Source organism: Cynocephalus volans, unplaced genomic scaffold, assembly GCF_027409185.1.
Source record: "Cynocephalus volans isolate mCynVol1 unplaced genomic scaffold, mCynVol1.pri scaffold_35, whole genome shotgun sequence".
NCBI classification, from domain to species: Eukaryota; Metazoa; Chordata; class Mammalia; order Dermoptera; family Cynocephalidae; genus Cynocephalus; species Cynocephalus volans.
In genome coordinates, this window is record NW_026902463.1 from 5,892,304 (window position 1) to 5,964,392 (window position 72,089).

Consider the following 72,089-nt stretch of genomic DNA (forward strand, 5'->3'; position numbering starts at 1 on the left):
GGAGAGAGTCACTGAACAGGGACAAACCTGACAAACACTCTGCAGCCAGGTGGCCAGGATTGGCGTCCCCAATGGAGGGTCAGGTTGGCAGCAAGTGCCTTTGACATGAGGTGCTGAGGGGGACACCCTGCTCTGTGGTCTACCCCCAAAACCCTTAACCCCGTGTCAACCTGAGAAAATCTCCAGACAGAGGACATCCTACAACCATTGGAGCAGAAGAACTACACGCAGTCATAGCCAAGGAGCCTGAGACGTGAGGACTTTACGTATTTGTTTCTTCTGGGCATTGGGGCAGGAGGCCTTCAGGGAAAGCTAGTGAAATCAAACGAGGTGAGGAGTGACAAGCATGTAACAGTGTCGGCCCTCCAATGGGACAGGTGCCTACACTCACATCACGGGTGGACTGTGGGAAAAGGTGGCCAAGGGCCAGGGGCTACCCACTCCAACATCTGCAAGTTTTCTGAAAGTCTTAAAGTTTTCCAAAGTGAAAAGATTTTTTAAAAGCTTAAGTAACATCCAAACAAACCCCAAAACCTAGACATGAAGACCCTAATCTGTAAGTGGCACCTGTTTCTGGTGGCAGGATTACACGTGGCTTTTATTTTCCTCTCTTCTGTGTTTTCCAGACTTTCCATAAGGAACCTATGTACAGATACTTTTAAAATGAAGAAAAGCATCCTTTAAAACATGAAATCATTTACAAAAACATTTTTTAAGATTTTTCAGAAGGATTAAACAGCTGGAAGCTTTGAATGAGGTGTCAGTGGATGGGTGGTCACTCCCGGCACTCACCTTGTCCATGGATCTGGAGGGGCAGAGCCGGTACCTGTGGCCCCGGAGACCAGTCAGGCACCGAGTGGTGGTCCCCGTGTCACACAAGCAGTGGCCTAAGCGAGTCACGGTGGGTAGTGGGTGGGATCCGGACGCAGGGGCGATGGGTGGCCTCAGCAGCCCCCGTCCTCAGGTGCCCGTCTGAGACTGCACGCGGGGCAGCTCCTGCCCCCACCAGCCTGCAGTGACCGTGCAGGCCATCCACGGGTGTGGGGTTGGGGTCGGACTCACCTCAGCTCTGACGTGTGGCCCGTCCTGCAGGATCTGATTGTCCATGTGAGGGATGTGAGCCACCCCGAGACGGAGCTGCAGAAAGCCAGCGTGCTGTCTGCCCTGCAGGGCCTAGGCCTGCTCGCCCCGCTCCTGGACTCCATGGTGGAAGTGCACAACAAGGTGGACCTGGTGCCTGGGTGAGCCAAGGACCCAGTGCCGGCTGAGCATCCCGTTCCCCAGGTGTGGCCAGCAGGCGGGCAGGGGTGATCTCAGGACAGTTCCTCGTTCCCAGCCTGGGGTTTGCCTCCGCCTCTGCCACCTCTTTTCACTCTTCCATGTCCTAACCATCCGGTGGGGCTGGTGTCTTCACCTTGCACCAATTGAAGTGTCACAAGCCGGCTGTGGGTGGGTGACAAGGGGACCCTCTTCTCGACAGGTCATCCCTGAGGCTGAGCCGGGTCTGTGTCCTCTCTGGGTCTGTGTCCTACCCTGGCAGGTACAGCCCCACAGAACCAAACGTCCTGGCTGTGTCCACCCTCCTGGGCCATGGGCTGGAGGAACTGAGAACTGAGCTGGAAGAGGCGGTTTTGAGAGCCACCAGGAGATGGGTCCTCACCCTCCGTGTCCGCCTGGCAGGGGCCCAGCTCAGGTGAGCGGCCTTGGCGGGCGGGAAAGGGTGATGACCTGGGTCCCAGCGCCAGGCCCAGAACTGGGCCTTTGGGTGTTTGGGGAGAGCCACAAAACAGGCAGAGCACCCCCAGCTTTAGATGTGCAGGCATCAGCTGGGATTATTTTTTTTAATTGATTATGCATATTCATGGAGCACAGAGCTATCCCCTCCTGTGCCCAAGATGTGATGATCAGATCAATACTCTCAGTGTGCCCCTCACCACAAATTGCAGTTATTCCCTGTGTCCCCACCCAACCTCTCCCCAGCGTCCCTCCCCCTGCCCCCCTCCACCCTGGCAACCCTAGGTCTGTTTTCTGACTCTGCAAGTAGCTGGGATGTTTCTGAAAGGACCTGAGCTGTGTTAATGACTCAGCCTGCGTACACCAGGTGCCTAATCTGTGCTCATGGAAATTCTTGGGCTACATGCTGTACCTCCCTGAGCAACACAAGGAGGTCTGAGCAGGGGCTTGGGGGTGACTAGGCTGTCCTCCAGGGTATTTATGCTGAAACTGACCAAATGGGTGGAGGGTCCTCACGGTCTTCATGGAACGTGCTTCTCCGTCCCCAGCTGGCTGTAGAAGGAGGCAACTGTGCAGCAGGTGGACGTGATACCTGAGGACGGGGCAGCCGATGTTACAGTCACCATCAGCAACGCCACCTATGGCAAATTCTGGAAGCTCTTTCTGGAATGAAAAGACACCCTCGGCCAGCGAATCGCATTTTTCCAGCATCAGAGCAGAGCAGGCCACCTCCGCCTGTGTGTGCCTTGGCGTCTGCTGCCAATGACGACACCACGGTGGGGCTGGTGTCACCTCGGAGTGGGCGGCTGGAGTGTCAGCTCTGAAACATCCAGGCCAGCCATCAGTGCGTGGCAAGAACTGGTTTCCCTCTGGGATGTTTCAGTGACGAGGTATTAAAAGCTTTGTTCTGAGGTGCCTCAACTGGCATTTCTAGTTCTTTCAGCGCGTGCTGGGCACCGGGTGTTCACGGACTCAGAGACTGCCCTGCTGTCCCCTTGCTGGTGTCGAGACACAGCCCAGAAAGCTCCCCACAAAGGTAAAAGAGAAAGAAAACAGTTTTATTATTGGAAAAGCAACAAACCAGGAACACCGCTAAGAGATCGCAGAGAAAGAGAGAATCTCACCTTCCTAAATGCAGGTGGATACAGCCCATCACATACACATCCATTGTCTTTACCCAAAAGAAAAGTGAAACTACTTGCATCTTTTCAAGGAGTGGGAAATTACCTCTTAGAGCAAAACTCCAACGAAGGCAGGGAGACAGGGCCCCACTTAATGCTCACGTTGCACAGGAGGCTTCTCAGCTCCTGGAAAGACATTCATGGGATGCACAGCTGGCCCCAGGCTCATTCAGATTTTAAAGTGATCTGCAGAGTCGCAGACACTGAGGGAGCCCTGCGATGGCACGTTTTCCTAAGGAAATGCCTGAGAGAAGTCGGGTAGTGTCCTTTTTCCCTTTTGGCACTAAGGAAAAATCGTATTTTTTTCTTAGGTTTACATTCAACTTATAGTGGTCAGTGTTTTTGAGTTCCAGAATTCAGCATTCAGGGATAAGTTAAAAAAAAAAAAAAACAAAAACAAAAAGAAATCTGTACCCCTCTCCTGAGTGTGTGAATGGGGTGCGTGTGAATTTCTCCAATGGCGGGCCAGGTGGCCCTGCTGTACACACAGCCCTGCCAGACACACGGCCCCTCCTGTTCCTTCCCACTCCCCCCAGCTCAGTACCTGTCCTTCCCACACCTCTCACAGGTGAGGAGAGTAAGCTCCAGGGCTGGGGCCGTGTCCTGGGACCCACAGGTGAGGACAGAGCTTGCACGTGGTCCCAGCTGCACCCTCTGTCTAGCCCTTTGCCCCCAGCCTCACAGGGTGGATGACACGTGCAGGTCGCCCAGGCTTTACTAAGTGGAGCAGAACAGCCCCCTCGTCTGGGACAGGGACCAGTAGGTGAGGAGACCACTGAAGGCCTCAGGACTCGGTGGCTGGAGACGGGTGCTTCCCCCAGCCCATCTGGTTCACTGGGCTCTGCTGTGGAGGAGTCACTTCACCGCAACTTTGGAGACTCTCCTGTGGGCTGTGAAGCATCGTGCTTGGGCAGTGCCTCCTGGGGGCTCGTGGGGTACAGCCCACCGCTTGCCAGCCTGTGGCCATCCAGGGGCTGTGCCCACTGTGCTCCTAGGAGCTCTCCCAGACACCCCCTCCTGGGACTTGCAGGGCCAGATGGATCCCGAGACCTCTCCCCATCTGCAAGGCCAGCTTGTCCTCCCAGGTCTGGCTCCAGACTGTGTCTGGTCCTGTCCAAGTCTTCCCTGTCTGGGTGACACAGGAATGGCCGCACGGGGTCTGGTCTCCTGGCTGTCCTCCAGCACCCACCTGGCCACTCTCGTGGTCTCCACCCTGACTCAGACACTGAGGGAGAGCGTGGCCCCCACTGCTTCCTCAGGCACAGCCCAGTGAGAGACCCCCTGCAAGGAGCTCGGCAACACAGGGGCCTTCATGTGGGAAGCGAGAGGGTCTCAGGGAGCCCAGAGGGGAGGGTGGGGGCCTCAGGGAACCCAGGGGACAGGGTTGGGTGTCTCAGGGAGCCCAGAGGGGAGAGGGGGGTCTCAGGGAGCCCAGAGGAGAGGGTGGGGGTCTCATGCAGCCCAGAGGAGATGGTGGGCGTCTCAGGGAGCCCAGAACAGTGGGTGGTGGGCTTCGTGTGGGATAGGCACAGGTGTAGCACCCCATCCTTCGCAGCTCCCAGTGTCTCCAGTCTCCTTGCTTTGCTGCTGGGCCTGTCCCTTCCCAGTTCCTCAATCTGGCTGTACCAGAGCACTGGGGTCCTGAGAACAAACCCCGTTGGGTGGGAGGAAAGCAGGACTCAGAGGAGGGGGTCTGCGTTGGGCTGATCCCCATGGGGGCCCCTCTCCCGGATCTGTCACGTGACGGGTTGCGAGAGAGCCCGAGGTGCACCCGTGCCACATAGATCCCCTTGAAAACGTTATCGGGTAGTGACACAGAAGCTGCACTGTCTGCTATGAAGGCGGGAAGGTGGGCCAGACTCAGCCCTGCACGGGGCTGGCGTTCTGTGCACAGAGCAATGGAGTCCCTCCCCGCCGGAAAGCTCTTTCTGACAGAGCATGTCTCTTTGAACTCAAAAGCTTCAGAAGTTCGTCTTTAAAATTCAATACACAACCTTTACTTAATGTCCCCATGGCGGAGCTTAAATCATGCAAAACTCAAAACTTTGACCCAATCCTTGAGTTTCTATGACAAAAGTAACCTGAGGAGGAGAGAGGCAAGATTTTATTGTTTTCTTTTAACTCTGTGATCTGAAAAAAGTGTTCAATCAAGGTAACATTTTCTAGATTCTTCCCATGGATTATTCTGAAATCTACCAAAATTGTCTTGGCTGTTTCCATGGTCACAAAAACCCATAAAGACATTTGACTTTAATTTCTTTTAATCTCTGAAATTAAACGAGTCATGCTGAATAGCACAGACGACGGAATCATGATACGGGTTTAGTGGAAACACTGGCCAGTGTCATAGACTTATCCTTAAACGTGTTCCTTCATCTCCATCGTGCTCTTCCTGAGCATCAAGCTTTGGGCTGCTGGATCCAGGAAAATCATGGGTCTGAGGTAGCCAGTGGGTGGTGGCCCATGAGTTTGTCCTTCTGGATTTCAGGTACCTTCATAGAATCATCGCAACTGGATACCAAAAGTATAAGCAGATTTTCCTCTGGAGAACGACTAATTGGATTCCAAACAACACACGTCAACGTAGTTTAAAGAATTATTTTTAAGACTATCCTAAGAAAACCTGTCTTGTTCCAGAACATGGACAAACAAGAATCCCTAGCTGGGTACCCTCTTACGAGGGAACTGGAAGACAACTTATGTCTGGTATCCATTATGTGGCTGAGAATTTAAACCACCAGCTCTGAAAAACTAGATGTACAGAAGGAGGTATTTCTGTGATTTTGGGGTTTGTGAAACCTGGACCCCTCAGTATTGGGAAGTGAAGCAAAAACCCACTTGGAAAATGTCACATCACCCAAGGACGGCAGGCCACAGTGGGGGAGTCTCATTTGTACCCGTTGGCCTTTAAGTTTGGAGGTGACCAACTGCCAACACAGGCCAATGCCACTGAAAGAAGAAATTACTACATTAATCAAGAGGATGGGCCCGTCACCGCACACGGGGCTGTGGGGAAAGCCCTGGTGTGTGTCAGGAGGCAGGAAGGGGCAACGGAGAGCCTGGGTCACAGCCTTTTCTGGAGCTTCCACAGGAGGGGAAGGCAGGCTGCGTGGACAGCTCGGGGCTGGTGAGTTTGTAAAACCACAGTGGGCTTCTTGCTGGGGGTCCTCTGCTGGCCTGATACCCAGCCCTGAGGTGACTGAGGGCAGGGAGATACTGGCTGGGTGTGTGACAATTAGGAAAAGGGGCTGCACAGGAGCAGGGTGCTCCTGAGCGGGTCGCTGGCTACCTTCAGGAGTTTGCTGGCCCTGGGAAGGGCAGTCTCTTTTCTCATCTGTAAGGCCCCCAAATGCCAGAGCATCCAGAATTTGAAATAGGAAAATGTAGTTAATAGAGCCGGCCCTGTGATGAAAGGTGCCAAACAGACAAAAATGTAATCTAAGAAAACACAGAACAGGCAGAAACGTTGGAAAACTGACAAACCCACCGTGGCCTTGGAGGAAAGGGAAGAGTTACTGGCAGGCAGAGAGGGTGGGACTGCAGGAAGGACAGGTGGGCTTGCATCTCAGCCGGCAACTGGGGACACCTGGCGGAGGCAGCGCAGCCTCTCACCTGGAGGGAGAGATGGGTGGACAGAGGAGGCCCAGGAAGGTTACTGGAAGTGGCAGGTGAGAGAGAAGACGTGAGAAACAGCTGTGACAGCGAGGTCACAGCATGGCTGTGGCACGGGGGCCCAAAATACCTGTGCTGTGCCGCTCACACCTGTGTTCTTACTCCTGCACATAAGAACAGCACAGGGAGGCCCGGGGGACACGTGAGGAGCGTGTGTTCGACACCGATCTCGTACACGGCCCGTCATCCCCATCTGTGTAAGTCCTCAAACATCTCATTAAATTTGTTCCTATGAACAGCTGGAAAAGCCAAAGCAAAACCAGCGAGCACCCAAGAATCCTCTTGGCCTAGGGGAACAGTCTGTGATTTCATCAGAATTAAAAATAGGTAACCCTCGTTCTCTTTTAAAAAAATTTGTTTCTCGGTAGGATTTCAACCCCCTTAGTCCTACTCCGCCAGCATCACAATCGTGAGCACTTTAAGGAGCTCCTTGTCACTATTCAAACGTCACTGCACTGTGGTGCTCTCGAAAGTGGTCAGGTGAAGGACACACTTGAGGGTTGTCATTAGCACCCACGCCACGGCCGCGGTGGTGGGAGAAGCCCACGTTTACAGGTGAGTCGCGTCTTCCTTTGAAGGTGCTGCCGCGTAGTCATCTTTAGCCATCAGCATGTACGTTGACTCCATCCCGCGTCGAAACTGGAGGGTAACGAGGGCAGGTGGCAGGAGGCCATGCTGGCCTCGCCCCAAACTCCCAGACCCCTGCTCTCAGTGGTACTTGGCTGAAACAAGAGCACGATACTTGAAGGATTATGGTTGAATCTTGGAGCCGACCCGTACTGAGCTTCGTCAGCACCAAAGCAGCTTCTCGTTGAGTCTGATGACGTCACTGACGAAACTGTCCGCGCCGATGAAGTCACCCGCGATGACGTTGGTGCACCGTGAGCCCGGCCCCGGGCACTGCGCTCGGACCCAGGTGCTCAGGTATGGCACTTCGGGCACCGTCATCTTCTGCAGGGACTCACACGGATGCACCAGGATGTATTCCAGGTTCTCCGTAAGGTTGATGCCAGCCACAAACAACCCGCCTGAAATAAGGAAGTGGCAGAGCAATTATGCGACACACGCACGCTGCTGCATATGTCCCGTCTCACACTGCCACCGTCACCCGCCTGTCTTCCCCATTACCCATTTCAGAAGTTAGAATTCTGACGGCACAATGCTCAGCAGAGGCCTCATATTATGCAGAGACTTTCCTTCAGAAATACTCTATATTGTCAGTTGGGTTGAACGTTTTAATTTTGGATCTGGGTGAGTGGTAGTGCAGCCTTCAGGTCACTTCTTCAACTGTATTCAATCAGAGTTGTCAGTGGATGTCTTTGTCACCTAGGTGGAGGGTCATTCAGCAGTGTCTGGCTGAGGTGGGTTTCTTGTTGGGATTCATGATCTGCTGTCAGTCAGTGCATAGATGTATACTTTTGTAGCAGTTCCTGGTAGGTCTGTAAAGGGCCACAGGCTCAGCTGAGCCGGAACTATGCCTATGTGAATGATTCCTCCAGCACCTGTCTGGAGGAATGCTGTAAAAACAGAAAGCTGCTATTCAATAACTGTTGAGACCAATGTGAGCCAACAAGCTTTCACCTGAGCCTAGCAGAACTATCGAGGCCTGACTTGGGGAGTGAGTGCTGCCTATGTTCAGATGTTGTGTCTCAGTCCTTCCATCTGTCCTAGTCTCCAGACAGCCTGCACCTTGGTCCCACCTGCATCTGAATGAACATTGCAGAATGCAGTCAGTGCCTTTAGGCAAAGGGACTCAGATTCTCTGGGTCCAGCATAGGAGTCTAGGCTCCAGTTAGCTGGGATTTGGGCCCTACCAGCACCTATGCTACCATGTGTCGTGTTGCAGGGGAGGCAGGAATTCTGTCATGTTAACTGTGGGCTGTGCAGGCACCCATGGGCTCAGCCTGCATGGGCCACGCCAGGCAGACAGTGATTGTGGGGATCTGCTACACTCCAGAGGATTTTCTGCTCAGCCAGTCTGCCTTCTTGCCTGGGGAGAAGGGTGTTGAGTGAGTTCAGAGGCTGGGGTTTAGGTTACTCTGTCTGTCCTAGGCTCCAAGCTGCCTGTGTCCTGGCCTTGCTGGTGCCTATGTGAGCACTGTACAATGCAGGAAGCTCCTCCAGACGAAGGGATCCAAACTTGCCCCTTATAGTTCAGGGGTCTAGGCTCCAAATGGCTGGGATTCCAGTAGCCATGTAAGTATGTGGATGGCCCTGGAGGGAAGTGAGGTGTCCCCCATGGATTTGTCACCCTACTTCCCCTGGATGCAAAGGATTACTCAAAGCCCATCTCTTCTGACCCGTGAGAGACCACAAAGTGGTTAATCTTCCCAGGACGCTCAAGCGAGAGGCATCCCTTCCTTGGGAAATTAACCCCGAATTGGGGTTCTCTTCCTGCATTTATTTTCCAGGCCAGGAAGTTACAGGAAGAGAACATAGGTGGGGTTATAGTTTAACAATATAGGTAGGCTGGTAACTTTCAGTGAAACAAATCTGATGACATCCCAGTAAGGCAAATAAGTGGCCCAATCAACAAAAGCTTGATCTTAGCAAACATACCTTCTTACAGCAATTTCTCAGTATCTTTACATAACAATCAGTAACTGATCTGTCCTTGAGCCAGCAACCTTGCTGTGCCACAAATCTTTATCTTACAATGGAGACTTCGTAGCCTGAGGAAAATTTCCAGTCCTCTTCAAGGTCAATATTGGAAACTGCAAGGCTTTGAAAAACCAGGACCTGTGATGTACATTTGCTTTAAGAATCCTCTACAGTGGGCTTTTGCAAAGTTATCCATTGGCCATGTGGGCACCCATGGCCTGAGTCCCCATGGGTCACACAAGGCAGACTGTGAATGTGGGGACCTGCTGAATTCCAGCAGACTTTCTGCTCAGTCAGTCTGCCTGCTCACCTTGGGTGGAGGAGTACTGAGTGATTTCAGTCTCTAGGGTCTCAGTTTTTCTGTCTGCCCTAGGCTCCATGCAGCTTATGCCTTGGTCCTGCTAACACCTGAGAACTATAGAATGTTAACAGTGTCTCCAGACAAAGAGACTCAGGCACACTCAACCCAGCACAGGGGTCCAGCTACCATGTACCTAGGATCACGGACCTGCTGGTGTCACTCATGTGACCATGTGGAGGGTCATAGTGAGAGCCATGGCTGCTACTAGTTCAGCTATGGGCCATGGGTCACTTCTTGATTCAGCTGCTGCAGGCTTTGCAAGGCTGGCCACAAATGTGCAGAACCACTCCACTTTAGTGCATTTCCCACTCAGCATGTCTGTCTGCCCACCTGGGAAGTAGAGAGCAAGTGCTGAATGAGTTCAGATCCAAAACTATTTGGAGACTACCCCAAGTAGGCGATCACTGGCATTTGTGGTTGTCATGGGAATTGTTGATGTCTTTTCCAGCTTACCTTCTCTCTACCTGGTTCAAGGCCAGAATACTGCAGTGTGGCTGAGGCTGGATGCCCTGTTCTTCTTTCTGTGGTTCCATTTCTTCCTTCCACATTTCACAAGGATCTCTTCACTCTTTGTGAAATTTACGCTAAGTGAAATAATCCAGGCACCAGAAAGAGAAATACCACATGTCCTCACTCATGAATGGGATCTACAAAACAAATAAATAAATAAGTAGTAAAAATACAACAATCACAATAAAGAACTTTCAAAAGGAGAGAACATAACTGTGGTTACTAGGGGTGGAAATGTGGGAGTGGGAGAAAGATTAGTGAGAAAGTGGAAAAGGGTCACAAAGAATGATGAATGTACTAGTTATCCTGATTTGATCATCACATAGGTACATAGGTACTGATATCAATCTGTTTCCCACAAATATGTGTAATCAGTTATATTTCAATAGCGAAAAAAATATGAACATAAACAACAAAAAATAAAATAAAGTTAAAAAGCCCAGGGTCTCTGACAGCTCAACTGCTGAAATTTACCAAAAATTTAAAAACGTAAAATGCCAGTTCTTCTCACTTTTTTTTTTTCAAATTGAGAAGGAAGAAGTACTTTAAAATCATTCTATAATGCTAGAATTATTCTAATAACAAAGCCATAGAAGGACAAAACAACAACAAAAACAACTAAAATTACACACTAGTTACCTAACCTAGTGAATGTAGAGGCAAAAACTATCAACAAGATGTTAGCATGTTAGCAAATTAGATTCAACAGAACATTAAAAAGATTATTTAATGTGATCAACTGGAATTTATCCCAGGGATGCAAAGATGATTAAACACATGCAAATCAATAAACATGATTCATCACATTATCAGAATTAAAACACAAAACTATAATTATTTTGATAGGTGCCAAAAAAATCTTGTGATAAAATTAAACAATTTTTATGATTAAAAACTACAAACAAATTAGATGTAGGAGAAATGTGCTTTCGTATAATTAAAGCCATATATGACAAAGTCACAAATAATATCACTCTGAGTAAAGAAAAGTTACAGTTACTTTACTTAGATTTAAAGCAAGACAAAAATGCTATTCAACATTTTCCTGGATAGCCAGAACAATTAGCAAAGAGGAAGAAATTAAAGGCATCCGAACTTAAAAAAAAAAAAAAAAAAGTTAAACTTTTTCTCATTCCAGATAATACTGTCTTACATATAAAAATCTTAAATACTGCACCCCTGAACTGTGAGATATAATAAATAAAGTTAGTAAAATTGGAGCACACAAAACTAACATACACGACATAGTAACATCTTTATACTCTAGTTAACTATCTGGAAAAACAAGGACAAGAACACAACTATATTTATAGTGGTACAAAAAGGCTAGGAAGATATAACCAAAGAGCTAATAGATCTATACAATAAAAAAACATAAAACATTGATGAAGAAAATTTAGAAAGACTCAAAAATCAAAAGATAGTTTGTGTCTGTGGATTGTAAAACTAAATATTGTTCAAAAATCCACACTGCCCAAAGCAATGTAGACATAAATGCAATGTCTATCAAAATATCAAAGAAATTTCTCAGAAAAACAGAAAAAAAAAAGTCCTAAAATTTGTATAATCCCCCCAATAAAACCGAAAAAGAAAAGCAATCTTTAACAAAAAGAACAAAGTGGAGGGGTTACCTCACCTTACTTTAAAATATACTACAAAGCTATAGTAACCAAAACAGAAATGGACTAGTATTAAAACAAAACAAGGAAACAAAACATGAGACAGTATGGAGAGACTCAAAATAAACTTATTCATAGCCATATGATTTTTGACAAAGGTGCCAAGGACACACAATGGGAAAGAAGTACTGACAAATGTGTTGGATATCTACCTGCAGAAAAAAATTAGACCCCTGTTTGTGACCTTCTATGAAAACTGACTCAAAGTAGATAAAAACTTAAGTGTAAGACTATGAACTATAAAAATATTACAAGACAATGCAGGGCTGTGCCATAAAGTCTTGAAGAAAATTCATGACATCAGGCTGAGTAATGATTTCAGGGATGCGTCTAAAAGCAGAGGCAACAAAAATTATAATAAACAATTGGGATTACATCAAACTAAACTAGCAAAGGAAATCAGAAGAGTAAAGAGCCAATCTACAGAATATAGAAATAAAATTTCAAACTATAAATCTTATAAAGGTTAACACCCAAAATATGTGTATATAACAACCTTAAACAACTCAATAGTAATAAAACAAACACCGAATTAAAAATAGTTATAAGAGTTAAATGGACGTTTCTCAAAAGGAGACATACAAAAGAAAAACAGGTATATGAAAATAATGTTGAGCTTCACTACTCATCAGGAAAATGCACATCAAACCCAAAATGATATATCATCTTGCTCCTGCTGGGGTGGCTATTATCAAAATGGCCAATAAGTGTTGATGAGAATGTGGAGAAAAGAAAACGCTCACACACAGTTTCAGTGGAAATAAAATTTAAGTACAACTATTATATAAAATAGTATGAAATTTACTTGAACTATTAAAAGTAGTAGAACAAAATGGTCAAGGAACAGACTAATTTGAATATATTTAAAGAAAATGTAATTAGTATTTTGAAAAGATATCTGCAATCTCATGTTTGTTGCATCACCATTTACGATAGCCAAGACGTTAAATCAAGGTAAGTTTTCAGGAATGGATAGATGAATAATAAAATATGGCACATATTCACAATGGAATACTATTCAGCCATTAAAAACAATAACCTGTCATATGCAACAACATGGATAACATTGCAGGAAATTATGAGTAAAATTTCAGAAACAGAAATACAAATGTCACGCTATTTCAGTCATCTATGGAATCTAAATAAGAAGTTGCACTTCATAAAAATAGTATATAGAATGGTGGGATACATTGTGCTGGGACTGCAAAATGGTGCAGCCTCTATGGAAAATGGTATGGAGGTTCCTCAAACAATTGCAGATAGATCTGCCATGTGGCCCAGCTATCCCACTGCTGGGAATATACCCAGAGGGATGGAAATCATCAAGTCGAAGGTACACCTGTTCCCCAATGTTCATCGCAGCACTCTTTACAATAGCCAAGAGTTGGAACCAGCCCAAATGTCCATCATCGGATGAGTGGATACAGAAAATGTGGTACAACTACACAATGGAATACTACTCAGCTATAAAAACGAATGAAATAGTGCCATTTGCAACAACATGGATGGACCTTGAGAGGATTATATTAAGTGAAACGAGTCAGGCACAGAAAGAGAAATACCACATGTTCTCACTTATTGATGGGAGCTAAAAATAAATAAATAAATAAACTGGTGGAGGAGGGAAAACGACACAAAAATTGCAATACCTTGAAGTTGACATGACAAGTGAACAGACATGAGGCTGTTGGGAGGGAGGCGGTAGAGGTAGGAGGGAGGGAGGTTTCAGTAATGAGCCACAAGAATTATCCATATTCTATATTTACAAAAGAAAAGAAAAGAAAAGAAAAGAAAAGAAAAGAAAAGAAAGCACTCAGGCTCTGAAGAGCAGGGGAAAGCCTTAGCCGTCTGTCTAAACCAAGGTCATCTCCCGGCAGGGACAAGTGACGGCACCGTTAAACTCTGCCCGGCCCTAAAATGAAGCGTGCAAGTGGAGGGCTATGACGTGCACTGCACAGGGAAGTCTGAGGGAGCCGTCTCTAGACTCATGTGCCAACGTTTCGTCCCGGGTGCAATCCCAGAGAACACGACTACGCTGAGTGTCTTCTCGGAGCACAGATCTACACATAGGGGGAACCCATTCTCACTAGGGATCTTTCCAGGGCCAAATGATAGGGGGTTATCCCAAGTGAGGTTCCATGGGTTTGATTTGCCCCTGCTGTCCTCTCTTCAATGCCAGTTCCAATGGGCCCTAGCCCGTCACAATCCAGGGGTAATGACCTGATCAATTTGTGAGTTTTCTGGCTCACTCCCTCTGTAACAATTCCTTTCCTCGTGTCCTCTTCAATGAGGTGTTTCTTGTTACTCTTTTACAGTGCACCGTGCACGTGAGGATGTCCCCGTACTCGTCCATTCATATCCTCAGTCTCTGCTTCTCTCTCTCTCTCTCTCTCTCTCTCTCTCAGTGTCTGTGTCAGTGAGACGGTGTCACCTGATCTCCCTAGGTGTATTGTTCGATGAGTCTTGCGTCTTCTATGCCTGCATGTCAAAATTTTCAGTTCAAGATGTCCATAGCACTCTGTGTCACATGCCCTTACTGCTCTTTCTCTCATCTTGGTCACCATTATTCTGCAGCCCGTCTGAGGGTGACTCGGAGATCTCACCTTGTTTCACTGAGATAAAGGGAAACTCTTTCATACCTCAATGAACCAAGAGGTTTCTGGTAGGTGGTTGATTGATTTCACGTGTTTAGGCTTCACCGATTGCTTTTGGTGGTGTAATGTCCAGATAAGACATACACTTTAGGAAAAAAAAGTAGTGACTCTTACAAAGAAATCAAAGAGGGCGTTCACATTCCACCCAGACCAGGAGGCATACTAAGAAATGTTCGCTCCTGGAAAAGAGACCAGTAATGACAATCCCAAGAGCACGGACACTTCCCGGGACAGCCACTCTCATGCGGTGTCCATGAGTGTGCAATGCAAAGTCTCTATCGGTCAGGAGGGGAGGATGCCTTCTCTTTTCCTCACTTTCAGATGACCTAATGCTTCGACAAGCTTGCATGACTCTACTTCCCTCAAAATCCCCTTCCTGATATTTACCTAGACAGTTTACATTTCTGCATGTCAGGAGCAAAGGAGAACATCTCAGAGCTCGTTGGCTCCCAGGGGCCTCCTCTACGTTTGTTAGAGAAAATAAAAGCCACTGAAGACATGGGCTCACACAGCAGCTGGTGTGAGGACACTCCCAGGGAAGTTCAGGGAAAACCATGGGAACATGTGAGCATCATGAAGAAAAAGTTGGACTCAGAGGCTGATTGACCAGAGAGTGCTTGAGGCTCAAGCATGGTGTCTGGGGACAGGCAGCATCGAGAAAGAAGGATGTGGTGGTACAGGTGTACTAATTGGTGCTAATCTGTCATCATCAAAAGGGTCGAAGGACAGGTAGGACTTCACACAACTTGGTCCCAGGCAGTTTTTACTGTGTACTTCATGTGCTCTTTGCCCTGGTCCCTTTCACCTTGCCTCTTTTGCAAGAGGTAGCCCGGGAGTCTACTTGTGCAAGTGAAAGTGCAAAACCAGGTTACCAGAATAAAGAAGGAAGGGCAGAAAACACAGTTGTGAAGCAAGGGGGTGCCCGTGTACAATTCCATCGAGACACTAGAAAACAAGACAGTGACATCAGTCACTCAACACAGCCCATGGGGAACCACGATCGGTACCCTCTACCCAACAGGGAGGGGAGTAAAGAGAAAGATCACGAGGAAGAAGGGTGTAGGAGATCTGGACGACACCCTTGACCTACCGACCCACTATACATACCGAAGAGAGGAACCTACATACCTGCGCACGACTTCCTTTCTTCCAAAGCACAAACGGCCGGTGGCCATCTGCCATTGGTAGAAAGGAGGCCACGGCTTGCTCTCTCAGTCTCTGGGAAGGCACTGCATAAATGTGTGCATGCAGGCGGACGGACATTCTGCTGAATCACCTCCATTGTGCCAGGCACTGAGGAGGAGTGGGTCTGATACTTGCAGAGACAATCGTGCACTATTTCTGAGACCCCTAATTTTCCTAATCCTGAGGGAGGGCTTGCAGTACTGCTCTCTGCCTCTAGACCCGATGAAATCCAGCGCAGCATCATATAGAGCAACACATGGGCCCGACCCTCAGAGAACCTCATTCTGTCTGTGGGCTGGAACTGAAATACCCAGTACTGTCCAATGCTCCCACTTCGTGTCCTTAAGTACTTTATGTTGTCTGGGTTCGGTGCCACACAAGACGCAGGCATGGACTTTGGAGTGGAACACTCATTGGACTTTACAAAGTGCAAACCGGCTGTGTGTGTGCACTGCACCGGGCAAGCTTGGAGGGCTTCCTAGAGACAACGGCCAGGGCTCGCAGGCGGGGCAGTTGTGCCCCAGATGCCTGAGTACGGGAGGCGGGGCCATCCTGCGTGACAGCCACTACCTCTTCATCCATTGGCCGTGGACCCACAGTAGAGGTCTGGGCGTGGCTGGGTGCCTTGGCGCCATGAAGCCGGCAGAGCGGGCCAAAGTCCTGCGCATGCGCAGAATGCCGTGACCAACCGCGAGGCTCCCGGAAGTTCTCAGAGCCGGAAGCTGCCTGCGGCTCGGCTTCTCTAGCTGCTGCTGGGGGTGTGCAGCTCAAGACTTTCGACCTTGCCTACCCGGCGCAGCTGAGCCTGCTGAGGACCAGGGCAGCATGGCGAGTGAGGCGGGCTACCGGGAGGAAGGGGCTTCCGCCGAACCCTGGATAAAGGTAGGTGTGGGAAAGGGCCCTGGGGAGGGAGGGGCCGGTAGGCCTCTTGGGGAGCAGCCGCCAGAGGCCAGTAATGGCGTGGGGTGTGCGACCCTGGCAGAGTTGGGTGGGACGCCCGAGGAGGCCTCCGGGACTGGGATTGAAGCTGTGCAGGAAAGCGAGGCCTTGGCAGAGAGGGAGGCGGTGGCGACCGGGCAGGAGGTGGCACCAGTTTTGTTTGAGGCAGTGGAGGTGGTGGAGGTCGCTGTGGAGGAGGAAAGAGGAGAAACCGGAAGAGGCGTGTGAGGAAGGAAAAGTCGACGACCAGGAGGATAAAGAGCAGGAAGACGTGGTGCTGTGCTTGTGGATGTAATGGCGGTGGCGGAGGTCGTTGAGTGGCAGGAGGAGCAGGAAGAGAAGGGGAAATCCGAAGAGGGACAAGGGGAGAGAGAAGTCGAGGAGCAGGAGGATGTGGTGCTTGTGTTGGTGGATGTTATTCAGGAGGTGGAGGCAGTTGAGCAGGACGAGGAGAAGGAGGAGCAGGAGCAGTGGAAGGGGGAGTGGGCGCAGCACGTGATGGACGGTGAGAGGGTGGTGTAGGAGCCTGACAGGGAAGAGGAGGAGGAGGAATTTGAGGAAAAAGTTCAGGAAGAAGACCTGGGGGAGGAAACTCTGATGCAACTTGTAGAGCCTGAGGAGAAGCTTGAATAGAAGACCCCGACACAGACTCTGTGGAGCCCCATGTTGTCCTTATCCCCTCTGTAGTCACTGGAGGCCCTTCAGTTAGAGTTGGAGCCCGTGAACAACCAAGCCAGGAGGGCCTTTGCTCGTTTGAGGCAGAACCTGGTGCAGAGACGCAGGACTCATCTCGGTCACCGAAGGGCCATCATCCAGGGCATCCCTGGCTTCTGGGCCAAAGCCGTATCCTTTTGAATCTCGCTTTGTACTGACCAGTAGGAGCATGGGCAAGGGTAATAGCAATCGATCCACGGGACAGCTCAACATGAGAATATACAGGCTTTTCTGGCCGGTTGCTCAGTTGTTTAGAGAATGGAACTGATAGCACCAAGGACCAGTGTTCCATTCCTGTACTGGAAAACATCTACTTGGGGGTTGTGGGGGAAGGTACATACTGAGGGAAGACGGAGCTGCAGCCACACTCGTGCAAATACAAATACTTATGGCACAGAGACACTAACTGGGGCGGAGAATTAGAAGTCATTCTGGATCAGTGTCGTGAATAGCACAAAGGAGTTCTCATGTAGAAAAGGTGTTTGAAGGACAGGCTTTGCTGACAATAATGCTGTAGGAAAGTGTATGAATTCCCACCCTAGTCAGTAAGAGCTGATAAAGTGCATACTTAGATACAAGCAGATTCACTTTTGCCCCTAGTACATCAGGGACACATAGAGCTCAGCATCCCTCAGAAAGGAGCCCCTCCCTGTGTCAACGTGGACAGTCTCCCATTTAAGGCCATGCAAGGCACCCATTGCCTTGAGTGTGTCTCATGAAAGGCAGGGAGGGCACGGTGCATAAGGTGTGGGAGACACAATGTGTGAGGTGTGGGAGACCCCTGCGCAACACACTCTCCTAGCTGTTTATACATGCTCAGTTGCTTCTAGCGCCTACTTCCGTAGCATGGAAAGGCTCCTTGACCTGAGGCAGATTGTGAACCACCCCGAGATGTTGGCCATGATCAGCGATGAAGATGAAGACTTGCTTAGCTACATGATCGACTTGGAGGTCAGAACTAGTGAGACTGAGGCTGGAAGGTTGAGCGGGGAAGGATAAGAGAAGCAATACTTTCAGGCAAACAGAAAAGGGTAGGTGACCTGAAGAGAAATTTTAACCTTCTCCACTTTGTCATGACAGGTGGAGGAAATCAGGCATCCCATTCACTGCTGCAAGATCATGTTGTTCTTTCGGAACAACCCGTACTTCCGGAATAAAGTGATTATTAAGGAATATCTCATTAATGTCACCGGTAGGAGGTGGATCCCAGGATGGGTAGTGAAGGTGTTGGGTTTATCATCGTCAGCATGCTCCAACCCCTTCCTGTATACTTTTCTTCCCTGCAGGATACAGGGCATCTCATTCCACTCCAGTTCAGTGGTATCAGGATTATGAACATGAGGCTTATAGCCGCAGGCACCACAACAGCAGTGTTAACTTCTTCAACTGGTTTTCTGACCAAAACTTTGCAGGATCTAACAGGATCGCTGAGGTAGGGCCTCACTGCGAAAATTCAGAAATGACCAGGGAGGGTTCCCAGCCTTCTTGGGAATGGTGTCTGAACCCTGAGCGGTCTTGTCCTGGTTCCCCTAACAGATCATCTGTAAAGACCTATGGCTCAATCCCCTGCGGTACCACATGAGGATGCAGGTGCCTGGACAGGGAACCGAGAGGGCAGGTGAGCAGCTCAGGAAGTAGGGGCTGAAATGCATGTTTTTAGGTACCTGGACACTCATTTCACAAGTGTAGAAATTGAAAGACAGGGAATGACACAAACCAGGTCACCCAGGGCATCAAGATGAAACAGGAACGTTGGAGAAACTGCACTGCAAAACAAGTTATAGCTGGGGAAGCTTAAGCCCACTGCACTATAGTCAGTGTCCGGAGTCGTTTGGACAGAAGCAAAGCTCAATCCTTTACTTCTCTGAACTTAATTCCATGACAGCCAACCCCACCCTCAGTCATTTCTCCACCCCCTTAAATTTTGGCTCATCAAATGTTCCTCCTTTCACCCTTTCCACAAAAGGCTATGAATATTTGTACAGTCTCATTCCTTTCTCTCATCAATTTTCCATTTTGGTAATCAGTGTCTTTTAATTTTCTTGTTTATCTCCTTAGCTTATTCTACTCATACAGAGAACACTGGCAGTGGGGCAGATGTTACGGAGAGCAATTTCTAACACATGGTAAGGGGAAATTGAAGAGGTCACAAACGGGGAAGGGCTAGTTTTTCCTGGGCAGGACCTTGCATAATTAAAGCAATTTTTAACATTTTTCAGAGAAAATGAGTTTTTATGTGTGTTTGTGTGTTTTAGAGTATTCCAAGTTTTTGAGTTGAATATCTCGGAGTATCAGACTTTACCTAAAAAAGCAGAACTTCTAAAAAGTGACTTCAGATACAGTGTTCTCATGCTCAGGATTGAAAGAAAAGCCGGTCAGGTGATGAAAAATGCAGACAGCAAGACACTTGGATAAAATCGGATTGGTGTGAAGGAGAAATAAACACCATCAAACATATGTGTCTCTGTGTGTGTGCTTGTGTACCGGAGTGGGGTGAGATTCTACATAGGTCAAATCCATGTGGGATTTTTAATTCTTTGTCCAGGAACTGTCAGTCTGTGGAGGATCTGGGCTTATAAAGTTGTAGAGAGCAGATACACCAAGGTTTGGGATTCCGTCTGAGGACTTTTTTTATTCCTTCCCCACAGAGCAGGGGGTTGTGGAGAAAGAAGAAAGGAAAGAGAAACAGTTTAGTTTGACACTTCTTGTTTTTCCCAGGAATGTGAGGGTAGTTCAAGGAAAGGACTTAGTGATTACAGAAGTAAGATAATCAGGGTGAAATTTTCTTGCACAGGGCTCCTCCAAATATCCTCTCTTGTGCGTTAAGAGAATTCAAGGTGGAAATATTAAAGTTCGTTTCTCTTCTGAACCAAATGTCATCCTTAGGTAGATGAATGCACAGTGCTTTGCTGGGACAATCAACCTGTCAGGGCCAGGCTTCCCAGCAACATTTTAAGAAATGGGAATATATGGTATATGAAGGGACTGTGGGAAAGGACACAAAGGGATGAGGGAAGGCAGTGAAGGTGTGGCTTTGTTTCTGGCAAAGATGACTAAGTGAAAAGATAAACTTTTGGGAAATCGGGTCTCCTTGTAGTTGTATGTGAGTCCCGTTGTTTTTCCAGGTGACTGAGTTTGGGCAAAAAATATAAACAGAGCAGGGAGTTGGAGTGGTTAAATATACAACTGCTAGACTTTCACCCATGTGCTGTCTGTCCCTAGATGATCCTAGATGTAGACATTATTCTTAATAGTCCTATTTTCAGATGGTCTAAGCTTTTACCCAAGACCCTGTGTATTAGGTGAAGATCCCAAAATGTAAATAGGTAAGCCATTATGAGTACATTCCTTTCTTGTTATACTCCAGTGAGAATGTTGTCTTAGTAAATGATACCCCACACCGTATTAGGAACCCAGAAACCTTTCATTTTCTGTGGTGTTTTCAGCATGTTGTGCATAAGGTTAACATAAAAGGAAAGAACGGGACAGGCTTTCTAAGCAACTTGGTCCATCTTGATCCAAACAGCAGGAAACTTTTCCGGTGCCATGTGCTGCTACCTATCTTCCATTGTGCTTGTAAAAGAGAGCAGTTCCAGAAGCCCTGCATGAGAGCAGGTCAGCAGATTTCTGTGTGCCCTTTTCTGAGTATTTAGCTGCAAGTTTAGGGGTCTTACTTAGTGTTTAATGAATGGAGAAAAGGTTAGGAAAGGGTTCTCGAAATACTTATCTCCCGCTAGCCCTTGGTTGCCAGTTTTAACTGTAGCTGCTCTTGGAGTGAAATGTGAGGAGAACTTCCATGGAGGGTCTAGCAAAACCGTAGCTGTCTACTGTTGACTAAACTGCTATTGCCTAGTGGCTTGGTCATGTCCACCCAAGAGAATGCAGCTTCCTGAGTTTCGTCCTTGACTCATAGGTGTAATTCAGTCATATTACTGCTTTCACATGGTCCCGCTGTTTTGGGGTTACCAAAAGAAGTGTGAAATTGTACATTTTCCCTAATGCTTCCTTCCATGGAGTATCAGTGCATGTGGGCCTCATAATCACATGATTAATTTGTGAGCATTCTGACTTGATATCTCTGAACCACATTTGTTTTTCCTGATATCAGTGTCTTGGTATTCTCTGTTTAAAATTCAAATTGAGTGTCTGCATTTCACCAGGTGTCTTTCTCATTCTGTGTGTGAGTGTGTGTCTCTTCCTCTGACTCTGCCTATACTTTTATCATCTGATATCATTTATCCTTGCTGATGTAAACTGAACACTCACATCTCTACAGTGGTTTCAATATTTTCATCTCTTTGCTTTGCTGTCTGCCACTGTTACCGTTTGTTCATTCATTCATATATAGTTTGTGTCTGAGCCTGTCTCCAAGTGAATTTGGCTGTTTTCTCCATTTCTCTGATTCTGCCTATACTTTTATCATCTGATATCATTTATCCTTGCTGACGTAAACTGAACACTCACATCTCTACAGTGGTTTCAATATTTTCATCTCTTTGCTTTGCTGTCTGCCACTGTTACCGTTTGTTCATTCATTCATATATAGTTTGTGTCTGAGCCTGTCTCCAAGTGAATTTGGCTGTTTTCTCCATTTCTCTGATTCTGCCTATACTTTTATCATCTGATATCATTTATCCTTGCTGATGTAAACTGAACACTCACATCTCTACAGTGGTTTCAATATTTTCATCTCTTTGCTTTGCTATCTGCCACTGTTACCGTTTGTTCATTCATTCATATATAGTTTGTGTCTGAGCCTGTCTCCAAGTGAATTTGGCTGTTTTCTCCATTTCTCTGATTCTGCCTATACTTTTATCATCTGATATCATTTATCCTTGCTGATGTAAACTGAACACTCACATCTCTACAGTGGTTTCAATATTTTCATCTCTTTGCTTTGCTATCTGCCACTGTTACCGTTTGTTCATTCATTCATATATAGTTTGTGTCTGAGCCTGTCTCCAAGTGAATTTGGCTGTTTTCTCCATTTCTGCATCAAATCCGTCTATCTCTTCTAACTGAGATTATCTGTGAGTTATTTTTGTGAGTCACGGAAATGCTTTACTTATAGGCATAACTAACCTTGTTACATATTTAGAAACAGGGATAGCTTGTGCACTCACTGAAGTTAACGAGGAGCATAAATCCCACTTGGATCACATAAGAGAGGCTTTCGGAAAAGTCAGTAACAACTATGCCTCCTAGTTCTGCCCCCTTTACCCCTCGCCCCCAGAAGAGAATGAACGCTTTGAAGGGAATGTGTCAGGTCGTTTTCAAGGGCGGGGGGGAATCTTGGGTTTACTTGTCAGGTTTACTTGTAAGTGTTCTGTAAACACAGTGCAGTGGTGAATGGAGTTGATGGTCACAGCCCCTCCAGTTTTTAACTGGATTATTCCTTTAAAAACCTTAATCTATGCACAATTTCTTTATGATTTGTTTGTTCTAAGCTATTTATGTATGGGTTTGTCATTGCATGAGAAGTTGTCAAAAAATCTCTATTCTCGTTGACCTCCTGCAGAGAAGTGAGAGGGGGACATAAACTAAACAGGGCATTCAGAAAGGGCAGGTAACAGTGTGAGCCTATTCTGCCTACAGGGTCTGGGTGTTGAAGAAATGTGAGGGCTTCAGGAAGAGATAATTTGGTCTAAAGGCTTCTAAGCCAAAGAACATTCTATCTGAACTTTCATGTCTTCTCAAGAATTTTGGGAGTTCGAGCAATTATTCTTCAAAATGTGTTTTTTTTTTTTTTTTGTTTGTTTGTTTGTTTGTTTTCCTGCCCTTTTCTCTTTAGCCTCTCTTCTGGGACTGTCATTCTGGGCTTCGACTGTTCCTCAAAACTCACTGGGGCTTGACCTCCATTGTAACAGTGTTAAGAGAGTGGGAAGTACTATTATAATATTTGCAAGATAGGGTCTTTGAGGAGGGATTGGATTGTGAGTACTATGCCCTTGTCCGTGAAGTAATGAGTTATCATGGGTGTGGTTCTGACAACTTTAGAAGGAAAGCAAGTGAGCAGGTTAGCTCTCTTGCTCACCCATTCTCTCCCTGTGACAGCCTGCATTGCTCTGGAGTCACCACCAAGAAGAAGGCCTTCACCGGATATGTTTCCTGGACCTTGGACTTCCCAGCCTCCAAAACTGTAAGAAACATGTTTTGTTTCTTTATAAATCACTCAGTTTCAGGTTTTCTGTTATTGGCAACAGAAGTGGATTAATACAATTGGCTTGCTTTATGGGGATCACACAGTCTCCTAGGCTGTGTTTAATTTTTTCTTTCTTTTCTCTTTCTGCTCGTCATACAGGATCATTTCAAGTGAACTAACTAAGTTTTCTGATTTTTTCTTCTGCATGCTCAAACCTTCATTTGAAACCTCTAGTGAAGGTGTCAATTCACATGTTATGGTTTTCGAGCTGTTGATTTCTATCTCCTTATTGAGTATCTCTATTTGGTTAGACATTGTTCCCTTGGTTTCTTTTATTTCTTTGTGCATCATTCCCTTTACCTCTTGGACATATGTATGACAGTTGATTTGGGTGATTTAAAGACTGTCTAATAAGTTCATTGACTGGGAGTCCCCACCCACCATTTTTTAAATTATCATCATCATCATCATCATCATCATCATCATCATCATCATCATCATCATTACTATTTTCCCGTGAATGGGAAGTGCTTTCATGTTTCTTTGCATGCTTTGAAAAGTTTTCCCGTTTGTTAGGTTTTTGTTTTGTTTTGTTTTTGAAACCTGGAATTTATGATTATTGCAATGTAGTAATTTTGGAGAACACGTTATTCTCCCTCACCATGGTTTATTTCTGATCATTATAGTCGATTTTTTAAACTTACTTTTCAAAACTGTTTTGAGTAGACCATACTTGTCGTGTGCAATCACTGATGTCTCTGTTCCATTAAGCAGTAATTTGGGAGACATTTCTTTATGTGCCCAGAACAAAATGTAAGACAGGACAAATAAAAAAAATGCTGTCTTGTTCTTTTCAGATTGGCTCAGAATTTTGGTACACCGTCAAAACTATACGAGCAGTTTACATCTGTTCAAGTCTTCTCTTGTGGATTACCTGAAGCCTAAAGATGAGCCTGAGAGAAAAGCTTGCTGTATTAGTCTGTTTTTGTTGCGTATAAGAAAATACCTGAACTGGGTGATTTATAAAGAAAATGAAATTTATTGCGAAAGTTTCTGAGGCTGGGAAGTCCAAAGTCCATCTTGTGGTGGCAACAGTGACCCAGGGGTCTCACGCTGCAAGATGGTGGAAGCTGAGAGAGAGAGAGAGCAGAGAGACAGACTCTCCTCTTCTTTTAAAGTCCTCAGAACCACGTCACTCACCACCATTTTTAAACCATTCACTACTGCATGGTGCTATAATCCAATCACCCCTTCAGGGATCCACCCAGAGCGGCCAGTCCCTGAGGTTTGGGGTGGATTGTCCCCAAGGCGGGAAAGACCAGGTCCCGCCTTACCACCCGAGCCTAGGACTGAGGGGAGCCTGTGACTGACAGGCTTGGCTCCTCCCTACTCTCCGCCCCTTTATGTCCTTCTCATCGCTCATTGGCGGGAGCGTTTGGGTCACAACTCTGATAGGTGGTTTGGTGGTACCGGTGGCTGCGTGGCCGTTTCAACCAGAGAGGATCCCAGCGGGCGCCAGTCAGGGTGGGCAGCGGGGCAGGAGAAAGCCAGGGAGACTGACAGGAACTCGGGAAGTCTTTGCCGTGCAGTAAGAAACCCTTGTAAACCTTTAGCCCGAGACCTTCAAATTTCAGCCTGGGAAACCCCAGATCCCCTGATCCCCAAGAGACCTCGAATCCGCTAACCTGGACCGACCTCAAACCCCCTCGCCTGAGACCCCGACGCACCTCAGCTTCAGCCACCTCAAATCTACCGTTCACCCACAGGAACGCCAAATCGTCTAATGCTTAGAGCCCAAACACCCTAAGCCTGAGGAATCACAATTCCCCTCAGCCTGGGAAACGCTAAATACCGCAGCCACAGAGAGACTGAATTTCCCCAAGCTCAGAGATCCTACTCAGCCTGGAAACGTCCTTCTGCTTCAAAGACCCCCAAATAACGTCAGTGTCAGAGAGCCTAATGCCCCCTAATGAGAGACCCCAAATCTCCTTAGCCTGAGAGACCCCGAGTTTCCTCAGCCTCAAAAATGCAAAATCCTCTCATCCTCAGCGACCCCAAACTCCATTTACCTGATGAATCCCAAAGCCTCTCGACCTGAGTATCCCAAATCTCTTCAGCACGAAAGACCCAAAATCTTGTCCTGAAAAACCCCAAATACTATCAGCCTGAGATACCCCAAATCCCCTCAACCCCAAAACCCCCAGAACCTCAGCCTGAGAGACCCCAAATCTCATTGGCCTTGGAGACCCGCAATCTCCTCAGCCTGTGGGATTGCTGCTCCTTAGAGATCCAGACTGCTTTACTCCCACAGTTTTCCAGAATCTCCAGTTGAAGATCCCAGAAGCTTCCTATGAGAAATGTTCATTTCCTCTCAGTGGAGCTGGTGAGTCTGACCCGAGTCCCATCAGTCAGGGGGCCTCAAAGTCTACATGGGCCTCCCCCAGCCCTCACATCTCAGGACTCCCCTCGAAGATACCTGAGCCTTGACCCTCAGGAACCTTTGCCACCCTTCCTCAGACGCGTCAAGATGCAGGGGAACTGAAACAGTACAGCTTATGTTAGGTGGTCTGTCATGGCCAGCAGAGACCCTCCCCCTATCCCATCGATAGCCCTCAGACCTCCCCAACATCCTCCAGTTCTTGCAAGGTCTCCACATCTTCCTGGTCTGGACAACATGGCCAAGTGGAGAAGACAGAGCCTGGCTGTGCATAATGGTCTGGGCTGTGGCCTCCTCTCAGCACCATCTCTTTCCACAGGAACGTTGGCCTTGTAGCTGGGAGACTCAAGGGTTGTTCCCAACCTTGGAGTTGGAGCAGGTAGTTGCCAGCCTGTCCCAGCACCGAGAGCCCCAACAGGTCCCGGGAGGAGACCCCTGAGGGAGATGCAGGGAGTACAGGGCAGAAGCCCAAGGTGAGAGGTGGGGGAAGTCAAGCTGGGCTCCAAGCAGGATCTGTAAGAAGGATGGAGAGGGGAATCGAGTGACAGGAGCTGGTGTCTGGGGGGCCACAGACCCATGGCCTGCAACTCTGTGTGACCCTGGCTGTGAATGTGCGTGGAGTGGGGACAATATGTCCCGTCTGGGACATGGGAGAGAAGAGGACACTGGAATCAAACTCTCTGTGTTGGGGAGAGCTAGAAAAATGCTGTGTCCTCTCAAACAGGACACAATCTGGGGAGGGCGGGAACAAATATCTTTATCCTTGTTTCACAGAGACCACCCCAAGGCCCCAGGCTGTGTTCTGCTTGTTATGATTACAAGGTAGAAGAAAAGGCCCCACTCGGTGTTGTGATGTATACAGTAAATCACTGATGAACTATGTTATTTTCTCTAGGCTAAAGATGCTTTCAAAGGCATTTCGATATACTTCTCCAAGGAAGAAGGGGCAGAGATGGGAGAATCGAAGAAAATTTGCTATAGGAATGTGAAAAGGAACTATAATGAACTGATTAACATAGGTTACTCCAAGTGCTGGCTGCAGACCAGCCTGGGAAATAGAAAACAGGTCTTCTGTCCCTGTATTATTATGGCTCTCTCTTAGGTGGCTGCATCTGCCCACAGTTCCCTTCTGTATGGAGACAAATCTGGAGGGGAAATTTTGTTCTTTTTATTTGTCAGGGTATGGCTGAGTGTCGGCACTAGTCATGCAGAGCTCACATCTTGACCTTGTTCAAGACTCTCCCAGCCCATGCTGAGCCACACTGGCTTTGTGGTGCTTTCCATTGCCACCACCCTTTGTTCCTCCTCCCACCTCTTCCCTTTTAGGACAAAGATTTGGCTTCTTTCTAGAGCCCCTCGAACAGCTTTCATGTGTCACTGGAGGCAGGCCAAACTCCATGTGGATGACACTGAGGATTCCGATGAAGAATGGATACCTAGGCAGAAAGGTGAGGGGCCAGGAGGAATTAGAAGTGACCTCCTGAAACCAGCCTGGGTTGATGTCTCGGCTTTATCTTAGGAGTTAACAAAGGAGAACATGTTCTCTCAAAAACAAATGTTCAACAAACAAGCAAGATGCGAAAGAGTATATACAGTAAGAGGCTGTTCATATAAAGGTTTTAAACGTGTAAAATGATTACATATTTTATTTACAGATACAGTAATAAGTGCTAAAAGTATAAAAACCTGAATGTGAGTAAGAAATACCAAACTCAGAAGTTATCATCACAAGAGAAGGAGGAAGGGCTGGCAGGTGGCTTCACTATGTCATAGTTACCTTTTTTGTTTGTTTTATTTTTACTTTTGAATTTTGAAATAAAAAGTAGAAATAAAAACATCTCAAGCAGCTGTGGCAGAATGTTGAAATGGGACTGCATGGTGGTGGATTTATGTTTTCCAGCATTATTCTCTGTACTTTTCTATACGTTTAAAGTTTACCATTCTTTAAAGTCATAAAGAAAGACTGGTTTTGCTAAACATTGTTAATTAATTAGTGGGCAATTTAACTAAACCTTAATTGAACTGTAAATCCACCAAAGAGCTTTCTAACCCTAATCTCATAATAGTGCAGTCATTGGATCAAGTGTCTTAGAAGAAGAAATGACTAACATTGTCACACATCATTATCTGGATTCAGTTAAATCCCCATCTTAGTCAATTTATTGTTTCTTATTGTGGTAAGAAATCACATAACATAAACTCACCCTCCTAACAGTTTTTGAGTGTTTCATATTATCAGCTATATACACACTGATGTGCAAGAAACTGCTAGAATTTTTTCATCTTGCATGACTATAAAACTATACCCATTGAACAACAACACCACATTTCCTCCTGCCCCAGCTCTTGGCAACAATTCTACTTTGTTTCTATGAATTTGATTACTTTAGATACCTCAAATAATGAACCATGCCATATTTGGCTTATTGTGACTGGCTTATTTAACTTAGTAAAATGTCTTCAGGATTTATCCATGTGGCAGCATATGGCAGGGTTTCTTTATTTTTTAAGGCTAAATAATATTCCATTGTATTTCTATACCACATTTTCCTTATCCATTCATTTTTTAATGGATATTTAGGTTACTTCCACCTCTTGGGGGGAATCTCTCTCTTCCTCTTCTTATAAAAAGCACTAATCCCATCATGAGGACCCCACCCTCATGAACTCATCTAGCCCTAGTTACTTCCTGAAAGCTCCATCTCCAAATATTATCACACCAGGAAGTAGGGTTTCAAAATATGAATTTTGGAGGAAAAAAACCCAGTCATAGCACCCACTCTTTTAACTGAGTTTTTTTCTTGCTGAGTTGTAGGAATTCTTTATATATTCTAGATATTAACCCCTCATTAGATATATGGTTTGTAAATATTTTCTTCCAGTCTGTAGGTTGCCTTTTCACTCCTTGATTGTTTCCTTTGGTGCTCAGAAGTTTTAAAGTTTTACATAGTTCTCTTTGTCTATTTTTGCTTTTGTCACTTATGCTTTTGTGTCATTTCCAAGAAATCATGGCCAAACTCAATTTCTTGAAGCTTTCCCCCATGTCTCCTGCTTGAAGTTTTATACTTTTGGGTGTCACATGAAGGCCTTTAATCTATTTTGATGTAATTTTTGTATGTAGTGTAACATAGGGTCAGTCTTCATTCTTTTGCATATGGTGATTGAGTTTTCCCAATACCATCTCTTGAAGAGACTGTCCTTTCCTCCATTGTGTGGTTTTGTTCAGCGTTTTTTCATGAAAGTCAAGTCAATATATATATATATATTTTTAAATAAATGTAATAGAAACCTTGTCAACACAAGATGAAGCACAGATGAGGTTTTGTTTTGTTTGTTTTTTGGTGGGTGACCAGTTACTTCAGTTGGTTAGAGTGTGGTGTTAACACCAAGATCCAGAGCTCTATTTTTAAAAAACATTTTAAGAAAATTAGCAGTGCCTCCAATAGAAGCAAAGGTCTTCATGGTACTTCAGAAACCATTTTCAAATCACCCTTGGATAATACTTGGAATTGTCACTCTCTAGTTCAGAATTCTCTGTCCCTAATGAGAATCTTCTGAGCTTGGAAATATTTACCCATCAAAACACTGATTTCTCATCACCTTTTGGTCAATCCTCCTTGGGTGGTCTTCAGAGTGGAACAGAGTAAACACCAGAAGGTGAATACCTGAAAAATCCTATTGACACAACAATCTTCCTCATGTAAGATCCAAACACAGGTAAGAGAAGGAGAATGTGCACAGTATCGTAGGACTGCTGCCTCCCTTTTCTGATCTCTTTAGCACAATGGCGGACATCATCCTTTTAAGAGTTAATAAGAAGAGCAATGATAATCACTACTGCTTGTTTTATTTTTGCAATATTTCAGACTTTATTTTAAGCATTGTACGTGAATAAACTCACTCAAACCTTACAACAACCCTATGAAGTTGGTACTATAAGCATAACCATTTTGTGGATGAGAAAACTGAAGTACAGAAATGTTAGATTATGCCTGACATTACAGTCAGTAGTGGTTCAGTCTAATCCAATACTCCTTCTTTCCCTAAAGTACTTAAGAGCTGATTAAAACTTTCTTCTTTTGTAAAGTTCATGCTGCCTTACTCATACACCTTTACATTATTCATCTGACTGATTATTTCAACCTGATTCTTCTCTGATGTGCTAAGTGAGAGATACGCTAAGACAGTCTGAGGGGAGCTTGGCAATATACAGTCAATTTACATTGTGCCTGGTCCCAGATGAAGACGGAGATAGTTCCTACTCTCTCATAAGGGACCCATTCAGATGTGAGAAGACTGCTCCTAGCCCTGAGAAGTTTGAAGTTTGATTGAGAAACAACAGATAGGAGAATGACTTAGCACTTCATGTATATTACACTATTCAGTAGAAATGTATCCTGGTACTGATTTGAAATGCTCATCCCTGTAGGAAGAAGTTAACTGCTCCTTCCTCTGGGCCCGAACTAGGCAAATCTCATGCTGTTTGTAATCATTTGTATAGCCTGCCACCTCTGTATTACGAGCTCTTTGAGAGCCTGGTCCATACCTGATTATTCTCAGGAGTCCCAGGCCCAACTCAGAGCCCTTGATGACCCCCTCAGTGTTTTCTGAATAATTCCAAATTTTTCAAATTAAAATAGAGGTAACAGGGTCAGAGAGTGCTGAAGATAATATCTTTGAATTAGATTTTGACTGTAGAGATGGTTGAGGAGGAAAATTGATGTCAGGACTATAAGAGAAATTATTAATCTCAAAACACTTTGGTGAGCGTTATTACATTTCATGTTCACTGTACCATTAAGAATTAGCATGTATGCCAATTTACGGATCGGGAAAGTGAATAGAATTAGCTGGTAGTACACCATTACTTAGGCAGAATTGGTACAGGAACTAGTTAATTCAATTTCAAAGTTAAATATCCCTTCCAGGATATGGCAGTTTGCAGCTCTTAGCATCACTCTCTTAGTTGTCTAGATAACCTTTATGCCAACTGTTTCTTCTCTTCCCAACCTCACTGTTCATTCTCCAGATGTGTTTTGTACCCTCTGTGCTTTCCTACCTTTCTCCTTCTGTCAAATGTCTCCTAGTTCATAGAAGATCCCCTCTTTTTCCCTATAAGCCCCTACCTCCTTCTTTCACAGACCTTGTTGAGTCTCCAGGTAGTCTTCCAGATTATTCTCCCTCCCTCGCTCTCATGTATATATAGAAAGTTGAAGCAAAAGAGCCTTAAGACTGTCCTGCCCACACAGGCCTTTCCCTTTCTCTCTGGTATTCAGTCACTCCAAGTTTTTCCAGGGATTGTTGAACCATTAACTAAAGTCATGCATGTGAAAACAGGTTGCAAGCCCTAAGGAACTAAAGAAATGTATGTTGTCTTTTAATATGTGATTCTCACATTAAAGGGAATATCCAGATCACTGTTAAATAATGAATCTATTTTGAAGAAATTGTCAGGAACAACAGATTTACTGAACACAAGGGACTCAGAGAAGGCCCGGAAACGAGTGTCCCCTCCTGCAGAAGCAAGTACCTCCGGACAGCATTCTAGAGAAAAATTGGGTAAGAGAAAATAATTTGGGGACTTTAGTCCCTCTAGGTCCTTTAGAAAGGTTGATGAGTATGGTCTAGATATGTGGCGTAGACTTTCGATAGACCTGTGCTTAAGCTGGACTAAGCTGAGACCAGAAGTTAGATGCTGTATTGAATAACATGTAAGAACAAACACTAACTCTGAAGTCACACACTTGTTATAATCCACGTAGAATCATTTGGACCTTGGGAAGACATTATAAATTCTCTGAGCTCATTAATGCTAATCTGTAAAATGAAGATAAAGACCAATGGCTCATATATTGTTTGAAAGCACTAAAATAAATATACATTCAAGGTGTCCAATAAATCCATCTGTGATAATAGAGACCACATTTTCTTATTGTATATCCCTGCCCTTGTTCAATGCCTAATATGTAATGCACCTTCAACAAATATTTTATGGATAAATAAATGCATGAATTAACGGTTTGTGACTAGAAAGTTTCGGAAGTTAATCCTGATCCTGGGAATCCAGAAACTAAAATTGAATTATGCATCTGTAGTCAGTGTGGGTGTAGAGTCTTAGTCTCTCTGAAATAATAGTTAAGAGGTAGTGAAGGGGTGGCGAGCCAGAGTATGTAGAAGGATAGACAATAATTTGATGGTAGGAGATTTCACATTTTCTGACGATACAGGGACAAACACTCCAGACTCCTAACTTCACTCACTTACTCTTCTCCAATGTAGAACTCAAGAGAAAGGAGATTGAAATGAAGATGTGTAGCCTGCGAGAAAGGGTCATGCATACAAAGAGGTCTGTGAACCTCAGGATGATGACTACCTGTGTAAGTGACCCTTTTGGCCCACTCATGGAGAAGGCTATGTCCCGGTACAATAATTTTATCTTGTTGTTTGAACCCAAATCATTCCTTTACTCTGGTGGCTTGGAGTACAGGATTGAGGCTGAATTATGTAAATGCTGGGCTCTTTCTGAAGCTCTTTATATCCAGGAACACGCACTATACTTTTCCTAATCCCTGCTGCTCTTGCCTTCAGATTGTGAGCAATGCCAGGACTACTTCATCGACAGCTGACTGGCTTATAGACCCCCTACATTTGTAAAGGACAGTGCAGTGGACAAGGGGCATCCCAACCACTCAGCCCTCACTTTGCCCCCTGGGCTGAGAATTGGGCCATCGGGCATCCCCGAGGCCGGGCTTGGAGTATGGAATGAGGCATCCGATCTGCCGTTGGGTCAGCACTTTGGCCCCTATGAGGGCCAGATCACAGAAGATGAAGAGGCAGTCAACAGTGGCTACTCCTGGATGGTGAGAAGGGCCTACCTTAACCCTGTCTTCTGGCTTCCTATATCCCTTCTGTGCCTTTGGTGGGACATCACCTTCTACATGCTAGAACATGGATAGTGACAACATGGTTAGATCTGTGTACTTAGTGGTCTTTGCATGAACCTGGAACTCCTATTTAAAGGTCAGTGGGTGAGTGGGAGAAAAGTGGCACAGAGACAGAAAAAGTGCATTCTCCCTATGGGGCCTCAGCTCTGACGGGACAAATCAACTCAGATGTGTAGATGATGCTGAGGAGTACACAGCATGTGTCACCATTGGCGGCTGAATCCATGCAGGCTCAAATGCATGGATGACAGTAGAATAAAATAATTCTGATTATTCCCTGCCCATCAAACCCAAAAATGACTAACTTATTTTTCTGAAACTCAGATCACCAAGGGGAGAAACTGCTATGAGTATGTGGATGGAAAGGACAAATCTCTTGCCAACTGGATGAGGTAAGGCCAATAGGTTTCGGGTTCCAGCAGGGACACTCATCTCTCTCAAGCTCGGCTTCTTTCCTCCTCAGCATGCCTCCCTCGATGGTTTTTACACTCTCTGCTCCCCTTACAATGTTCTTTCTTATTATGAACATCCAGGAAAAAAGAGGTAAAGTAAAAACATTACCATTTTTTAATCAAAAAACTAAATCTCTATGATAGACAAAATTGGGGCACCAGGATAAACCCTGAGGAGCCTAGATTCATTGGGGATGCTGGATTCACACTTTAATTTATCTAATCAGCATTTATTAAGCATTTGCTGTACTCTAGTTTAGAAAATGGAGTACATCTCATGAATAGATCACACAACCCATGCCCTTGTGAAGGACTAATGCAAGCATAAATGAAACATTTGATTATAGGAGAAGTACACAAGGCCAAGGCAATGTAAAACAAGGGACCTTTAATCTGTGAGGACAGGAATTCTTCCCAGCTTCAGTGAAATTAAAACCTGAAGCCTGAGAAGTGAGCTGCAGGGTGGTCATGGACCTCTGTGCTGCATGGACCAGCCCCTTTCCATGAAGGTTCTTGTTTTATTAGAGGATAAGAATAGGGATATGCTGTTATTATTGTGTATTATCATGCTAGGCCAAAGGAACATCTAAGTTTCTATGGGAACCCAGGGAGGCAGGTGAATGGCACCTGGGTAAACTATGGGAGATTAGAAAAAGGTCTTTCAAAAGAAGATAGACTTGGGGTGATTATAGAATGATGTGAGCTAATCTAGAAGCAGAGTACATGATTGATTAAACACCAAATTCTGTGGTATAAGTAGAAATCGATTGAGAGTTTAGAGAAGTGAGAAGTCAGTGTTTTATGGCCAATCATGGTGGAGGTAAGTCTGTAATTGGGCTTTGAAGAATGGTTAAGTAGGCAAGGGGGGAAAAGCATTCCAGGCAGGATGAGCACCATAAGCAGGACTTGGAGAAAGAGGCTTAGGTATGAACAGCAGGTTCCTGGAGGAGGGTAACGGCATGGCCCATCACAGCATGGGGGCCTTGACCATCTGGTGACAAGCCCAACACGGCCCTGGCAGGTAGTGGAGACTCACTGCCTGTTATTTTCTGTCCCTTTGTCTGCCTCAACCCCAGGTATGTGAACTGTGCCCGGGATGATGAGGAGCAGAACCTGGTGGCCTTTCAATACCACGGTCAGATCTTCTATTGAAATTGCCAGGTCATCAGGCCGGGCTGTGAACTGCTGGTCTGGTACGGGGATGAATATGGCCAGGAGCTGGGTATCAAGTGGGACAGCAAGTGGAAGAAAGAGCTCACGGCAGGGAGAGGTAGGCACCACATTATTCTTTAAAAAGGACAGAAAAGAAAGAATTCTCCTTGGGAATTTTCATGGTACAACTGTTAAGTAGAGTAAAATGCAGTCTGAAGTCAGAAAATTTTCAAATCAGGTGTTTCTGAAATTAAGGCTTTGTTTTATATGCATTTGACTTTTAGGGACAATTTATATTTTAAACTTTTTGTTCTCATTTTATTTTTTTAACTACTTTATATGCAAAATATATAACAACATATAGTCCTGACAGGCTTAGAGACAAAGAACAAGTTCTCAAGCACCTACCGGCTGTTTCAACAAGGCAGTTTCTTCTGGCTCTTTTAATTATTTCTTAATTTCTTCCGTATTTCTAAATAACATACATATGTTGTTTTTCATTCATTCATTATTTCAATTAGTTGTCATGTGAATTCTTACTCTGTGCCAGACAATGTTCGAGGAACAGGAAATATGGATAGAACAAGATGATCAGAATAAGTGCTATTGAGCAGCTGACATGTGAGTTAGGGAAACACGCAGACACAAACCGGCATGTGCATAAAATGAGATAGTCATTCATGCTTTCAAGAAAACTAAGCCAGAAAAGTGCCTAGAGATCATCATGAGGGGAGGGAGGGTATGGCAGGGAACATGAGTGAAGGTTCCTCTCAGGACATAACATTTGAGAGGTTCAGAGTTGTGCTCAAATGTCTCCAGGCAGAAGGAGCAGCTCGTGCAACAGCTCTGAGGCGGGAGAGAGTGAGGGTGTTTGAGGAATGGCTGAGACCACCCAGGTGAAGGAAGCAGAGAAGAGAGCAGAGGTCAGAGAGATACACAGAAGCCTGGACATGTAGTGCCCATGATTCCTGCCAAGACACTGGGGATTTTCCTGAGATGGAAACCATTGTGGACTTTGAGTTAATTTTCAGAAAATAATCTGCAGTGTGTAATCCCCTCAGACGCCACATCAGTCTCCAGGTAAGAGAGGATGGTGGGTTGGATAAAGATGGGAGTCAGGAGGAAAGAAGTCTGATTAGGGATACAATTGAAACAGAACTTCCTATTAAATTTGAAATGTGTTAAGACTGAATGAAATACCTCAAGTAGGAATACTTGATGTGTCACCCAAGGAAGAACATATTTTTATTTTATGATTTGTGGACACTGAGATGGAAGCAATCCATAATCTAGTTTAGGCAGCAGGAACCAGAGTCCTTTACTCAAGGGGGCCTGGACCACTCTGAATCCCACTTCCTGATGGAGAACCAGGTACACAAGAGTCCTCAATTAGATGTCTTTGACTGGGGAGACTCAAACTCAGGTGTACTTACACATGCTCTTTAACTCTACACTGCCTTCTACATTTGTGCATCTCCAGACGAATTGGTTCCTGACTTACTAGATCCTTTTCCCCTCATAAGAAAAGTCACTAAGGATGAGTCCATCCATAATAGCCCCTTTTCGTGTTGCTATAACACAATACCTGAGACTGGATAATTTATAAAGAACAGAGTTTTATTTAGCTTATGATTCTGGGACAGCTGCACCTGGCATGAGCCTCAGGCTGCTTCTACTCATGGTGGAAAGTGGTAGGCAGCTGGCAGGTACAAGCGGCAAGAGGAAGCAAGAGAAAGAGATGGGGGAGGTGCTAGGGTCTTTTAAACAACCAGCCCTCATGGGAACTAATAGAGTGAGAACTCACTCACTACTGCCACCTTCCAGGGAGAACAGTAATTCATTCATGAGGGATCTGCCCCCATGATTCAAACAGCTCCCAACACTGCCATATTGGGGATCAGATTTTCACATGAGTTTTGGGGGGACAACACATCCAAACTCTATCACCATCTATGTAATCCAGAGTTATTATTTCTCAGTAGAATAAAATAGCTGCAGATGCTCTATCAGGAAAAGTACCCAGAGATTAGGGAGAGAAGAGGATATGATATGACCTAGAAGATAATTGTAGTGTGTGTGGGGGGGAAGTCACTGCAGTTCCTTCTGTATAAAGACTGAAGCTGCCTCTGATGCTATTGAAGTTCCCTGGTTTGGCTGATCCATAGACAAGGCCCTTGATGTGGGCTTTCTAGATTTCTGTGGAAGATGTAGTAAACAAAAACAGAATGAAAAATAGACTGTAAAGGAATGCTCGGTGGGAGACAGCTTGTATTAACACATGAGGAATGATTAGTGGAGCAGGCCTTACCATACAACAAAGCAGATGGCCCAGTTGTCTACACCTCCCCTGACCAAAACCTTCTTCTTTCAGCGGAACCAAAGCCAGAGATCCACCCTTGTTCTTCATGCCCTCTGGCGTTCTCCAGTCAGAAATTCCTCAGGCAACATGTGGAACACAATCACTCCTCTCCAACCTTCCCAGAGACATCTGCAAGAGAACATCTCCAGCCAGGAGATCTCTGTGCAGTGGGTCAGAATCAGGAGCAGCAACATCCTGATCCACACAGCTGGAATGATGAGGCCGAAGGTCAAGAGGCCAAAGAAAGGTCCAACCCTTATATAAGAGGACAAGGCACAGGAGGATTTCAAGCACATTTTCCAGCCCACCCAAAGGCCAAATGGGGAGTTCTAGGGAGAGTGAGATGGAAGAAGAGTCCAGAACAGGCCAGAAGGTGAATCCAGAGAACACAGGCAAGTTATCTGTGGGGGTAAGAATCTCAAGAATTGCAAAAGTCAAGTGTGGAGAGTGTGGGAGAGGCTTCAGTAACAAGTCAGGCCTCATCTGACACCAGAGGACACACACAGGGGAGAAGCCCTATGTTTGCAGGGAGTGTGGGAGAGGCTTTGGCTGTAAGTCACACCTCATGCGACACCAGAGGACACACACATGGGAGAAGCCCTATGTTTGCAGGAAGGGCAAGTGAGTCAGCAGTAAAACCACATCTCAACAGAGAGTGTGTGGCCACCACACACCTCCACAACCCAGCACTGAGGGAACTTCAGAGAACTTCTCTTGACCTCTCATATTCCCCAGGAGTGTAGAGACAGATGTGACCGATCAAACACACCCTCCATTTTCATGACCAGAGATGAGGCAGAAAATGTGGGAGGCAGGGGTTCCTTAAGGGTTCATGGTCTGTGGACGGGTGCGGATCCCCTCCATGTCCCACTTGGCTCCCCTCCATGTCCTTCTGGCCTCCTGTTCCAATAAACATCATCCCCAGACAAAGCTACAGTGCAGGCTGTGTACCTTGTTCTCAGTCCCAAAGGTGGGAGAGTCCAGGAGGCCACGGAGAACTTGGACTCTCAGCTGGGTCTCATGGGAACCAAGCCCTGCTTAAATCACCTCCTGGGCCCAGGGAGAGAACCAGGGGAGGACATGGAGACTGAGATGGGCCAGGAGGGGCCCGCCTCCACCAGAACCCCTTTGGCCTTTCCTGTTTCCTCTGATCTCTGTAGCCTTAGAGGCAGAAGCCAGGCAGGGACATGAGTGGGAACTCAAGAGACAAGGAAAAGGAGTCAGGAAACCAGTTCCCCGAGCCCCCAACCCCTTCTCTATGGGTCCAGTCTTAGGCTGGGTATCAGGCATCATAGCAGAGGGGGCAATTGCAGCCCCAGGATCTGGGGCATGTTTACAGAGCAGGGCTTCGGTGGTGGGGTGGGCCCAAACCCTGTAATCACAGAGCCCTCCCCAGCTGTGGGCTCTTGGTCCCTGATCCTCCAGCTCCTGGAAACAGCGTGAGGGGGGTGGGAGGAGACCACTGCGGTCTTGGTCAGAGGCTGCCGGACATATAATTTGCATATGCTCCTGGGTAGGTCATCTCCCCCAGACCCAAACGTTCCACCTGTAAAATGAAGTCTCTGGAATTGGGGAGAGGGAGGCGGGGCCTGGAGAAGGGAAGGAGTCATGGGATAAATCTGCCTGGGCAGGTACCCAGGAGGAGAATGCTCTAGGAGGTGGTAGATGGATGGAGTCATGGGAGTAACATTTTGGGGACTCCACTGTGACCTGTCTGAAGCTGGGGAGCTTGAGATGGGGTATAAAAGGCTGGTGTCCAGGGCCAGGGTTCCACAGAGGAGCAGGGGGGAGATGGGGATGGTGCCCCCTCCTCTGCTCCTCCTTCTGCCCCTGGTCCCTTCTGGGAGTGAATCCTCACACAGAGAAGAAAACCATGTCTCTGAACACACTGAGTGTGTCTTCAGTGAGAGGCCGGTGGGCACTGGGGAGAAAGCTACTGATCCTGTGCCGGGTGGGCTCTGAGCATTGGGGGCACTGCCCAACATGGAGGCCCCATAGGTCTCAAGGCCCTGTCCAGGCACAGCTCCAGGGAGCTAGGTGGGCAGCCCACAGGTTCAGACTTGAAGACCTCTTTCCCTCAGGGCTGTGACTGGCATACAGCATTCGACGTGGGAGCCAATTTCTGATCAGATTCTGCTGTTGAGAGAGAGAGAGGTGGTGAGTTCACAGAAAAACAACAGGCTGACCTGGAGTTGGCAAGTGTATCACAAGCAATGAAGTTGTGATGAAACCCAGAGTCTCGAAAACAGCATTTAAGTCCTCTAAGAAAAGTGCTAAAAGTAATCCCTGCAGATGTGTCGTGGCTGTCCTGATGTGCTCAGAATGCTGAGGAAGGAAATCAAAGGTTGACGAAACATCCACCTGCCTGTTGAGGGTTACAGGATTGAAACAACGTGCTGGAGACTGACTGCACTGGACATATTACAAGGTAATATGGGGAATTTTAAACAAGTGCTGGAGCAAATTGGGATCCTAGAAAAATGCAACTGAGTACAGGTAACACTGGCCTCAGCCCTTTCAAGTTAAGGAAGGGTTTGAGGTTACCTGAGAACCAACCCCGACCACAACCATGATATCCAGCCCTAAACCTCGAGGCATAATCCTAACATTAACCCGTGCAATACTGGTGTCTCTGTCCCTACAGTTCCCATCAACAGAACGAACCCACCCCCATGGGTTCACAGAGCCCTGGGGTGTTGGGGTGGGGATGGGGGGCCACACAGCTCTGGACCTGGAACCATTTCTCAAAACTTCTGTCTGCATCTTGCTGTCTACATTGCTTGTTTCCTTTCAGTAGATGAGAGTGGAAGCCAGACTGAGAAGGGGCCTCCACCTGGATCACAGGTAGCCCTGAACCCTATGACGACCACATAAGAATTTCAAATCAACTAGCCAGAATGAAAAAGAAGCATCCCGAGAGTGTCTGCAGTGCAGCCAGGGATGGCAGTCACTGGACCATGCCAGGTGTTGGGATTGAGGTGTCTGGGCACCCACATTGCCCTGGGTAGGTCTTGTCACCACAATCTACCCATTGTCCAGTCTGACCCTCAGCAATGTACCCGTGGTGCCTGGAGATGGGCAGGAATGGTCAGCACATCTCAGAAGTCACCCAAGTGTCCCCCAGCTGATGACCTGCAGAGAGCTGACACTGAGGACATCGGCCTGACCTTGTCCTAAACTCCATGTGTGTCGACCCAATTAAGGTCAGAAGCAGCCAGTGATTGCTGCTTCTTGCAGCCAGTGACATCGATAATATTGTGATAGATGGAAAAGAACATGAGAGAAGAGAGTTCGATTGTGTGTATAATGAGAGATATACAGTGAGAGATGTAAAGTGAGATATGCTGAGATATTTATATAGTGAGATATATAGTGAGATATTTTTATAGTGAGATGTTTATATAGTGAGATATGCGTATAATGAGAGGATTATACAGTGAGAGATACATAATGAAATAAATAAATAGTAAGGTTTTTATATAATGAGAGATACACAGTGAGAGATATATAGTGAGATATTTATACGGTGAGAGAGATATATAGAGGTGTATATGTATTTGTACATAAGCACACTTACATAAAAGTCTCCATTTCTTGGCAAATTATCCAAGAACTCAGCCAGTCTGTGGCAAAATTTAGTCACAGACCCTGGTGTATTAGCCCATTTTTGTGTTGCTGTAACAGAATACCTGAGACTGGGTAATTTATAATGGAAAGAGTTTTATTTGGCTTAGGATTCTGGGACAGCTGCATCTGGCGCAGGCCTCCGGCTGCTTCTACTCATGGAGGAAAAGCAGCAGCAGCTGGCGGGTACCAGCAGATCACATGGTGGGAGGAAGCAAGACAGAGAGAGAGAGAGACAGTCAGGCTCTCCTCTTCTTTTAAAGCCCTCAGAAACACGCCCCTGAGCACCATTTTTAATCCATTCACTACTGCATGGTCCTACAATCCAGTCACCTCTTTAAGGTTCCAACTTTCAATTACCATAATAGGATTTCCCACCCTCTTAACAGTCAGAGTGGGGGCTAAGTTTATTTATTTATTTATTTATTTTGTTAATTTTATTTTGTCAATATACAATGTTGTTGATAATTGTGGCCCATTACTGAAAACTCCCTCCCTCCTCTCTCTCCCCTCTCCCTCCCAACAATGTCCTTTCTGTTTGCTCATCGTATCAACTTCAAGGAATTATAGCTATTATATCTCCCCCCCCACGCCGTTTTATTTTTTTGCGTGTGTGTGTGTGTGTGTGTGTGTGTGTGTGTGTGTGAATTTATTTATCTATTTTTAGCTCCCACCAATAAGTGAGAACATGTTGTATTTCTCTTTCTGTGCCTGACTTGTTTCACTTAATATAATTATCTCAAGGTCCATCCATGTTGTTGCAAATGGCACTATTTCATTCCTTTTTATAGCAGAGTAGTATTCCATTGTGTGGATATACTGCATTTTCCGTATCCACTCATCCGATGATGGACATTTGGGCTGGTTCCAACTCTTGGCTATTGTAAATAGTGCTGCGATGAACATTGGGGAACAGGTATACCTTCGACTTGGTGATTTCCATCCCTCTGGGTATATTCCCAGCAGTGGGATAGCTGGGTCATATGGAAGATCTATCTGGAATTGCTTGAGGAACCTCCATACCATTTTCCATAGAGGCTGCACCATTTTGCAGTCCCACCAAAAATGTATGAGAGTTCCTTTTTCTCCGCAACCTTGCCAGCATTTATTGTTCAGAGTCTTTTGGATTTTAGCCATCCTAACTGGGGTGAGATGGTATCTCAGTGTAGTTTTGATTTGCATTTCCCGGATGCTGAGTGATGTTGAGCATTTTTTTATATGTCTGTTGGCCATTTGTATATCTTCCTTAGAGAAATGCCTACTTAGCTCTTTTGCCCATTTTTTAATTGGGTTGCTTGTTTTTTTCTTGTAAAGTTGTTTGAGTTCCTTGTATATTCTGGATATTAATCCTTTGTCAGATGTATATTTTGCAAATATTTTATCCCACTCTGTTGGTTGTCTTTTAACTCTGTTAATTGTTTCTTTTGCTGTGCAGAAGCTCTTTAGTTTGATATAATCCCATTTGTTTATTTTTCCTTTGGTTGCCCGTGCTTTGGGGGTCGTATTCATGAAGTCTGTGTCCAGTCCTATTTCCTGAAGTGTCTCTCCTATGTTTTCTTTAAGAAGTTTTATTGTTTCAGGGTGTGTATTTAATTCTTTAATGAATTTTGAGTTGACTTTAGTGTATGGTGAAAGCTGTGGGTCTAGTTTCATTCTCCTGCATATTGATATCGAGTTCTCCCAGCACCATTTGCTAAAGAGGCAGTCTCTTCCCCAGAGTATAGGCTCGATGCCTGTGTCAAAGGTCAGATAGCTGTAGGTGTGTGGGTTGATTTCTGGATTCTCAATTCTAATCCATTGATCAGTGTGTCTGTTTTTATGCCAGTGCCATACTGTTTTGGTTATTATAGCTTTGTAGTATAGTTTAAAGTCAGGTGGTGTTATAGCTACTCCAGCTCGTTTTTTCTTTTCTGTTTGCATGGTAAATCTTTTCCCATCCTTTCACTCTTAGTCTATGTGAGTCTTGATAGGTGAGGTGGGTGTCTTGAAGGCAGCGTATAGTTGGGTCCTCCTTTTTAATCCAGTCAGCAAGTCTGTGTCTTTTGATTGGGGAATTTAAGCCTTTTACATTATGAGTTGTTATTGAATAGTGTTGGTTTATTCCTAGCATTTTGTTGATTGTTGTTTGGTTGGCTTCAGTGTCTTTTGTTCCTTGCTTTCTGATTTACTGTTTGTTTTCTGTGTTTGTTGGTTCCTTAGGTTGTAGATAGCCTTTTTGTTTGTTTGTTTTCTCTTCATGAATGCCATTTGTATTATACTAGTGGCTTTAGATTTTTCTTGGGTTTTTATGGCAGTGGTAGTTATTTTTCAGGAACCAAACCCAGTACTCCCTTGAGGATTTCTTGTAAGGGTGGTCGTGTGGTGGTGAACTCCCGCAGTTTATGTTTATCTGAGAAATATATTATTTGCCCTTTGTTTCGGAAGGATAGCCTTGCAGGGAAGAGTATTCTTGGCTGGCAATCTCTCTTTTAGTGTTTTGAATATATCATCCCTTTCCTTTCTGGCTTTTAGGGTTTGTGATGAAAAGTCTGATGTTAGTCTGATTGGGGCTCCCTTATAGATGATTTGATGCTTCTCTCTTGCAGCTTTTAAGATTCTCTCTATGTCTTTGAGTTTTGCCAATTTGACTATAACGTGTCTTGGAGAAGGCCTTTTTGAGTTGAATACATTTGGAGATCGTTGAGCTTCCTGGATCTGAAGATCTGTGATTTTTCCTATACCTGGGAAGTTTTCTGAAACTATTTTGTTGAATATGTTTTCAATGCAATTTCCTTTTTCCTCCCCTTCTGGAATACCCATGAGTCGGATATTTGAGCGCTTAAGGTTATCTGATATCTCTCTCAGATTTTCTTCAATGCCTTTGATTCTTTTTTCTTTCTTTCTTTCTTTTTCTTTTCTTTTTCTTTCTTTTTTTTTTTTTGACTGCTTGTGTTATTTCAAACAGCCCATCTTCAAGTTCAGAGGTTCTCTCTTCAAGTTCCACAAGCCTGTTGGTTAAGCTCTCCGTTGTGTTTTTTATTTCCCTGAATAACTTCTTCAGTTCGGCAAGTTCTGCTACATTTTTTTTCAGGGCATTGATTTCCTTGTACATTTCCTCTTTCAGGTCCTGTATACTTTTCCTCATTTCATCATGATGTCTACCTGAGTTTTCTTGTATCTCATTCAGTTTCCTCAGAATTATCACTTGAAATTCCTTGTCAGTCACTTCAAGGGCTTCTTGTTCTATAGGATCTAGAGCTTGAGATTTATTATCTTTTGGTGGTGTACTTTCTTGATTTTTTGTATTTCTATCTTTTTTTGTTGTTTATTCATTGTGGCAGGGGGTTTCACAGTCCACAGGTTTGGCACTATTGACTGACTAAGATGTTGTTGTGGTTGCCAATTTGGTATCGCTACCTCAGTGACTCCCTGTTCCTGTGTGCTCTGTTCCGGGCTGCTGGGATGCACCGAGGCACCGCAGAGCGTGTGGTCTCTGCAGAGCTTCCCCTTCCCCTGCAGGATGTCCCCCTGCCCTGTGTGCGCTAGGCGGGGCTTGGGATGGAGCCGGGTGGCGGTGGTGAAGCCAACCTGCTGCTGGATTGTGCAGCAGCAGCGTGGACCCTGTGGAGTTCCCGCCTCCCCTGCCAGACGTCTCCCCGCTTTGTATGCACTGGGCTGAGCTGGGAATGAAGCTGGGTGGCAGCTGTGAAGCCTACCAGTTGGATCACGCAGTGGCGGCCCTGCAGGGCATGTGGTCTCCATGGAAATTCTGCCTCTCCCACTGGACGTCTCCCTTTCTCGGCCGCCAGTTGAATTGCTTCCAGCTCCAGGGACGGGCAGGTGGAGGCGGGGGGTGGGGGTCAGAAGCTGTGGTCACCTCTGCAGCCTGGGGTGACACACGCTGTTCATGCCTCCATGTTTCCACTTCTGCGGCTGCGGCTGAGACGCGGGCTGCGGCGAACCGGGGGGTCCCTTGCTTGCGTTGGGGGAAGATTCCCGGTTCTCAGCAGGGTAAAGACACCCTTTCGAAGCCGTTCCTTAGCGCTGACTCTGCTACAGCTGCATCCGGCGCGGGCCTCAGGCTGCTTCTACTGGTGGCGGAAAAGCGGCAGGCACCTCTCCTCTTCCGCCATCTTGACCTCCCTAAGTTTCTAATTCATAAAACTTGGGGGACACAATTCAAGCTGCAATGAGTTGGCGGGGGGCATGATTCGATCCACTACACCTGGCGTCGTGGCTCAAGCTCTGCTCAGGTAGCCCCTGTCCGGTGATGGCAGATCCCCTGGACTGCTGACGCCCTGCACGCTCGGCTTCCCACCTGCTGAGAGGCTCCGTCTGGCTCGCGGAGAGGGTGAAGGATGCAGTCAGAAGGTGGACACTCGGGAACCACCTAAAGTAGGGGCAAACCTTCCGTCTGCCAGCTGCCCACTTCCTACACCTGCACCCCAGCTGTCACTCTGCTGCACCAACACCTGCCCCTCAGCTGTCGCTCTGCAGGACCTACACCTGCACCCCACCCTCAGGCTGCCATCTGAGCCGAATGCTGGCGGATGGGACCAAGCGGAGCCGGACGGTGGCGAGTGAAGTCGAGCGGTGGCGGGTGGAGCCAAGCGGTGGCGGATGGGACCGAGTGGAGCCGAGCGGTGACGGGTGTGGCGGGTAGGCGGGGTGGCGCAGGCAGAGAGCGGGGCGTTGGACTGGGGTAGCCGCGCGGCTGCTGGGCCCCGGGGAGCAGGTGGCCCGGGGCGCGCGGCGGTGCCCGGGCGCTGGGAGGCTCACGGCGGCCGTCGCGCAGTCTCTGGCAGAGCATGGCCCTGGGCGGCGCCCCGGTTGCCCCTGTCGCTCCTTGGCTCCCTCCCCGTCCTGACTCCCGCCCCCGACCGGGCCTGGCACACGTCCCCGGGGCTCAGTATGCGGTGCGGCTGCGGCCCGGGGTCCCGGGCTCCCGGGCTCCAGGCTTCGCCGCCCCACAGCTGTGTGGACCCGGCCCGCAGGGTCCAGAGACGGGCCGCACGCACCGCGACCCGGGGTCCGCCGCTCCGCCCGCGGGTCAAGAGGGCTCTCGCGGACACCTGCTCTCTGCCGTTTGGCCACCCGAGTATGGATGGACACGACGCCCTCACAGCCGCGCTCCTTCTGGGACCATTAGTCCTACTCGCTGCTGCAGCCCGAGGGTCCCCTGGCCCTGGACAGCCCCGGGATGATCCCTCGCCAGGACGCCTTTCTGCTGCCTGCGCCATCCTGGGCTGGGGACTGACCTCCCTGGCCATGCCACTGACGCCTGCGAGCGCCCAGCCACGGCGCCACGCAAGCTGCATGGCTTAAGGTTGGGGCCCAACCCAAGTGGGCCCCATCTAAGCCCATCTCTCAGTGCACCCGTCAGTATCTCTCTCTAAGGAATAATCTTTATTGTGGTGAAACATTCGTAACATAGAACTGACCATCTTGACCATCTAAGTGTCCAGGTCAGGGGTATTGAGCACGTTCACACTGCTGTGCAAACATCACCACTGTCCCTCTCCAGAACTCTCTCATCTCCCAGACTGAGACTCTGCACCCACTAAACACCAACTCCCGCAGTGCTGGGCTGGCGGCAGCCAGTGGACATCTGCCACTTGGGAATCTGACCACCCTGGATCCCAGTCTCTCCGCAGCTGGACTTGTGGTGAGGCTGTCGCACAGAAAAGGAACCAGAACGTCCAACTGAGAATTGTAAAAGGGGGTCTTTACCGGCAACTGTCTCTCCAGATATTCTGGTATGAGAAGAGCCCTGAGTTTAAATTGAAAGGGTCTTTTAAAGGCACATTGTCACACAGGCAAGAAAATCATATAGTCACACACTTAAAGTTATCATATAGTCACACACGTTTCCTCCTAGTTTGAGGAGGGAGGGGGTTTTTTGAGGCCTCCTGCAAGCTGGCTACAGAAGCCAAGACAAGCCAGTTAATCACTTAGGGACAGCAAAAACTTCCACAGAGCGGTTTCCTCCTCAGGTTGTCTAGATACATCCAGAAACAGCTCTTGGTTTTATTAGTCAGGGACAGCATAGGCGGGAAACAGCAAAGGCAGGCAGAATTTAAAATTTGTGTAAGAACAGGACAATTTTTAAACTTCAATTTTCACCATAGGTGTTGGGGGGTGGGTTCAAACAAGGACACTTTTTGAACAGTAAAAATGGCATTAGCTAAATCAATCTACCTCGTCACAGACTGTGAGGTGTGGCACATGCTCTGTGATGGGAGAAGAGCCAGTTCTTCCTCCGAGGGTGCAGCGGGGAGAGGAGACAAAGCCCAGTGCATCCAGTCTGCACCCAGCTATCTCTGCGGCCAGGTCTGTCTCTCGCTCCTGGGCTTGGTCCTTCATTCCTTCCCCAACATATCCAATACTCCTCCGCCTTGTGCCCATTTGCTTAAGATGGTTGAAACGGGTTTTATCTCCACACTCACGCTCCTGCACACTGAGGGTGCACTGAGGAATCACATTTTTCCAGGGAGTCTAAGGAAGCGCAGCACAGCACCCCAGAGTGTGTGTGCTGCAGAGAGAGGCCTCGTTTCTGTCGGGTCCTGACCACGTGAGCTAAGTCACTAAACCTCTCTTGAAACAGAGTAAGGCTAAGCCTGCAACCAAACTGACTCCATTTTCCCTGCAGAAGACACTTCGTTACTTTTCCGCTCTTCAGTCATGAGACCCCTCCGGGCAAATGATTACCCCATGGGCTGCCCTGACAAAACAGACTGACATAAGACAGGAAACAGATATTTCCTGAGTGGAAAAAACCCTTCCCAAGGCTTGTTTACTATAATTGTAAAAGTTACAGATTAACCTAAGACCGCTTTAGGAATTCTCACCTGTGCACAAAGTATCAAGGTGACTGCTACAATGACCCTCCTGGGGTGACAATGATGAACAGCACTGCCTACTGAGCATGCACTCATGACACAACCAGGAAGAACAGAACGGACCACCTCCAGTGATGCTGCCTGCCACCCCTTAACTCCTTTCCTATAAAAAGACCCTGAGCAGCTCCCCTGGGGGGGCTAAATTACTGTTGCTACCCCCCTCATGAATAAGTCCATCTCCTCTTTTCATAAAGCGCTGCTTGCTTTACTGCTGGGTACATGATTCATTTCTATGACTTTGGAATCCGATTTCCTAATTTAATCACTGGCAAAAATTGGGAGGGCATCGGAGAGGACTCCAGCTGCAAGAGGCAAGTGGCCACTGGGACTATTTTGCTCCCATGTCTCTGCTGCTGGCAGATCTCTCCTGGAGTCCCTGTCCTAAGTTCTGACAAGGCAATGCTTTATTCTCTTTACCTTTCTCTGACTTTCCGAGACCTGTTCTGTTTGCTTGGATTGTATCCACGTCTGTGCAGGTGCACCGTGGAGGGCTCCTGGCTATGCTTTGTTTTTTTGATTTAAATCTAGTTGGTACTTTTCTTCTTTATGCTGAAAACAAGGGGGAGAACTTCTTTTATCAATTCTTGTTAATGGGGTAGGTTGGCCCTGCCGATTGGGTCTAGGCTGAACTGGTTCCACTGCTCCTCTTTTCTCTTTGTTTGTTTGCTTGGTTAGACATTTAGTTGAGTACGTGTAATCTGAATAAACCTTCCAATCCGTGCATCAGCTTTTGGACTTCGAGGTCATTTGTTTAATGCGAGAGGGCAGGGCAAGCCTGGCCGGTTGGTAACACTCTGTGCCTCAGTTTCTTTGTCAGAAGAACAGAGAGAGTATATGTTCCTGCCTGTACGAGTTTGTCAGGGCTGCCATAACAAAATACCAAGAACAGGGCTTCAGCAGCAGAGCTCTATCCTCTCAGAGTCCTGGCCAAGATCGAGGTGTGGCAGGGCCAGTTTCTCGTGAGGCCCTCTTCTCCCTGTGTCCTCGCGTGGTCTTTTCACTGTGTACAAGCATCCTTTCTTTGTGCCCAAATTCCCTCTTCTTATAAGAACAGGACATTGAATTAGGGCCAGGCCTAACAACCTCATTTTATCACCGTGAGACCACATATAGTCACATTCTGAGCTACTGGGGGTTAGGGCTTCAACTTATGAATTGGGGTGGGGGAGCCCAATTCAGCCCATAGTGCTACCTCACAGAGCTGTTGCAGGGCTAATGAATGTGTATAACACACTTAGCACCATGTCTGGCACATGGTAAGTACTCAATAAAAGTTAGCTCTCCATATTATTATGTATGTCGTTGATTGCTTGTATATCTTTCAAAGCAGACTGGTATGGCTTGAATTGTGTTTCCCCAAAAAGTTGTAATCCCCAGTACCTGTGAATAGGGTCTTTACAAACGATCAGGGTAAGATGAGGTCATTGTCGTGGGCCTATAAGCCAGGACGACTGGGGTCCTTTTTGAAAGAGGAAATCTGGGTATAGGAAAGACATGGATGGGGGAAGCTGGCTGTCTACGATAGGGGGAAGCTGGCTGTCTACAAACCAAGGCCGCTGTGGCCGTTGGAAGCTGGGAGAGAAGCATGGGGCAGGTTCTTCCCCACAGCCTCAGAAGGAGCCAGTCCTGCCGACACTCGATCTTGGGCTTGTGCCCCAGAACAGTGAGAGGGGACACCTTGCTGTTCAAGCTTCAGCTGTTCGAGCTGCCCTGCCTGTGGTCCTCTGTTGTGGCAGCCCCGGGAACCTAATGCACAGACTGCCCTTTTCACTCCTAAACACCCAGAGCCCAGTCTAGCCCTGGCGATGCCGCAAGCGTGCTGTAAGTAGGTTCTGAGTCTGCTATGAAGTTTCACCGTCCCTCTGCGTTGAAATCATGTGTCCTCATCAAGCACTTACTGCTGGTTCACAAAAGTTCCTTCACGATATTTAAGGTGCTGGAATCATGAAATAATTCTTCCGTCTTTTTTGAAGGTATGATTTTTTGGACTTTTGTCCCCTAAGTTTCCCCAAGAGATCCTCCAAAAAAAACCCAAATAAAACCCCGAAGTCTCTTTTATTCTGCAGGTGTCTGGGAGATGGAGAAGGAGTGGGAGAGAATCTGTCCCAGTGTTCCTGTCCCTGGGGGCCATGATTCCCCTCAAGCCTGTGGAAGTCCTGTTGCAGCTGGGAACAGGTAAAAACTTGCTATTTAGTTTCTGGACAGTCAGATGAACAGGCCATTTGCAGCAGCAACAGTTTGGGCTCAGGGCTGAGAAGAAGGCAGGGATCCAATTGCTTCCCTTGATAGCCGAAGCAGCAGCTTCTCCACCCCATGTCTGTCATCCAAACATGCCATGGACACCTTGGGGGTGGGCAGGGTGACTTACTCGATGCACAGTGCCATGCAGAGTGGGAACCATGGAAACCACAGCACAGATGGAAAGTCCCATAGCCAGGAGGCAGTGCTGACAACGCTAGACCCTCCCCGGGGCAGAGGGTCTCTGCTGCCCGACACCCCAGTGATGCCCAGCAGGCAGCCCTGTGAGCCACCAGCCTGCGCCATGGCAACTTCACAGCAGCTGGATTTAGAGGTGTGACGCATCTGAACTGAGAGGCTCAAGCCATCGAGGCCGCTGCCTTGTGTGGCTCAGAACCTGCCTCAGCCAAGATGGCCCCTGACCACCATTGGGGTCTGCTGGTGACAGACTTCCCCTTGCCCCTTCCTTGTCATCGCTATGCTGATGACACCAGCAGTGCCGCCTCCAACTGGGCTCCTCTCCCCAGCTCCAGCTGCATCTATGCAGCCACCAAGTGACCACCTCCCCTGGGGTCTAAGAGGCATCCAGTCAGCAGAGATGGGGTTTGCTGTGCCCACCCCGGGGGTTTGCTCTGAGCCAGACACAGGGGCTGTCCACTATCCCCCACTCCCCTTCACGCCCTAGCTCTGCACCTTAGTGCTCCTAAAGGTTCCTCCTCCAGAACCTAATCCCACCACTCATGCCACCTGCAGCCACAGCCCCGTCAAGACCCCACCTGCGTCACCACCTAATGCACTCCTCGCCCCCAGCATCACACACCCAGACCCATGAGGCTTCCGGAACCAAACGTCAGACCCGGGCACCCCCACTCCCAACTCCTGAAGGTCTCCATGTTTGCTGAGCATCTGTCAGGGGAGACATCACACAGCCCCGAAGTCCTCTCCAGGATGCCCCTTAGCTTCCTGACACCAAGCACTCCTGGATGGGTTACATGGGTGCCCCAGAAGGTCGAAGTGACACAGCCTGATGGAAGACACCCCAGAACCGCTCAACTCAGGAGGGGATTGGCCCCCTCACCATGGGATTAAAAGTGCCAGTGGATTTCCCAGCTGGGACTCCAACCCCTGCTCATAGAGTGTCCCCCAAGCCACCACATCACCCCATGGGACTTGAGGCGAGAGGGACTAGAACACATTTTAGCCCTAAGTAGGGTGCATGGGCTACGCCAAGTCCCCTTAAAGCTCATGTGTTGGAGCCCTGACCCCAGGACCTCAGAATGTGACTGTGTTTGGAGACAGGGTCTTTAAAGAGGTGATTAAGATAAAATGAGGTCACTAGGGTGAGCCCTGATCCAAGAGGACTGGTGTACTTATAAGAAAAGAAGATTAGGACACAGACACACACAGAGGGATGTCCATGTGAGGTCAGAGGAAGAAGAGGCCTCAGGAAAAACCAGCCCTGCCACGTCCTGATCTCAGACTTCCAGCCTCCAGGACTGGGAGAAATAAATGTCTGTTGTTTAAGCCGCCCAGGCTGTAGGACTTTGTTATGGTGGCCCTGGCAGGCTCACACAGAGTAAAATCAGATCCCAGACTCAAGGAGCCCACGCACCCCCCTTGTATGTTCGCTGTAACTTTACAGGGTCCCCAGGGACCTGGGGGTGTCCTGAGGAGAGGGCTGTGCCTTGGTGTACATAACCTTCAGGAAGCAGCCTCTTGCTCCCTCTGTCAGTCTGGCTGGTCTGGCTGCGACGTGTGCTAGATGCGTGAGTGCTTTCGAGTATTCGACACTGTGCATAATTGACTATGCTGAGCATCACAGCCATGCTTAGACTGGGACTCTTCTAACCCTAACTGGCAGCCTCGAGGCTGCGATGCTGAGCAGTTAGGGGCTGCCCTGGGCGCATGGATAGCAGAGTCTGCTGTCCCAGGGTGCACGCTGTCAATGTTGAAACTCCATGCAACTCTGCCTCCAGCTCCATGCTCCCTGCACCTCCAAGCAACATCTCCCACGTGACGAAGGGATTTCAGCCTTGGAGCAGGGACGCTGCTGTTCTGCAGGGGCAGATGGTTCACTGGGGAGGGATGCTGGGCTCACAAAGTGTCTGATGTGAGGAGAACCAGGGTAGAAACCATTGTGCCCATGCCTCAGCCTTGACCTGGTCTCTCGCCCAACTCACCACACAAACATGGGACTCCAGGTGTCCTCACCTGAGTGTGCTCAGGCCACACCAGGCTCTTCTGGACAGTTGCATCTGTTCTACTAATTTTGACCATCATTCCAAACTCATTTGTGGCCTCCTGAATCCAGGAGTGGTCCCCACTTGGGACCTCTAGGTGTGTCCCTTGGGTTCCAAAGATTAGTGTGTTCTGTGGCCAAGGAGGCCACTGTCTGCTAAGATGGGTGTTCTGTGTCGGGCCCTGACCAGGAGTTTACCTGTCATGCGATGAAGTGGTGCCTGGGGTCTGCTGGCATCTTTGGGCCTCAGTGACCTCCCTGGGCAGTGGAAACAGAAGCAGTTCTGCAGATCTCATCAGAGCTACCGGGCACCTCTAGTTGGCCTTCTGCACACACATGGTATCCTTTTGTGAAAGGGTGTGTCACACGTGTGGCCCCAGCCCTAAGCTGCCCCGTGAACACAAGGTGAGACCCTAATGCTATGTGGGGTGCTGAGAGCACTTAATGCCTCTCAATTGAGAGTGCTGGATATTTTCTCGGCAACAGAGACTTATGGCACCTGGGAATTTTAACTATGCAGGTTGATGTCAGACAAGCTATTGGCCATTCTCTACCAAGTGTCTGCAATTACAGCGAATTTGCTAGTTTGTGTTGTTAAACAAAGCGGGCTTCCTGTAAGTACGGCTGTCCCACTTGCAGGCTCTCTGGGAGGCTGGGCTGGAATCAGCTGAGTGACAGGTTAATTGCCACTTTCCCTCATAAACCCTGAAAATGTTTCCATTACAAGCATGTTCACCCGAGTGCTCACTACAAAGCAGCGACATACCACGAGTGCCCCAACACACCAAGAAAGAGAATGGCAACATCCCTGTGGGCCTGGCCCCTGACTGCGTGCTGACCAGCCAGTTGCTGCAGCACGGTGGCCCACAGCCATCTGCATGGACTTAGCTGGATTATTCAACAGGATAGACAAGGGTGTATAATGTGCAGACAAATAGAGGAAGCAATAGGAGAAATTTTGTGCATAACATGACTGCATCCGTGTTGAACACAGCTACACACACTCTCAGAAGGCGAGTTTATTCCTGCGATTTTCTCCAGGAACTCCACTCCCATGCCTGATGCAGAACTGCAGTTGTTTGGCATGATCACCGCCACTGTTAGCGTCAGGCTGGCAGCTACCACACGCCCCTCTTACAGGATTCCCACAGCCACACTGCATCGGGGGTCTGGTCTGCACTGACCTGCACCTCAGGCATCACTGTGCCCAGAGTCCAGCTCACCCCACAGTGTTGGAGCTACCCAGCACCCACCACAGTCTGCTTTCCTTTGTCCTGAGATTGTGTCCAGACAACATCTCCCACCTGCCCCACCCTGCAGCTCAGGCGCAATGACCCTAAGTTTCCAGTGGGAAGTGGGTGGAGGTGAGGTGTACCCCAGCTGGCCTGATGTGAGGAGGAAGGAAGGACGCTGTGCCCCGTGGTCACCCCGCACAACCACCCACCTGTCCTGCTGCTGATCCTCCACCCAGGAGGAAGGTGACAAGCCAGGAGGACACAGGCTGGGCTTGAGTCACCACAGCAGCAGAGCTGTCCACCTGCATCCCTAAATGCTGACGTGAGGAAACGGATGCCTCCTCCTTCCAGCCCCTGGTGTGTCGGGACTCTTCATAACCTCAACTTTTTCCTAAACACAAAAGTGCTTTGCAAACCACTCCCCAGCTGTGACAGAAAATGAGACTTAATGTAGCTCACACTTCCTCAACCACAGCCCACGCTGCAGAGATGTGTCTCAAGACCATTACTCACGCGACGGTGCTTAAATGTATGCCCTCGGGAAGAACCCTGGGGTCCAGCCTCCCCCAACTCTGCTGTCTGCATTCAGGAGAGGCTTCCCTGAAATCGTGAAGCCTGCTTAGTTTCCTCGACAGCCACACTTTGCAACTGCCCGAGCTTTCCTTGTTTTAAACATCCATTTCATTCCTGTTGAGCCTAAGACAGCAGTGCCATCATGTGTCTTGTGATCGATTTCTTCTAACCCTGTAATTATTGGTTACAAGATGGTCTTAATGATGAATTCCAGAAGAACCAGCTTTCCAAGGTAACTCATTCTGGGTCTGGTACTGGCACAACCTCGCTGCAGACAGGCTCATACTCTGACAGGCCGGGCCATGGACCTTCCACCAGAAGGGCCTTTGGCACCCTTGTTCAGCCCAGACCCTGCCCAGTGCTATTTGTAACAGTCTGCTCCAGACCTCGGTCACCTCCCACACAAAAGGTTATTTTATTACACACTGTAGTGGGTTGGATAGTGCCCCCGATAGATTTATCCCCAGTACCCGTTCAGGGGACTTTATTTGGAAAAAGAGTGCTTGCAGATGTAATTAATAATTTTGAGATGACATGATCTAGGATTAGAGTGGGCCCTAAATCCAATGACAGGTGTCCTCATAAGACATGGAAGAGGAAACAGACACAGAGGAGAAGCCATGTGAAGATGGAAGCAGAGACCAGAATGATGTGCCCACGAGCCCAGGGACTCCTGGAGCCACCAGGAGCTGGAAGAGGTGGGAAGGATCCTCCCCTGGAGCCTCCGGAGGGAGCGTGGCCCTGCCTTCTGTGGATCTCAGACTTCTGCCTCCATAGCTGGGGGAGAATCAATTCCTGTTGTGTTAAGTCCCCAGTTTGTGGTCCTTTGCTATGGCTGCCCCAGGACACTCCTGCAGTCCCCATTGTGTAGGCTCCTGGGAGTGTGGGTCTCCTTAAAGGGTTGTAGAGGCTGGATCACACACCCCTTAGAGTCATCCTCGGGGTCACCGGGAGTCATAGCACAGTGTCTGGTCACAGGCTGCTGGAGTGCACGCCTTGGACCCATCCCAGAGGCTGCAGCCCATGACCAGACCCCCCACTATACTCAAGCCACAGTAGGAGGGGCAGGCGCATCTCAGTCAACCTCTGATTGTGGAGACTCCAGCATCACCATTCACACTGGTGATTAGGAAGCCACCAGCCACATCTGTGAAAACCCACTCCTGACATTTGCATTGCAAATGAACAGGATTCTGAAGTGGAGACCAAGTCCCCAGGGAGACGGGGACTTTCTCACAGTCACCAGTGGTCAGTCCTCATGAAAAAGCTTGCAGGCCCCCAGAGCCAGCCTCTTATGAATGTGAGCTGTCCCTGTGCTGGCTGCTCCTGTGGTGGCTCACCCATCCCTCACAGGGAACACCAGGCCAGATGTGTGCAAAGATTTTAGACACCAAGGAGCAGACACTGGATGGGAGCCAGGTGAGAGGCACACAGTGCTGGAGTTGAGTCACGCCTCCTGGTTTCTGGCCCCAGGTGCTCTTTTTATCTGGGTGGATTAACCTAGGCTATGCCTCCTTAGGACTTTTTTCTTGCTTCCGATGTCTGCCTGCTGTAGGAGAACTTCAGATGGCAATTGTGGGAGCCGCACCAACCTTAGCAGCAGCTCGCTGTCCAGCTCTGCCTGCGGTGGGCCCAGCAGGCCACTTGAGCTGGATGCTGCATGGCCCCGGAGTCCTCACACCCCTCCTGGCCTGCAGCCCTGCAGCACTGATGGGAGGCAGGAAGTGCAGCCTCAGGTGCACTGTGGCTGCAGGGAAGGCGATTTATTAAGACCTCTGGGTCTGTGGGGTCTGGCCCTCCTGGGCCTGCCTGCCTTGGGTTGGCCTTGGCAGGGTGGGGCTGGCTGCCCAGATGGGCTGATGGTGGCCCATCAGAGCAGCACTGGGAACTGTAGTTGAAGAAAACAACCTTGCTGTATCCCAGCCCATTCCCAGGAACAGGTCCTGGGTCAGCAGGTGTCAGTATGGGCCTGGGGCTGCTGCTCTGGTTTGGCTTTTTATTATTATTATTTGTTTGTTTGTTTGTTTTGAATTTAATTGAATTTAATTTTACTTCTCAAAATACGTTGTACTTGATTTTCATGCCCCTTTATCTGTTCCTCTTTACCCTTTCTCCTCCCCCACCCCCACATCATATCTGTGCAGTTGGCCTAAATACTTCAAGGAATTTTTGTGCTTATTCTGTCTTCTTCCCCCCAACCATTATTTGTTTGTGTATTTATTCATTTGTTCATATTTAGCTCCCACAAATAAGTGAGAACATGTGGTATTTCTCTCTGTCCCTGACTTGTTTCACTTAATATAATTTTCTCTAAGTCCATCCATGTTGTTGTGAATGGTAGTATATCTTTCTTTTTTATCGCAGAGTAGAATTCCATTGTGTAGATGTACCACAGTTTCCTTATCCACTCATCAGATGATGAACATTTCAGCTGGTTCCAGCTCTTGGCTATTGTATACATAGCTGCAATAAACATTGGAGTGCATGTATCCCTTTGGCATGATGATTTCCATTAATCTGGGTCTATTCCCAGCAGTGGGATCTCTGGGTCTTATGGTAGATCACTCTGTAATTTTTTCAGGAAGCTCCATATCGTTTTCCATAAAGGCCGTACCATTTTGCAGCCCCACAAACAGTGGATGAGAGTTCCTTTTTCTCCACTACCTCTCCAGCACTTATCATTGTCAGTGTTTCGGATGTTAACCATCCTAACTGGGGTGAGATAGTATCTCAGTGTGGTTTTGATTTGCATTTGCCAGATGTAGGAGTGATATTGGACACTTTTTCACATGTCTGTTGGCCATTCGTATATCTTCCTTTGAGAAATGTCTGTTCAGCTGCTTTGCCCATTTTTTAATAGGTTTATTTGTTATTTTCTTGTAAATTTGTTTGGGTTCCTTGTATATTATGGATAGTAAACCTTTGTTAGATGTATATGTTGCAAATATTTTCTCCTACTCTGTTGGTTGTTTTTTTACTCTGTTGATTGTTTCTTTTGCTGTGCAGAAGCTTTTTAGTTTGATATAATCCCATTTGTTTATTTTACCTTTAGTTGCCTGTGCTTTGGGGGTCCTATTCATGAATTCTGTACCCACTCCTATTTCCTGGAGCGTTTCCCCTATGTTTTCTTTTTCTTTTTTTTTTCTTTTTTTTTTTGTCCTTTTCGTGACCGGTAAGGGGATCGCAACGCTTGACTTGCTGTCGCCTGCACTGCGCTCAGCCAGTGAGCACACCGGCCATCCCTATGTAGGATCCGAACCTGCACAGCGGGAGCGCTGCTCTCTCCCAAGTGCGCCATGCGGTCAGCCCTCCCCTATGTTTTCTTTAAGGAGTTTTATTTTCCAGGATGTATATTTAATTCTTTAATCCATTTTGAGTTGTTTCTGGTATATGGTGACAGATATGGGTCTAGTTTCATTCTCCTACATATGATTATCCAGTTTTCCCAGCACATTTGTTGAAAAGGCAGTCTCTTCCCAAGTATGTAGACTTGCTGCCTTTGTCAAAGATCAGATGTTGAAGGCATATGGCTTAATTTCTGGGTTCTCTATTCTGTTCCATTGGTCCATGTTTCTGTTTTTACACCAGTACCATACTGTTTTGGTTATTATAGCTTTGTAATATAATTTAAAGTCAGGGAGTGTTATGCCTCCAGCTTTATTTTTCTTTGTTCAGGATTGCTTTGGCTATGCATGGTCTTTTGTTGTTCCATATAAATGTCTGGATTTGAAAATCTGGAGGAAATGGATAAATCTCTGGATGCATACAAGTTACCAAAACTGAAGAAAGAAGATATACAAAATATGAACAGACCAATAACAATAAAAGAGATTGAAGCTGTTATCAGAAGGCTCCCAACAAAGAAAAGCCCAGAACTGGATGGGTTCGCTGCAAGTTCTACCAAATCTTCAGAGAGGAACTGATACCAATTCTCTACAAACTGTTCCGAAAGATTGAAACAGAGGCCATTTTTTCCAAACTCATTCTGTGAGGCAACTATCACCAATTCCAAAACCAAATATGAATCAAAAACAGAAAATTATAGGCCAACATCCTTGATGAATAGAGATGTAAGAATCCTCAATCAAATACCAGCTAACAGAATACAGCAACACATACAGAAAATTATACACCATGATCAAGTGGGATTCATCCCAGGGATGCAAGGTTGGTTCAACATATGCAAATCAATAAATGTGATACACCACATTAATAAAAGCAAAGACAAAAACCATATGATCATCTCTATTGATGCTGAAAAAGCATTTGACAAAATTCAACATCCTTTCATGATAAAGACTCTCTACAAGTTAGGCATAGATGGAAAGTATCTCAACATAATTAAAGCCATATATGATAAACCCACTGCCAACATCATCCTGAATGGGGAAAAGCTGAAAGCTTTTCCTTTAAGAACAGGAACTAGACAAGGATGCCCCCTCTCACCACTGGTATTCAACATAGTGTCGGAAGTACTGGCCAGAGCAATCAGAGAAGAGAAGGAAATAAAGGGCACCCAGACTGGAAAGGATGAAGTCAAACTGTCCCTGTGTGCAGATGACATGATCCTACATATCAAACACAGTAAAGCCTCTACAGAAAAATTCTTGGAGTTGATAAATGATATCAGCAAATTTGCAGGATACAAAATGAACACACAAAAATCAGTACCATTTTTATACTTCTCCCGTGAACATGCAGAAAAAGAAATCAAGAAAGCTAACCCATGTACAAGAGCCACAAAAAAAGAAAAAATAAATAAATAAAATTAAAAAATTTAGGAATAAAGCTGACCAAGGATGTGAAAATTCTCTGCAAAGAGAAATACAAACCACTGTTGAGAGCAAATAAAGAGGACACGAGAAGATGGAACAGTATCCCATGCTCTTGGATTGGAAGAATGAACATTGTGAAAATGTCCATATTACCCAAAGTGATCTACAAATTCAATGGAACGCCCCCCAAAATTCCAATGACGTTTTTCTCTGAGATGGTTTGGCTTTTTAAAATCATTTTCACCATTCAAACGTGAACGACTCACTGGTTTTTAATACATCACGGTGCTGTTAACCCGGGATATTCTCATCACCCCAAAAGGAGACCCCGTCCCCATCAGCAGTCACCCCAGTCCCCGCCCCGGCTAGCATTGATCTGCTTTCTGTCCCTGTGGACTCGCCTGTTCTGTACACACGTGTGAAAAACCTCACATGCTCTGTGCCGTGTGTGTCTGGCGTCCTCCCCTCCGCTCCTTGTGTGAGGCTCACCCGCATCAGCATGTCACAGCTTCAGGCCTCGGGTGAACCATCTCCATGGTGTGGTCAGACCATGTGTATCCACCTATCCATGCACAAGGGATGCCTGGGCTGTCCTTGCTCTGTTTCAACGCAAAGTTGGGGAGGACGGCCACTCACTGTCACCACAGAGTGTCTCTGAGGGCCTGGGATGTGCAGTGCAGGGCCACCACTGAAGACTCCCCTCTCGTTTGGGCTCATTTGGGGGGGGCTGCTTCTTCCCAGGCCCCTCAGCTGGGTTGGCTCCCTGGCAGGTCAGAGCTCAGCTCTGAGGCAGGTGCTGTGAGCGGAGATGGGGAGGGGAGGGGCAGCCGCATCCCCGCATGGCACTGTTCCTTCTGTGTGACCCTGCCCCTGACTTCCTGCCAGCCCTGCCAGGTATCTAGGACACAGGGGTCTGAGCAGTTCCCACCACAAGGCAGCTGCTCCTTATGCCCCAAAGCTCTCCTGGAACCAGTCAGGGTACTCGTGGCATTCCCTCTTAGCAAGGGTCACCTGGAGATGTGCCTGCAGCTGGGGCTCTTGTGCTAGAATTCCACCTCTTGTATGTGAGACTTTGTGGTCAGCTGAATGCTGTCCCCAAAGATGCCCACGTCCCCATCCCAGAACCTGTGAGTCGGCCCCTAACATGGCAAAGTGACCTGGCAGATGTGATTTGGTTAAGGATCCTGAGATGCAGAGATTGCTCCAGATTGTGTGAGTGGGTTCAGTGTCATCACAAGGCCCTTATTATTAGATACAGTGAGACACAGAATAGGGAAAGAGAGAGAGACCGAGCCAGGCACTATTTCTGCCAAAAACTTTATTCCAGTAACATGGAAGGGAGACTGAGCCAGGTTAGTTTCCACCAACAAAGGAAAGCAGGAGGATTATAAGGCTTTGCGGGTTCTGGCAGAGTAAGGGGCAGTTTTGAAATCAGTGGTATGCAAGTGAAACCACCCTTGTGGTCTGATAACATCTGGTTGGTTAAGGCACAGGCTCCCAATGAGCCACTGTCTTGGTTCAAAGCAATCCAGCCTGAAGCCTGCGGACACAATGCACAAGACTTTCCCTTGATGATGAACGTAATGTTTACCCCTTGCCAGGAGGGGAACAGTGGAAAAGCCACTTAACATAGCTGTGCTGAGCTAAGCCAGCCCCGAGACACAATACTTAAAAGAGGCAGAAGGAGATAAGACACAGACACAGAGGAGAAGCCACATGAAGATGGAGGTAGAGACTGGAGTGATGTGGCCACAAGGGTCTCGCCATGCGTGTGGGCAAACGAGGGTGTGCAGTTGGTTCTGCCTGCTGCACCATCCAGTGTCTCAGATGTGGAGGCCCATGGCTCGTGTTTTCAAAGTGCTGACTTGTCCTCCTGTGAAGGAACAGGGTGCTGGAACTGGTCTCCAAGTCCTGGTCTAGAGCGAGGAAGACAGTCCACAGGGACTAGACCACCTTCATTAACGTGGGAGGACATGAGGCCCACTGGAAGGTGCTCCTGACTGAGGGGTCAACCTGGGGGATGGGCAGCGGGTCCCAGGGGACAGGGGAGGGGACCTCAGCCCAGGTACAGACTCTCACATCAGGGATCCGGGAGCTGGGCAAGGCCAATGTGAACCTAGTCATCTGGGAGTGGACCCGGCTGAGCACGACTGGTGAGGATGGTGAACACTTGCAATACCAGGAACAATGGGAATACTGGGAACACTGGGAACACTGGGAACGCAGGGAACACTAGGACACTGGGAAATCTAGGAACACTGGGAACATTGGAAATACTGAGGACATGGGGAACACTGGGAACACCAGGAACATGGGGAACGCTGGAAATACTAGGAACACCAGCAAATCTGGGAATGTTTGGAACACGGGGAACACCAGGAACACTGGGAACACGGGGAACACCGGGAACACATGGAACACGAGAACACCCGGTATACTGGGAACACGGGGAACACTGGGAATACTAGGAACACCAGGAAATCTGGGAACACTTGGAACATTGGGAATACTGGGGATACCGGAAACACTGGGAACACTGGGAAGGGAGGTACAAGTGCACTCTTTTCTCCTGCCGTTAATCACTTGCTTTTGCTGATGGTGTGTCCAGCATGTGCATGGAAGATCCCTTGGAGAGGGTGGAAATGTACATGGTGGTATTAGAAATGCCCCTGACACTGGGGGTGGAATTCAAAGGTCCTGAGGGGGTTTTGCATCCTCCTCCTGCCTCGACCACAGCAGTCTTCCATCCCTGCCATTCCTGCTGGGGCAGACAGTAAACCAGGAGAGCATTCCATATGGGGCAACAAACACCCACTGTTATGAGAACCTCAGATTCACCACCTGCCTCATGGCCAGAGAGCCACAAGTCACCCACCTGACCTGCTGGGGCAGAGCCACAGGTGGGTCTGCAGGTGCCTGGAGCCCACCACGACTTCACCACAAAATGCCCTCTAGTTCCCACCGCTGACACCTCAGCAAGGGTCGCAGGGGTGGGCTTGTGTCTGATTCCTGCACAATGCCTGCCCAGCCCAGCAGCCCCAGGTGTCCAGTACAGTGAAGAAACAAAAACCTCCTCACCATCCTCTGAGAGCCAGCTCCGACTTCCTGCAGCCTCCTCGTGTGCACGCGTTGTGGAAACATTTCAAACGTGCTCTAAAAACACGGCTTTCTGGGCTGCACAGTATTTCACCACCTGAATGTACAATCGAACTGGCAGGTGTTTCATTTATTTCATGTTTTTCTACAGTAAATAACACTGGGATGAGCACCTCCATTCTCACATTTCTTCAGGACCTTTTGGTTCCTCCCTGGGGCAGATTCTCAAAGGGGAGTCTCCTCAGCCACATATACTGGGAAGACTTTTCCCCTTCGACTAGGTTGTTTGACCCAATACTTGCATTTTGAAATTCTTCTAATACACGGAAAGATGGAAAGAAGAGCAAAATGAACACTTAGAGATGCTTGCTAGTGACTCACGACTTGCTGAGGTTTTGCCATGTGTGCGTGGTGTATCTCTGCACCTGCTGTATTTCTGCTGAACTTTTGAAAGGTTGCAGCCCTGTGACCAGGGATGGGTGTGTTAGGTCAGCGAGACCAAGAGACTTAAGGACTCCAAGCCAAATGTTATCAAATAAGACAGTTTATCTCCAGTGAACCTCGAGGGGAGACTGAAAGGTCAGTGTCTGCCTCCGTACAGTCTAGTGAAGCTTCATAGGGTTTGAACTTAGGAAGGAGGGTGTTGGGGGAAGAGCCTAAGTTCTGAGAAGCGGATGGGCAGCTATCCTGACACTAACGGCTTCGTTGTTTCCCCTAAGATCCCGTTTTGTGCCAGAGGTTTTCAGAATGCACCGGCCTTGAAGGAATTAGAGGGGATAGGGGACAGGGTGAGGGAGGGTGACCGTGTCTGTGCTTATGCTGAGCTGACTGTGAGGACTAATGGGGGATGTCTTTGATACCAGACGGCATCATTTTCAGAGCTTGGTCTGTTGGATGGAAGCTGGTACAGCCCTCAGGGGTGGACAGACCTTCTGGGGAGACTAAACTCCCCATGGCTCTTTAAGGAATCGGCAGGAAACAAGGTACGATTGTTAGTTTAGGCAGACAGTAGTAGGTTACAGAAATTTTTCAAAAAAAAAAAAAAAAAGAAAGAAAGAAAGAAAGAAAAGAAAGACTGGAATGTGTAATGGTGTGGTGGTTTTGGAAGATGACTGGCAGTTTCTTAACAGCACTAAACACTCTGTTGCGACGCAGCAATCATGCTTCCTGACATTTAGCAACCGAGCAGAAAAGCTATGTCCACACAAAAATGTGCCCACACGTGTTTATAGGAGCTTTGTTCATAATTGCCAAAGCTTGGAAGCAAGCAGGAAATCCTCCAGTAGGTGAGCAGAAAACAAACTCTGCTACAACTACACCATGGAGCATTACTCAGCAATAAAAAACAAATAAGCTATTGAGTTATGTAAAGACACAGATGAACATGAAAATCATGTTGCTGAGTGAGAGGAGCCATCTAAAAAGGTGGATCCTGTATGATTCCATCCACATGACACCTGTAAAATGCAAAAAACCATGGAGACAGTAAATAGATCTGGTTGGCAGGGGTCAGGGGAGGGAGGGATGGACCAGTGGAGCACAGAGGATGTTCAGGGCAGTGAAACTACAACTTTAATGGGGATACATGACCTTATGCATTTCGTTGCTTTCCCTCACATGGATTTGTCACCGTTCTTCCCCTGGTTGATGGAGCCACAGAAAGGATTACTTAAAGCCCATTTCTCCTGAGCAGTGAGAGACCCGAAGGGGTTAATTTCCTGGTACCCTCAAGACAGAAGCATTCCTTCCTATGGGAAATTAACTACACACTGGGGTTCTCTGCCCACATTTATTCTCCAGACCAGGAAGTTACAGGAAGGGAACATAGGTGTACTTATGATCAATTGTAGTTTAACAGTAGAGGCTGGTAAAATTCAGCAACGTGAAACAGCAACGTGACATTCCATAATGCAATGTGCAAAAGGTTAAGTCAGTCCACCAACAAAAGTTTGATCTTAGAAAACACTGTTTTTCCCTGCAGCGATTTCCCAGTATCTTTACGCATCAATCAGTAACTTGTCTGTCCTTGAGCCAGCAACCTTGCTTTGCCACAACTCTCCATCCACATCAGAGACCCTAGCCTGAAGAAAGTTTCCTGTCTTTTTCAAGGTTAACATTTCTATATGTAATTTTAAAAGGTTAGGCTAAACCTGAAGCCACACGGCCCTGGAAAACAGGCCCTGTGAAATACATTTGCTCCATAAATGTTAGTGCTCTCTACACATTTGCCCAACCCCACAAAATGCACAACACTGAGAGTGAGCCCCCAGTGTGTGTTAGTTAACAATAATGTGTCAATACTGATTCATGGACTGTAACAAAGCACACTTCAAGGCTGATGTTAGGGGCTGATGTCAGGCTGGTTCTTAAAGGCTCTGGGCTTCTTTTTGCTTGTTACTGCCCTAGGGGCAGGCTGGCCAGCTGGTCAGAGGTCAGCAACACCAGAGGTCAGTAATCCTACAGGCCAGTGGCCCTAGAGGTCATCACACTGTCTCACTGGGTGCTGAGTCGTCATTGTCCTGAGACTTGGTACCACAATCCTAACCTGAATGAGAGGTTTTGTCCTAATCCTCTGAAAAGCAGGTGGTGTTGGCTCCCATGAGGGTTTCCTAGGAATCACAGACTTGAATCTTTATTCTGAGAGGACACACACTTGCGCCTTCCAGGTCCTCTCTGAGTAGTCACGGTCCTGTGCTTGGACTTCTCTGCCAGGTGGCCCAAAGCTTTCCGCACTGAGGTCTTCACAGGCCATGCCCATCATGCTGCCTGGGTTGGATGGCATTTGCCACCTCCTGGACCAGCCTTTTCGACACTCCATCAGGATCACTCAGCCAAGCTCTCTGCCTCAGCACATGTCCTGCCAGCACTGAGAAATTGTCCCAGGTCTCCAAGCCATGGCTGCTTGCAGAGCCACTCCCTCCATCCCCACTGGATGGCCTTCCTCTACCACTGCAGAAGTGTCCACGCAGCCAACTGCTTGGATGGGTCCAAGCCACTCTCCTGGATTTTCCCTTCGAGTTTGGTCCCTGTTGGAGGAATGGGAGGGTTTTCCCCACTGCAGAGGCTCAGGGTTTGGGGCCATGTTGGGGTTCCACCTTTTCACCATCTCCCCCAGGGGTGTCTCCTATCAGCTACTGTGTCAGGCCTGCTGCTCCTGGGGCTCTGATACATCTTGCAGCTTGGATCCGGAGGTAGTTGCATGGATATCAGCATCCCCTCCCACCAGCCTCCCCACAAGGGGGCCTCTTGCCTGCCCATGGGGCAGTCACTCAGTGAGGTCGCTGCCTGAGTTAGTAGAGATCTTCCTCTTTCCTTCAGCTGACCAGGTCCTGGTCCTTTGCTGGCTGCAAAGCCCACGATGACCACACGGCCATCTCTGCCCTTCAGAGGACAGCAGTGTCCACATCCAGGACAGACCTCTGTGCTCCCCACATCCCTGGGTGACAGAGCAGAGCAGGGTTTCAGGCAGAGCCAAAAGAGGGGTTCCTCCTGGGGAATGGGGACCTGGGGTCAAGCAGGCAGTGGACGGAATAATCAGGAGATGAGACAGAAGACCAAGTACACAGAGGAGAGAGCATTTAGGACAGCGTGTCCAGAGAACAATGTACACAGAGGCCGCACAAATAGGGGACAAAGTGTCCAGGGAACCAAGTGTTCAGTGGACAGAGCTTCCAGGGAACAGAGCATCCAGGGGATAGACCATCGAGGACAGAGTGTCCAGAGGACAGAGCATTTAGGAGACAGAACATGTGCATCTGCTGGCTTCGCTGGACCCTCTACAGGTTGAGAACATCAGTTTGTGTTTTCTCCAGTCCTGGCTCTTCTCCTGGTGGGGAGGGTTAGAATTAGGTCGCAGGGATGCCCTCCTCTCCCAGCCCTGGGACCCGTTGGCTCTGTCTCTGTGCAGGTGGTTATTGCTGTCACCGATGATGATCTCTGTCCACCTTTTTGGAGTTTGCTATCTCCATGGGGAAGACTCGATGTGGGGGGAGACCGGGCTTCCACTCAGGGGCTGGGTCCGGGGCCTGCCGGTCATACGCAGACACCGTGAGGTCAGCTGCCTGCCCATCCAGAGCCTGCTCCATCCTGGGTGTTGAGTGTTCTCAGAGGACAGTGCTGGGGCTGCCATGCACTTGGCACAGTATCTTCTCAGCGTCCGAGACCAGTGTCTGCTGATCTGCCCTGCTGCTGTTGGCAGTTTCACACCTGTGACTTTACTGCTTCTGTGGCTCTCTTCTTATGTTGCCACAAACAGAGCTAAACATCTGGTCGTGTGAAAGATGCTTTATAAAACTGGATTTATTAGTCTTCCTGGGTCTCGGCTAGTCTTATTTGTTGAAGAAAAAATGTGGAGACCAGAGATGGACCTCATAATAAAACCTGCAGTGGGGGGAGCGGGACACCCCCAAATTAATGTCCACCCAGAACCTTGAAGAGGATTTTATGTGGACACAGGGTCTTTCCAGATGTGATTAGTTAGGGACCTTGAGATGAGGTCATTCTGGATCAGGGTGGTCCTAAATCCAATGACAGCTGTCCTTATAAGGGGCAGAAGAGACACAGACACAGAGAAGAAGCCATGCGAAGACAGAGGCAGAGACTGGAGTGATGTGGCCACAAGCCCAGGGATGCCTGGAGCCACCGAATCTGAGAAACAAAAATAAATAGATTATGTAGAGGATGGATAACAGATAGACAGACAAAGAATGAGAAAGGCCTGTAAACATTATGGAAAACTATAACCAAGCAAATAAATTACAAAGGAAACAAACCAAATATGGCCTAGAAACATATTTTAGAATAATGGCTGAAAGTTCTCTACACTTGAAGAAAGACAACAGCACTCAGGTACATGGATCTCAGAATTTACTAGTCATATTCAACCCAAATAGGATTACCATATTTCTTAGGCACAAAATAATCAAATTATCAAAATCAGTGATAAAGAAGCATGCTAAAAGCAGCAAAAAGAAATATGTCACATTTCAAGGACCCTCAATACAATTTTCAGTGGATTTATCAGAAGAAATCTCACAAGCTAGGAGAGATTGAGATAATATGTTTAGAGTGCTGATAAATGAAAGGAAAGAAAGACACTGCCAATCAAAAATATTGTTCAGCAAAGCTACCATTTTAGCAAGAAGAGAGTTTTGACAAGAAAAACCTGAAGAAATTTATCAACACCAGACCCATCCTAAAAGAAATGCTACAGAAAATTCTTCAGTCTGAAAAAAGAAGATATTAATTTGTAACAACAAAATATAGACAGTATACAACTGTTTGGTAATATAAATATACAGACAAGTTTAAAATATTCTAATATTGTAAATGTGGAGAGTAAATAACATATCTTTAATAGAGACTAAAAAGAAAATGTTGAAAGTAATAACTATGAGGACTGGTTAAGAGACAGAATGAAATATGTAAACAGAGACATTAAAAATTCAGAAGGTAAAAAGTAATAAAGTTAAAGTTTAGAGTATGCTTTTGCTTCATCCTTTTGTTTCTAATAAAAGTTATGTTGTTATCAGTTTTAAATAACCTATTATATCTGTAAGACGTTTATCGTTAGTATTATGGTGTGGCACTCTTAATCCTGCCAACTACACCAATTGTGGAACCACAGCTAAGGTCTGGAATCCTATCAACATCACCAATTGTAAAGGTAGGCAACCATACCAGTTGTCGGGCTCTTTTACCTGCCGGTAATCCTGCTGACTGGGCCAACTGTTGCACTAGGGCTGGGTCTGGAGCTCCCAGGCCCCTCAAGCCCATTCACAGACTGGCTCACGAACTCTTCAGATGCCAGTCTGGGTCACCAGACCCCACACACGCCAGGCTGGGTCACCAGACTCCTTCACATAAGTCTATAAGCTGGGTAACCAGCCAAAAGGTCATGGAGCAAAAGGTGGGAAAACATGGCTGCACAGGGCAGATGCCTGAGGCAGATGTCCACCTGTCTCATTCACTAAAACTGCTCTCTCTCTCTCTCTCTCTCTCTCTCTCTCTCTCTCTCTCTCTCTCTGTCTGAAGAACACAAGAATAGCAACAACATTAAAAGATACATCGGTGTGCATTTGTACTAACTACACACACACACACACACACACACACACACACACACACACGCACACGCACAATTTGCTTACAAAGATGTGCTAAAACCACACCCAACTGGGCCTGAGGTGAGGGCCCTGACCAAACTATTCTATTTTCCCAACACATGGTAAACATAAAATAACCTTATAATATATATACTGAAAATAAATAGCATAGAATTAAAATATGCCACCAGAGATAATCACTTAAATACCAAGAAGGACAGTAAGAGAAGAAAAAAAAAGTTAAAAGAGACTACAAAAGCAAAAAATATGAACAAAAAAACAAGTGATGAAATAGCTGTAGTGACTACTAATGTAACAATAATTCTAAATGTAAATACAGTACAGTTTTTAATTAAAGGATTAGAGTAGGTTAATAAATTTTAACAAATAAACCTAACCACATGCTGCCTCCGCAAAACAAACTTCATCTAAAAAGACACACACAGGCTGAAAGTGAAGAAATGGGGAAAAAATAATCCATTTGTTACCAAAACCCCAAATGTCTGTTTGCTCACTACTCCAGAGACAATAATTAAGAGAATCATGTGAACCAAAATCATTGTATTCTAATGTCGAGCTGCAAGCTATGCCGTTCAGGTTGCAAGAGTAAGAAAAATACCTTTTAATTTAGAAGTTGAACAAAATGGAGTCAATATGAATAGAAATAAAGACCAATAAAAGTAGCTATATTTATATCAGATAAATACAATTCACTAATAATGTGTCAAAAGAAAAAACAGAAATAATGGCATTACATAGTGATAAAGAAGCCAAAACACCAGAAGCATATAATAATTTTAAATATAAATGCACCAAACACCAGAGCATGCAAACATAAAAGGCAAATATTTATAAACCTAAAGAATGATATTGACTCAATACAATAAAGGAGAGTTAAACACCCCACTTTTAGCAATAAAGAGATTATATGCACAAATGATCAGCAAAGAAACATCAAAGTTCTAGATTAAAATGGCCAAATACACAAAACATGTAGAAAACTTTTTATCTAACATCTAAACAATACACATTCTTATAAACAGCACACAAAACATTCTCTAAAGTAGGCCCTATGTAGGGTGACAAAATAAGCCTTAAAATTTAAGAAAAATATTGAAATCATAGAACGTATCTTTGCTTACCACAATGAAATTAAACTAGAAATCAGTAGTAAAAGGAACATTAAAAACTCTTCACATACATAGAAATTAAACAATTTGCTTCTGAATCAATGGGATTTTAACAAAATTAGAAAACTGAAAAATTTCTGAGACAAATTAAAATGAAAACTCAACACAACATGTCTATACAATACACCATTCACAGTTCAAGAAGAGAATTTATATCAAAGAGTGTCTACAGTAAGAAGAAAGGTGTAAAATTAACAACCTAATTTTACAATTTAAGAAACTAAAAAAAAAAAAGAAAGAGAATTGATAAACCCAGAATTAGTAGAAGAAAAAGCAACAAAGATTAGAAAAGATATAGATTTAAAAATTTAAAAAGTCGATAAAACAAGCAGTGTTTTTTGAAAAGATAAACAAAGTTGACAAAACTTTAGACTACCTTTAAAAATAAAGAGAAAACTCACATGAATAAAAAGAAGACATGGCAATTGAAATCACAGAAATAAAAAGGATAATAAAATAGCATTTTGTACAACTACATTTCAACAAACAGGAAAAACTAGAAAAAATACCTAAATTTCTGTACAATTACAATGTATGAAGACCAAGTCATGAGGAAATGGAAAACACGAGGAGACCAATAATGAGCAATAAGGTTGAATCAGTAATAAGGCCATCTGTCAAATGGAAGTTCAGGGTCTGGTGACTTCACTGTTAAATTCTACCAAACACTAAAAACAAAACAAAAGCAACAAACAATTTTTTTTTCTTTAATGCCATCAAAAAATTGAAAGGAAGAGAACACTTCTAAACTTATTATGAGTTTAGCATTATACTGGTATCAAAAAGAAAAGACATAAAAATAAATAAATAAATATAAAGACCAATTGCTGATAAACCTAAATGCAAAAATTCTCAGCAAATACTAGCAAACAAAATCCAATATCACATTTAAAAGATTATTCACCATGATCAAGTAAGATTTGTTCCAGTAATATAAGGATGATTCAACATATGCAAATTAATAAAAGTGATAAATCATAATAACAGAACCAAGAAATATGCACAAAAGCACTTTACAAGATTCTACATCGTTTTATAATAAAATTTTTTTGTAAAAGGAAGCAGAGAAAAACATTGTCAAACACAATAAGAGTGATATATGACAAAACCACATCATACTGACAGAGGGAAGTTAAAAGATTTTTTTCTCTAAGAACTTGAAGAAGGAAAAGTTGCCAACTTATGCTGCTTTTTTTAAACAAAGTCCTGGACGTACTATCCAAAAATATCAGACAACAGAATAAAGACATACAATTTGTAAAGTAGGAAGTCAGATATCTGTTTGCAAGCAATGTGACTACATACATAAACTTTATTACATATATAAACTTTAAAGACTTTACAAAAACTGTTATAACTAATGAATGTAGTATACTTTCAGGATTAAAAAAACACACACACACACAAATTTTAATGTTTCTAAACACCAACAGCAAACTATCTAAAAATACTGAGAAAGTAATTGCATTTACAACAACTACAATAAAATAAATAGCTAGTGATAAATTTAAACGACGTTAAAAGTCTCTGTGATAGAAACTATAAAACATTTACAAAAGAAATTGAAATAGGCAATTAATTAGAAAGATAACTTGTGTTCATAAACTAAAAAAAATTTACATTAAAATATTTACACTACCCAAAGTACTCTATATATCTAGCACACTCCCTACAAAAATACCAATGATAATCTTACACAAATAGAAAAAAATAAATAATTTGTGGAAAACCATGAAAGACTCCAAATAGCCAAAGCAATCCTGAGCAAAAAGTATAAATCTGTAGGCATCGCAGTACCTGACATCAAAATTTCTACAAAAATATAGTAACCAAAGTAGCATAATACTGGCATAAAAACGTACAGAGAACAATGAAAGAGAATAGAGAGAACATAAATAAATTTACATATAGTATATTCTCTCAGTTGTGACAACATAAATAAATCTGGAGAATAATATGTTAAGTGAGATAAACCAAGTACAGAAAAACAAATGATGCGTAATCTCACTCATATTGGAATCTTAGCACATTATTTCTATATAAGTAGAAAGTAAAATAGTGGTTATGAGAGGCTGGGAAGAGCAGGGTGAGGGAAAATAAAGAGAAAGTGGTCAATGGGTACAAAATTAAAATTAGATAGAAGACATAAGTTGCAGTATTTTCTTTCATTGTAGGGTAAATGCAAATAGCAATAACCAATTGCATATGGGTTAGTCAACTGATACAAAGTAAAAGATAGAAAAGGTAAGTTCTGGTTTTCTATTACATGGTAGGGTGACTTCAGATAAATATACTGCATTGTTCATTTTACACTACCTAGAAAACAGAATCTTGAATGTTATCGCCACAAATAAATTGTTTAAGTGATAAATATGCTAACTATTCTCATTTGATCATTAGAAAAATGTACACATGCATTTAAATATTATGCTGTATCTCCGTAAACGTGTTGTTATTATGTGCCAATTATAAAGAAAATTTTTTTAGAAAGAAAAGAAAACTAGCATGGAACACCATAAAAAATATCTCAACCATGTAAAATGATGCAGAGAAGTCAGAGAAGCAAGAATTTTAGTAACCAAAATTGTAGTAAACAAAAGATGATCTTAGCTGAAGATTTTTTAATAGTTGGGGACTCCAAAGTCAGAGTGCAAAAGATGCTTGCATGAGTGATATTAATGGAAGAAGACAAGAATGTAAAGATTTCAAGTGCAGAAATGAGGCGTTGGGCTATAAATTGGACATAAGAAACTGAATGTTCCCTGGGGGCAGATGTGGGACAAATAAATATTCTTAAGATGTGAAAAACACATGCATGTTTAAATTTGAATGGAAAGAATCTGGAGAAGAATAAAAATTAAAGATTGCTAACAATAAGAGAACATTTATATCACGTTTACTTATACACAGCTCTCTTTTAAGTAATGTACTTATAGTTAAAAAAATAATACTAGGGTAAATTATTATCCTTATTTAATAAACGAGAAAACATAGGCACAGATATTATTAAATACTGTTCACAAAGTTACACAGGTAGTCAGCAATAGAGTCAAAATTCAAAACCAAAAAATTTGGTATCAGAATCTGTTGCCCCTATGAAGGCACAGTTTAAATAGCTTCAAATTACAACCTGGTCTAGAATGATGGGCACAGTTGAGATTGGAGATGATGAATTTAAAGTTAAATAATCTGAAAAATTTACCACTATTCTTAGAGAAAAATCATGTGGCTCCCAGAGATAAACTAAATGAGTCTGGTATTGAATGATTCAGGCAGAAAGCAAGTTTATAAATAATTTTGGAGAGAAGCCAGACCAGAAAAGAGATAAGCAAAGTTTTTTAATAATAATGTCTGTTTTTTTTTACTATTACAAAAGCAGCAGATACAAAATGATGGTAATAAGCAGAATTTTGTTTGTCCA

At 46.1% G+C, this 72,089-nt stretch overlaps 1 pseudogene; it reads left to right on the forward strand.

Moving 5' to 3' along the window:
- The first annotated feature begins 16,810 nt into the window (after nt 1–16,810).
- Nucleotides 16,811–37,341, forward strand: LOC134369046 (histone-lysine N-methyltransferase PRDM9-like; annotated as a pseudogene).
- The last annotated feature ends 34,748 nt before the right edge of the window (nt 37,342–72,089 follow it).